General features: G+C 49.0%; 2 protein-coding genes and 1 pseudogene across 2 annotated transcripts; all 3 read left to right on the top strand.

Annotated features, from left to right (window-relative positions):
* Window positions 1–15698: 15698 nt before the first annotated feature.
* On the top strand, window positions 15699–30200 carry LOC116824285 (serum amyloid P-component-like). The gene is made up of 5 exons (XM_075071136.1): window positions 15699–16010; window positions 20304–20376; window positions 21213–21303; window positions 23048–23217; window positions 27034–30200. The coding sequence occupies exons 4-5, from the start codon at window positions 23211–23213 to the stop codon at window positions 27633–27635; spliced, it is 609 nt and encodes a 202-aa protein (XP_074927237.1). The 5' UTR covers window positions 15699–16010; window positions 20304–20376; window positions 21213–21303; window positions 23048–23210; the 3' UTR covers window positions 27636–30200.
* Window positions 30201–34532: 4332 nt separating this feature from the next.
* Window positions 34533–37080, top strand: LOC142047462 (uncharacterized; annotated as a pseudogene).
* A 27708-nt stretch (window positions 37081–64788) lies between these two features.
* Window positions 64789–70864, top strand: LOC116824284 (serum amyloid P-component-like). The gene is made up of 2 exons (XM_032779485.1): window positions 64789–64846; window positions 70218–70864. The coding sequence occupies exons 1-2, from the start codon at window positions 64789–64791 to the stop codon at window positions 70862–70864; spliced, it is 705 nt and encodes a 234-aa protein (XP_032635376.1).
* The last annotated feature ends 585 nt before the right edge of the window (window positions 70865–71449 follow it).

The raw sequence follows: 71449 nt of genomic DNA, 5'->3' as shown, positions 1-71449 counted from the left end.
TGCTGCTATGAATGGAGAAGAGCGTTTTCTTCTATCTCCAAGCTTCTTTACCCTCATACCAAGTTGTGAGTACACAAAGGAAAAGCAATAGGTTTATATTGATACTTACATGTGTGTCTTGCTGGAATGTTCAAATTGGATACTCTCTTTGAAATCAGACGTTTATTCATATGTTCTTATAAGAAAATAGCCCGTGTTATGTCATCTTGATAGCAGAGTTTATTAAGTTCTAATGTCTTTTTCTGTCTTTTTTATATAAAGTTTTCTTTAAAGAACTTGTTTGAGTTCTCTCTTGGGAAGGGGATTTCCTGTGTGTTGAGCTATGAGGGAAGTGGCAGTCACACAGGGAGTTGTGGAGGGGAAAGAGAAGATTAGGATCATTTGTTTCTTTGCTTGAGTTGTCTCTTTGGGAGAGGGACAGGCTTTCTGTATTGTGATGTAAAGAGATTGCGTAAGCTCTCCCAAATTAGCCCAGACAGGAACGTCTGGGGGGAAGGAAGGGGGAAGGCGAAGTGGAGTATTTCTTACCCGGTAAGCTCAGAGCTTCTGGTCTTAGGTCCCCAGGGAAAGGTTTGGGGAGCCCGGAGAGTTTATCAGGAGCCAAATCCTGATTGTGGCAGCGAGAGTAGTCAGATCCAAGCTGTAATAGCTTGGGGATTTTCAATGTTAAGTCTCACCCAGATTTTGGACTGCTAACCACCACCCGCCTCAGCATTTGGGATGGACAGACTGGCTTATTCCACCTTCTATCAACGTTCAATATCTTTTAAAGCACCACAGTCCCTGGCCTGCCAGCACGGCCGCAGTCACACACCAGAAGACTCTGGAGAATTCTCGGCATTCGTTTTTGGAACACCCTAAGAGTAAGAGCTGCAGTAAGCATAAGAATATAAAAAGACAGTGCCTGTGAATGGGCTGGATCAAGAACCCCACCTTGGGGACTGTCAACTAATGGCCAGGACTACCTCTGCCCCTGCTATTCCTGCAGCCTGGAGCGAGCACCCTGTCTTATTGAGCCAGGAAATGCCTAGACTGCTCCAACACAGAGCCCAGGTCTGAACCACATGCACCCCACTGACGCTGCAGACGTAACTGAAAGAAACTAAGAAGTGTTTCCTGTCTTTCACACTCAGATGCCCAATCTCCCAATGGGTCTATACCAAAGATAAATCATTTAACGCCGCTATAAAGCATATACCAATACGGGTAAATTCATAAATTGGTTGCCCCTTAAACACTGATAGAGAGTACGCACAGCGTCCCCCTCCCCACAGGTATTAAACACACTTGGGTTAATTAAAAGTCAAAAGTGATTTCAATTAAATACAGAAAGCTAGGATTTAGTGGGTTCCAAGTAATAGCAGACAGAAAAACGTGGCTTTACCCAAGTAAAATAAAGTAAAACATGCAAGTCTATATGTAATGCAGCAATAAAACTGAATCCAGATAAAATCGTACCCTCAGAAGATGGTTCAATAAGTTTCTTTTCACAGACTGGACAGCTTTCCTAGTCTGCGACACAATCCTTTCCCCTGGCACAGCCTTTGTTCAGCTCAGGTGGTAGCTAGGATTTCTCACTGATAGCTCTCCCTGTGTTTCTGTTTCCACTCACTGTGTTAATCTTTTGCATTAAGGGGGAATCCTTTGTCCCACTCTGGGTTCCCACCGCGTCCTTCTCATGGAAAAGCACCCAAGGTTTAAAGGAGGATTCCAGTTTAGGTGAAGTGATCACATGTCACTCTTAGCAAAGTCTCAACTCGCACTTAACAGCAACACGTATACAGGAAGCACTTAAATAAAACAGAGCCATCTACGTCAGTTGTCCGAATGGGAGCCTTCAGTTCCAAACCAAATTAGGCCAACAACCTTGCATGAATTACAATAGGCCTCAGAGTGAATTTCACTATTTTCTATTTCAGATACAAGAGTGATACCTTTATACAAATAGGATGACCACACCAGTAGACTTATAAAGCCTTTGTAAGATACTTACAAGAGACTTTTGCCTGAAGCCATATTTCAGTTACATTAATTCAAACTCATTGGAATTTCATAAAATTCATATAGAGTGCAACGTCACAGTGCCCGGAGCAACAGTAGGTGAGGTGCACAAAACAAAAAAAGCAACCTAGAACACTGAGAATTGAGGTGGCTGCTGTATAACAAGACCTGTCACTTGATAAAGTACATGAAAACCAGGAGCCCCAAAGAACAGTTACATCTTATATAAGAATTGATATGGCTAATATATATGTTATAGAGCTTAAACTATGAAAGAAATTTCCCCAGGACATGTCACGTGTCTATGGTTAGGGTAAGGTAAAAGATCAATGCAAACAACATGCTACTTAATTAAAGCTGATTAGCAGGTCCTAAAGGAGCCACTATAAGTTGTTTCGTTTTTCAGATTCAGTGTGTTTTGTAAGCAGGAGTTATCATAAGGCAATCTTTCCATAGATCTGGACCTTAGCGCAGAAACGATGCTACAACGAACCCTTCTCATAGCTAATTACCAGCTCAATTGTCTCATCACTGCCGAGCTCAGCCAAAACTTCCAGGGTTTGGCTCCCTCTGGGTCTCCCCAAACCCTTCCCGGGGAACCGCCCAAGACTCAGGAGCCTAAGTTTCACCAAAAGGGAAATAACCCACTTCCCTCCCTTCTCCACCCAGACTTTCCTCTGGGCCTAAAGTGAGAGTACTGACGAATCGTTTCATTCACAATACAAGAAGCATGTCTCCTCTCATTCCAAAGAGACAAACGCACCAATACAAGGAAACAGAAATGATTCGTCTTCTCTCCTCCTCCGGCCACACAATGTCCGGTGGGCTGCAGAGTACCCTCCGTAGATAACACAAAGAGAATTCCCCACCCGTTCGTCAAGCTACCCAGAGAGAAAACTGCAAAGCAGAGTCTTAAAGAGAAAGCTTTATATAAAAAAGAAAGAAAGAAAAAAACCACATGAACATAAGGATCTCTGCATTAAGTTGACAATAAGCAGGGCTAGTTATTAACAGTAGAAAAGGACGGTATGATATAACAGAACTTATTCAAAAAGAGATACAGTTCACCATTCCAGGCAACGCAAACGCATGGTAAATACAAAACAAAAACATATAAAGCTTTCTGCTTGTTGCTACCTTTGTACTCACAACTTTGAAACTGAAGATTAGAAGCGAAGATAGAAAGACAGAGCCATCTCTAGCCGAAGACTAGACAAAAGACACAGACCCAACATTCCCTCCCTGAGTTTTGAAAAAATCCAGTTTCCTGATTGGTCCTCTGGTCAGGTGTTTGGTTCCCTTTGTTAACCCTTTACAGGTGGAAGAAACATTAACCCTTAGCTATCTATTTGTGACAGGAGTTGACAGTGGAAAGAAATCAAAACTCTGGTGGAAGTTGATTGTGTCCTTTTAAAACAGAGTGTCTGAGCTCTGCTCACGGCTTTGGATCCGAAAGCAAGCCAGAAAGCATCTGTGTTGATGCAAACTACCTGGCTGATAGAGGAAGGAGAGAACTGCCCATAAATGCCCGCACAAAGGAGCTGAAGATAATGAACACACCTGGTCAGCAAACAAACTACCTGAAACCCAAAGGCTCAAATTATGACCCTCCAGAGGAAGGTGGAAAAAGAAGTCAACCCTAAGTAGAAAAAAAAATACTTTTTTGTGTGTATGCCCAGTGCTAAAATCTGAAGACAAATACAAAAGGGGTCTGCTTATATGCATGACACCCCTACCTTTTAATTAATCAAAGCCCAAAGATATAATTCATGGTATAACAAGATACCTTCAATAGACTTGATGCTAATGTTATTGTTTATATTAAACATTGTAATAAATGTAATGTTAATAAGTACCTGGTAACAATGTATAGTGTGTATGATTGTTGGAAAAATGCTTTCCGGTCATATGGTGATGCTTCTCAGATGTTATCTGTGAATAAACTTAAAGCTTAGCACAGCAGGAAAAACATTACAAACCTGGGCTGCTGTATAAAAAAGGGAAACTGAGGTACACCACCTCATGAATTTCATGATTGAACGGTGGGATAATTTCCCCTAACCCCTTAAAGGCTAAAAACCATTAAACCTGCCTATAAAACAAAGACACAGGAAAGTGTAGGGGTAATTCCTCTGTTTTGCCTGCAATCAGCAAGGGTATTTGTAAAAGGAAGGGAAACATCCACAGGTGGCAAAGGCACATTTAAAGGCAGAATATGCATGGGACACAAGGTTTATCTGTTGGTGGGAATGGAAGAATAAACATAAAAATATTTGAAGCACAAAGTGAAATGACCAAGGGAAAAAAGTGTGTGTGAAAACTTTAGTTGTTTGGGGGGAAAACAATCAGTAATAATTGGCAAGTCTTAATCAACATCCAGTATGCAAGCCCAGCTGAATGCACTTGGGTGTTGTATAAAATTGGATATAAGGAAAGGAAGGCCATGCACACCTTCCCTGATTATTATAAGGGGCAATGCAATAAAGACCCAGTGATGGTATAGCTGCCCTAATACTATCTCAGTGTGAACTACTGAAGGTTATTGGATTTGCCTGGCAGCCAGGAGGGGTAGGTAGCCTAAAGAAAAGGCTTCCAAGAAGTGTATTAAACTGCTTTGGGTAAAACTGGATTAGGATTTGGAGTACTGGATGCTACTAACATAGAGGTAATGGCAAACAAACAAAGGCCTTGGCTACACTGGTGCTTTACAGCGCTGCAACTTTCTCGCTCAGGGGTGTGAAAAAAACACCCCCCTGAGCACTGCAAGATACAGCGCTGTAAAGCCTCAGTGTAAACAGTGCCGCAGCACTGGAAGCGCGGCTCCCAGCGCTGCAAGCTAATCCCCATGAGGATGTGGAGTACGTGCAGCACTGGGAGAGCTCTCTCCCAGCGCTGGCGCTGCAACCACACTCGCACTTCAAAGTGCTGCCACGACAGTGCTGCCGCGGCAGCGCTTTGAAGTTTCAAGTGTAGCCATACCCAAAGTTATGCTACAGCTGAAATCCAAGAAGTGGGAAGGCCCATCAGTGCATCCTCGTCAAAATTGGGAATGGATCAACAATTATTTTCTAAAATACTGCCAGTATGGCAACAGCAAGGTGAAAAGAATTTGTTATTGTTAGCAGGGACTATGGAATCAATACAAGAAAATGTGTCCTTTGCATTAGCCTGTACACAGGCCCAGGAAATAAGTGAGCAATTGATCATTCAAATAATCTGGGAAGACATGCAAGGAAATTTACCTTTGGAATTAAAAAGTTGTGGGAAAATGTTAACAGAAGGGGAGAGACAATTAATGGCATGGTGGAAATTGGGTAAATTTTACCCTAAATAAAGATCAAATGGTTCTACAAGCATATGTAGTAACTGTACACCCCAGTCTAACTATTGATATATATCCAGTGGTAGCAATGGGAAGGCAGCTAACAAAAAATGTGATTATGTATTCCTCTGATCATCATTCCTGGGCATATAGAGAAAACCAACAATGGAAAACCACTGACATATTTCAGTATGTGGCCCATGAAAATTTGAGATGTGTGTGAGGATCAAAACATTTACGAGAAAGAGATAAATGTTTCTATGTTCAAGTCAAAGGAATCCAAAGATGTATGTCTAATAGATTCACTGAACAAAAGTCAGCTGTTGTATATGCAGGAAGGGGATGTGTTTGTGTTAGAAGTCATTGTCCAATGGTAGCAGTAGACAATAAGGAATTGTATTTGATGACTTATTTAGTTAATAGATGTTTTTGCAACATTACAAAGATTAAAAGTTTGTGATTTTGCATACTATGTACCTGTATGGACTGTAATCTACTTGAAGTTTAAACCGCAATTGTATCACAATGTAACACCTGTAACCTTAGGCCTGAATATGGCCATGATAAGAAAATAGTTAATCCATCCAATGTTACATTCACATTTACAAGATACTGCAAATACAGGGGAACAAATATGTACTGACGTACAACGTGATAATACAGAAATCACTCATGTACTGAAAACTATTGCAGACGCAGAACATCACTCCTGGTGGGAAACACTATTAGGGTAGTCGCCTTCTGCAGCTGGTATGCTAAATATAACGGTTCACCCGATTGCGATGATCATTGGAATGCAATTGGCTTTATTAGTGAGCATAACAGCTTTGGTTTGCTAGATGAAGAGAACTGTTAGAAGACTACAGGAAGCTGGCATGCAAAGTCAAATAAGGCCTGTGCTAATTATACCCAGGAGGCAAGCCCAAGCTCAGCAGGTCTGAGTATTGGATTCCTGGAATAGAAATGATGGCTTTGGTAAAAGCCTCATTAAGAAGGGGATGGTAAGGATAAGGCCTTTGTCTGCAGCCATATTGCAAGGCCTTAAGCCTAAAGCCTTCGTCTGCAGCCAGATTAGAAGAGCAGCCAAGCAACCAGGGCCAGCTCCAGGCACCAGCTAAAGAAGCAGATGCTTGGGGTGGCCAATACCAGAGGGCGGCCCTCCGGCTGCTATTGGAGTGGCAGCTCCGGATCTTCGGCGGCAAGTCGAATTGCTGCTGAAGAGTGGAACGGTGCAATCGTGCTGCTGCAGCTTTTTTTGGTTTGTTTTTTGCGCGCCGCTTGGGGCGGCAGAAAACCTGGAGCCGGCCCTGCAAGCAGCAGCCATTAGCTGAGAAGCAGGAAGCCACATCCTCACATTCCATCAAAATTACTTTAAGGCCTGGTCTATACTACGGGGTTAGGTCGAATTTAGCCGTGTTAGGTCAATTTAAAAATAACCTGCGTCCACACAACCAATCCCATTCCGCCAACCTAACAAGCTCTTAAAATCGAGTCCTGTACTCCTCCCTGGTGAGGGTAGTAGAGCTAAAATTGACCTTGCTGGGTTGAATTTGGGGTAGTGCAGACGCAAATCGACAGTATTGGCCTCCAGGAGCTATCCCAGAGTGCTCCGTTGTGACCACTCTGGACAGCACTTTGAACTCTGATGCACTAGCCAGGTACACAGAAAAAGCCCCAGGAACTTTTGAATTTCATTTCCTGTTTGGTCAACATGGTGAACTCAGCAGCACAGGTAGCCAAGCAGTCCCCCCAGAATCATAGACCGTAGAATGTTTCTACGCTCCTCCTATTATCTCCTTCCCTGAGGTTATCGCAGATTAGAAGATGAAAAAAGCTCTCGCGATGACATGTTTTCCAAGCTCATGCAGTCCTCTCTCATTGATAGGGCACAGCTTATGCATGGAGGCATTCAGTGGCAGAGGCCAGGAAAGAATTAAGTGAGTGCAAAGAGCGGAGGCAGGACACAATGCTGAGGCTAATGGGGGAGCAAACAGACACAATGAAGCATCTGTTGGAGCTGCAGGAAAGCCAACAAGAGCACAGACCCCCCACTGCATCCACTGTATAGCCGCCTCCCCTCCTCCCCATGTGCCATAGTCTCCTCACCCAGATGCCCAAGAACGCGGGGGAAGAGGCTCTGGGCAGCCAGCCATTCCACTCCAGAAGATGGCCCAAGCAACAGAAGGCTGTCATTCAAACAGTTTTATTTTTAGTGTGTCTACAATAAGCAATGTGGCCTTGTCCTTTCCTCCTCCCATACACCACCCAGGCAACCTTGTCTGTTATCTCATTTGCTTTTAATTAATAAAGAAAGAATGCATGGTTTCAAAACAATAGTTACTTTATTTATCAAGGAGAAACACACACAAACTGTCACACTGAAGCCTGGCCAGTCATGAAACTGGTTTTCAAAGCCTCTCTGTTGTGCAGCGTGCCTTGCTGTGCTCTTCTAATTGCCCTGGTGTCTGGCTGCTCAAATTTGGATGCCAGCCAATTTGCCTCAACCTCCCACCCTGCCATAAACATCTCCCCCTTACTCTCACAGATGTTATGGAGCACAAAACAAGCAGCAAAAAAGGCGTGAAACGATTGTTTGCTGTTGCTTTCATGGAGGGAGGGGTGACTGATGACATGTACCCAAAACCATCAGGCATTGGGAGCTTAACCCAGAATTTCAATGGGCAGCAGAGACTGTGGGAACCGTGGGATAGCTACCCACTGTGCACCGCTCCGTAAGTCAATGTTAGCCATGATAGTGAGGACGCACTCTGCTGACTTAATGTGGACATATGCAATCGACTGTATAAAATTGATTTCTAAAAATCGACTTCTATAAAATCGACCTAAATTCGTAGTGTAGACATAGCCTAAAATACTGTAATATCAGGCTGCTAAGAAGGAGACCCCGTCCTAATAGCACCCACTATCACCAGATCAGGGTGGTCAAACTTACTGGCCCTCCAAGCCTCATACGATAATCTTCAGAAGTTTGAGAGCTGGAGCGCACCAGCCAGAGCAGGGCTTCTGCCCTGTGGGGAGGGGGGTGTCAGGCCTTCAGACCCACTCCTGCTGAATCCCTGAGCCCCAGCAGGAGTGCCCCATGGGGCTGAAACCCGGAGACCCCCCTTCCCGCTGGGCAGAAGCCCTTAGCCCCACCATCCCGCTGCAGGGCAGAAGCCCCAAGTTCTCCCCCGCCCCCACCAGTCTGGTAGGCGGGGAATGTGGGGGACTCCGCATGCTGCACTTTAATTGTAAAAGAGCCACATGCAGCTCGCGAGCCACAGTTTTGCCACTGCTGCCCCAGATGTTGAACCCAGCCCTGGTTGCTGCCAAAAGCAGCTGGCAGACTGATTACACCATTGTACATCAGGCCATTAAGTTTCTACAGAAAAACATTGAATGGACACAAAACACTGAAACCAGCATAAAGCCTTGGAAACAGGTTTGGAAACACGAATACATTTGCAATATAATCTATTAGGCAGAACATCTGCCATTGTTCCTTACACAGATGTCCCCCCTTTGCCACTGTTACACACACTGAGCAAGTTTTCAATGCAGAATTTGTACTTCTGTACTTTGGCCAAATCTGTGAGCACAGTGGCCCAGATCGTATTCCAGAGATGTTTTCTCAGGCCCTTTCCTGCCTGCTCAGACTGAAATGCCTTGTTCTCCCTGGATTGTTACCGCAGAGTAGCTCCTGCACCTTAGTTACCCTGAGGTCAGATAAGACAACAAAAGGCTAAAGTCACAAAGGGATGTTGGCGCGGCACTGCTCAGGGTCACAAGGCCTGGCTTTTAGGCACCTAGAAAGTCACAGGGATGCCCTGCAAGTCACAAAGCTTGACTCAGACACCCGGGCTCCTTAGATAATGAACAGGTGGTGAGAGGCACCGGACACTGCCACTCACACAGCTGAGCTAGGCGGGGAACCACCAAGGCAGCCAATGGGAGATGCTGAGCAGAGGCATGTGTGCTAAGCCCCGCCCCCTCACAGAGTTCTTACCTAGCTCTCAAAGAGGGACCCCTCTGCAGGAGTCAGGCGGCTTCGGCGCCTAAGCTGGCTCTTGAGAGAAGATGCCTAACTCCACCCAAAACAGCTGCAGGAGGAGGAGCTGGTGTCCCCCTTCTAACCTTTAGCCCACAGGTTAGAGCATCACCTGGGATGCAGCAGACCCCTGTTCAAATCTTTTATCCCCCTCTGCCTGAGGGGAGAATTGATCCTTGGTCTTCTACATCCCAGCTGTGTGTGCCAACCACTGGGCTAGAAGCTAGGTAGTGACACCATGTCTTCCTCATCCTGCCAGATTTGAATGGGACCCAACCCAGTAGGCAGCCCTGAGCACACCTAGTGATCGGTCCCCACACACAAGCCTCCCCTCTCTGCCCCCCTCAAGTCTTCGCTGGTTTAGGATTCACTCTGGGGTTTAGGTGGGGGAATCGAAGTCTAGATGCCTAGAGGGAGGCAGCCATGCACAGGCCCAAAGGCAGAAGCTTAGGCACCTAGGGAGATTTTTCCCTGAAAATGTAGGTGCTGAGTGAGTTTAGGTGCCCAAGAGTGTGGCAGGAGTTTGGGAATCACAGTGGAGCCTAAAATTGGGATGTAGGCACCTAAACCTTTGTGAATCTGGCTCTAAGTCTCTGTGATGGGGCCATAATATATAGTGTTCAGGCCTGGCTTCTTCAGAGCTTCATACGAACATCAGCATCCTCCTTTACCAAACGTTTCTCAGAGCTGTCAGCTAAACCATCCCTCAGAGCAGACACTCACCAGCTCTTCCATTGACCAGCCACTGATGTCACAGGGCTGTCTGCAGCAGCTATATTTATAACATCTCACCCCCGACCCCACCTCTGCCAGCTCTGTTTGGCTCAGCAACACAAGAAGGTGAGTAAATGGGGAGTGACCTGCCAGGTGATTTACCTATAGTGAAAACATCCTACACAGCTTCAGAAACAAATACAAAGCCTGTCTGGTAACTACCACACCCTCAGACATTTGCCTGGGAGCACGTAGTTAGTAATAGATAAGGATTATATCACCTGTGGTTAGCAAGCAGGTGTGCCACTAGGCCAACCCCCTCTGCCTGCCCATCCAGACCTACCATGGCACCATCAGGTCTTCATTCTCCAGCTCATGAATGGTGTCCTGATCAGCGCAGGGCAGAGAGAAGGAGTGAGATCCCCTTTTATTTTCATCTTAAATCTTTATTGAAATTGTCTCAGACCAAAACTGGTACCTGTGAAATATTGTAAAAAGCTTTTCAGCCCAGGGCAATGCCCAGGATTGTTCAGACAAGGTCTCCCCTATTTCATTCCTTCCACTTGGATGTAAAAAATCCAGCAGGGATATAGCTGGACTATACAAAACTTAACAATGTTCAAGACGGGCCAAAGCCCTGATGATTAGCAATGTTTGGAGGAAGGACACCTGCGCTCTTCTATTGCTCTGACAGTTGTTGTCAAGACTAAGGACGCTTACTTCTGAAGAGAACATCCACACAGGGGCTTACAGAGCTCTAACTTACATGTATTAATTTCACACCTTTGCTGTCACACCGTGATGAAAAGCCCTTAATAAGGGAGGGGAATAAGGGATATTGAGGAGGGAGCCTCTGTTAATTCCTTATGTTTAAAATGTTTTAACTGGTTTTCCATGACACCCACACAAAGACGGGGGGGAGGGGCTGTTGGTGAAGGAGTGGTGTTAGCCATGCAAACAATCAGTATCACAATTTTCAAGCCATGAAAATAATGGTTCATTTAGCATCATAGTCAACAGTATAGTCTGCGTCCTCAGTGCTAAGAAAACATGGGTTTTACCAGAGGAGTAATTAACATGCATTAGCCATCCCACTGTAAAAACATAGTTGTCTCAATGCACTTTAGTTTCACCAAAAGGCAAAACTAGATGCTCCCACTCCCCCTCTCAACAAATGTAAAGGAGTAATAAGATCACTGATTTTTAAAAAGCCTTGGATTTTGACAGGACTGAACAATCGTAAAATCATAGGACTGGAAGGGACCTCAAGAGATCATCTAGTCCAACCCCCTGCTCAAAGCAAGACCAACACCAACTCAATCATCTCCGCCAGAGCTTTGTCAAACCAGACCTTAAAAACCTCTAAGGAAGGAGATTCCACCACCTCCCTAGGTAACCTATTCCAGTGCTTCACCACCCTCCTAGTGAAATAGTTTTTCCTAATATCCAATCTAGACCTCGCCCACTGCAACTTGATACCATTGCTTCTTGTTCTGTCATCTGCTACCACTGAGAACAGCCGAGCACCATCCTCTTTGGAACTTCCTTTCAGGTAGTTGAAGGCTGCTATCAAATCTCCCCTCACTCTTCTCTTCTGCAGACTAAATAAGCCCAGTTCTCTCAGCATCTCCTCATAAGTCAGGTGCCCCAGTCCCCTGGTCATTTTCGTTGCCCTCCACTGGACTCTCTCCAATTGGTCCACATCCTTTCTATAATGGGGGCCCCAAAACTGGACACAGAAATCCAGATGTGGCCTCCCAAGTGCCGAATAGAGGGGAATAATCACTTCCCTTGATCTGCTGGCAACGCTCCTACTAATGCAGCCCAATATGCCTTTGGCCTTCTTGGCCACTAGGGCACACTGCTGACTCATATCCAGCTTCTCATCCACTGTAATCCCCAGGTCCTTTTCTGCAGAACTGCCGCTTAGCCAGTTGGTCCCCAGCCTGTAGTAGTGCCTGGGATTCTTACATCCTAAGTGCAGGACTCTGCACTTGTCCTTGCTGGAACTCAGATTTTTTTTGGCCCAGTCCTCCAATTTGTCTAGGTCCCTCTGTATCCTATCCCTACCCTCCAGCATATCTACTTCTCTCCCCAGCTTAGTGTCATCTGTTAACTTACTATCCATCCCATCATCCAGATCCTTAATGAAGATGTTGAACAAAACCAGCCCCAGGATCGACTCCTGGGGCACTCCACTTGATACTGGCTGCCAGTTAGACATCAAGCCGTTGATCACTATCCGTTGAACCCGAGGATCTAGCCAGCTTTCTATCCACCTTGTAGACCATTCATCCAGTCCATAGTTCTTTAACTTGCTGGCAAGAATACTGTGGGAGACTGTATGAAAAGCTTTGCTAAAGTCAAGGTATATCATGTCCACCGCTTTCCCCATATCCACAGAGTCAGTTATTTCATCACAGAAGGCAATCAAGTTGGTCAGGCATGACTTGCCCTTAGTGAATCCATGTTGACTATTCCTGATCACCTTCCCCTTCTCCAAGTGCTTCAAAATGGATTCCTTGAGGACCTGCTTCATGATTTTTCCAGGGACTGAGGTGAGGATGTCTGTAGTTCCCTGGATTCTCCTTCTTCCCTTTTTTAAAGATGGGCACTACAGTAGCCTTTTTTCCTATCATCCAAGACCTTCCCTGATCTCAGGGCCGGTTCCAGGTACCTGTCGAGCAAGCTCGTGCTTGGGGCGGCAGATTCTAAGGGGCAGCATTCCATCCAATCCTAGGGTGGCATGGCCACCTTTTGGGGGGGGGGGGTTCGCTGCTCTGGCCGCCGTGCACCCTGGTGTTTTTGTTTGTTTATTTGTTTTTCTTTTGTTTCACCGATGACTTTCAGTGCACCACTGTAGGGGGCAGCAGCGTGGAGGAGGGGAGCTCCTTTCTGGGAGCGGGCTGCGTGCTCCGTCTGCCCCAGCCGGTGCCAGGTCTGTAGCAAGCCCGGCAGCTCGCATATTTCTTCCCGCAGACCGACAACTTTCAATTCACGTGCAGGCGGGAGTGGCTCGGAGCCTTCCTGGCAGGCGGCGCGTGGGAGGGCCGAGTGGCGAGCGCCATGGCTGAAGGAAGCCCTGGCTACCCCTCTTCTCTCTCTCTCCCCACCTCACTCCCTTCCCCCTGCTAGCCAGGGCATGCACTCTACTGCCCAGGGCATGTCTACAGAGCAGGGAATCCCGCTAGCCAGAGTGCAGCTGCCGCCCACCCAGAGGCTCACCAGCATGGCCGGGGGAGGCAGCCACTAGCTGCCAAGTAAGTGGCACCAAAAGTTTGCACCCTGTTGTTTTTTTTCTGGTTCACCACTCTGGCCTCCCTGTACCCTGGTTGTGGTTTTGTTTGATTGTTTGTTGTTTTTTTTTGCTTGGGGGAGCAAAAAAGCCAGAGCAAGCCCTGCCTGATTGTCATGAGTTTTCAAAGATAATTGCCAGTGGCATCAGCCAACTCCTTCAGCACCCTCAGATGCAGCGCATCCGGCTCCATGGACTTGTGCATGTCCAACTTTTCTAAATAGTCCTTAACCTGTTCTTTCACTGCTGAGGGCTGCTCACCTCCTCCCCATACTGTGTTGCCTAGTGCAGTAGTCTGAGAGCTGACTTTCTCTGTGAAGACTGAGGCAAAAAAAGCATTGAGTACTTCATCCTTTTCCACATCATCTGTCACTAGGTCGCCTCCCCCATTCAGTAAGGGGCCCACACTTTCCCTGACCTTCTTCTTGTTGCTAACATACTTGTAGGAACCCTTCTTGTTACCTTTCACATCCTTTGCTAGCTGCAACTCCAGTTGTGCTTTGGCCTTCCTGATTTCTCTCCTCCCTAGTCATCTGTCCAAATTTCCACTTCTTGTAAGCTTCCTTTTTGCGTTAAAGCTCATCAGAGATTTCACTGTTAAGTCAAGCTGGTTGCCTGCCATATTTGGTATTCTTTCTGCACATCAGGATGGTTTGTTCCTGCGCCCTCAATAAGGCTTCTTTAAAATACAGCCAGCTCTCCTGGACTCTTTTCCCCTTCATATTAGCTTCCCAGGAGATCCTGTCTATCAGTTCCCTGAGGGAGTCAAAATCTGCTTTTCTGAGGTTCAGGGTCTGTATTCTGCTGCTCTCCTTTCTTCCTTGTGTCAGGATCCTGATTTTGACCATCTCATGGTCACTGCTGCCCAGGTTACCACCCACTTCTATTCCTCCTATCAATTCTTCCCTGTTTGTGAGCAGCAGGTCAAGAGGAGCATGGCCCCTAGTTGGTTCCTCCGGCACTTGCACCAGGAAGTTGTCACCAACGCTCTCCAAAAACTTCCTGGATTGTCTGCACTGCTGTGTTGCTTTCCTGGCAGATGTCAGACAATAAACTTATTCAAATGAAGAACATCGCTGAAAGGTATCATAACAAAATATATAGCCAGCATAAAAGGCTATGAAATTAAAATATGCAATTAGAAGTATAAACAATTTGGCCGAAAAATCAACATCTATATATCTAGCAAGTGCAGTAACAGAAGAGTAAAATTTGTGTGACTGTGATTGTATGATTAATGGGGGGTTACTTACAGAAATAAGGATTTTTAATACATTTTCAGTTCCAAAGAGGATGGGGGCAGGAATCACATTACTGGAAGTCCAAAACAGAATGGAATGTTACAGGTCTGTACAACCATTTTAGGTGTGTGGATTCATTGGGCAAGGTCACAGCAGAAGTGGGAAGCTAGTGCACCCTAAAGGCTCGGAAAGAAAAAGGCAGATTAAAAGAACACAAAAGGTCTGTATTTATTTATTTTAATTTCATGACTTTTGGGGGCTTAATTCATGATTTTTTAATTGTTGCAGTTATCAATCTACCTTGGGGTTGTATAACTATATTTAGTAAAAATTACAGTAGAAATTTGCCTTTGAGGAGGATTTTACGCGGTGCCCTTAGGGCCAGATTTTTAAGTTATTTAGGTGACTAGTGGGATTTAACCTTAAAAATCTGGCTTGTGGTGAATATTTGGGAACCAAGTTCTACACAGAGGTGGGGATGTGAAAAAAACACAGGTGCTGGATACAGAGGCAAAATTCCAGTTGACAAAGGCAGTCTCCACTGGCAGATCAAAGGAAACTGAAGACGTTTTGACACCAATGCAGGACATCAGTCAGCCTTCAAGTCAGATGCTTCCAAAAATAAACTTGTGTGCAGAAAAAGAAGAAAAACCCAACAATTTAGAATTAAAACCTTATATTGCAGTACCACTAGGAAGTGCTACACTAGAAACATTGAGAGGTGGCTGTTGAAGCTACTAGCAACTTAGTATCTTCAATGATTATCTGTTATTAAGTGTATGCAGCAGGACCTCCATCTGCTCAGCCTTAAGGGAAAGGAATGATGAGCTGCTAAGAGTAATAACAGTAACTTTTCCCACAATAAATACTATAAAGAAGTGACAGCCCCTCTAAAGTGAGTCAGAGGACAAGGCGTCTCCTGTGCCGCAATGGGAACAGCCCCTAAAACAAAGCTGGGAACTACGGGGACACTTGGTGCAGACAAGTGCAAATACTGCCCATTATACTGCTTTGGGTGGTGTCTGTGAAAGTGGTTCACTGGATCCAGTTGCCTTTGTCAGCACAGTCAGAATCGGTCAGGGAGGAGCTGCCTCTGCCTGGCCTAGCACAGCCCTGGGAACTGGGGTCTGAGCTGCACCATCTTGGCAGCGGGGGATCTGCCCCCCCTTTCCCATGTTCCCCTGCCACCACCTGGGGCAGTGAATCACCGACGTTGAACCCCACCCCTACTCCCACCACAGCTGCTGGACCCCAGCCCCTCCACAGACTCCGCTCCCACCCGCCCGCAGTAGGAGCACCTCCCCTGGGCAGAGAGCAGCAGAGCGCGGCACTTCAGCGGATGTTCCTGAGCACCTTGGGAGTGGGACACTGCGTCGGGTGCCTGGTTTGGTGAGTGGGGCGATGGCAGGGCGCTGCCGGGTGTGGAGATCTTGTGGTGAGCTCGAGGTGGGACAGCCTGGCCAGGTCCCTGCAGCAGGAGCGAGACCTCTGGGAGCCGGAGCACCGTGCTGCCCGTCAGGCTGCAGCCCTGAAGCTAACAGGCAGGGGACAGGCGATCTCAGGGGGAGAGGACAATAGGAGATGCTGGGGGAAACAGGCAATGCCAGGCTGTGCTGGGCGAGTGGGCTATATGGCCAGCACAGGGCACAGCAGAGGTAGCTTGCGGAGACACTCACGGCTTCCCAGGGGCCCCAGGGGCTGCAGACCCACAAACCAAGCTCGCTGGGGAGCGAGGGAGGAGCGTGCTTCAGGCACTATCTGCCAGAGTTTGGCTCGATCCCTGCTTTACTCACCCCCGTTTAAGGTCTGGCTGCTTTGGGCTCACTTCCCCTTCCTGAAGCGTGGAGGGGAAACAGGTGTTTCCGCCCAGGCACTGTGGTCTCAGCTTGACTGGGTTCCTGGGGCATAGCTGGAGGAAGGCTGGTTTGCAATCATATCTTCGGGCATGGGCCTAGCTACACTTTCAGATGTAGAGCGCTTTGAGTTAAACCAGACTTCGCAGAGTGCAGTAGGGAAAGCGCTGCAGTCTGTCCACACTGACAGCTGCCAGCACACTGGCGTGGCCACATTAGCAGCTCTTTCAAGGGCCACAGAGAGCAGTGCATTGTGGTAGCTATACCAGCATGCAAGTGGCTGCAATGTGCTTTTCAAATGGGGGGGTGGGGTGGAGTGTGACAGGGAGTGTGCTGTGTGCATGTGGGGGGAGAGAGAGTGGGTTTTGAGGGGGGCTGAGCGTGTGTCAGCATGCTGTCTTGTAAGTTCAAACAGCAGCAGACCTCCCCTTCTCCCCGTTCCCCGCACCTCTCTCTCTCACACATAGCATCCCAGTAATGGTTGCTTTGTCTTGGAGCAGATAAGCAGCCGGCTGTCAAATGGAGCTTTCAAAGGGCATGTCCAAAACAATGACAAGAGTGGCCACTTGACTTAAGGGGATTATGGGACATTTCCGGAGGTTGATCAGAGCGCAGTAATGCAAAACCTCATTCACACTGACACTGGGGCATTCCAGTGGGGGCGCATCAAACGTTATTCCACTTGCCGAGGTGGCATACCAGGAGCGCTCTCGCTGTGGAGTCAGAGCACTCTACGTGCCTTGCCAGTATGGATGGGTAGTGAGCTAGTGCACTCGGGGCTCCTTTAATGTGCGGTAACTCACAAGGGTAGCCAAGCCCTTCATCTCTGGGGCAATCAGACTCGATAAGCAGAAGCAAAAGTGCAAACCCCTCACTTGGTCTAGAGCCAGGGCCCAGCCTGTCCCCAGCCAAGGGCTGCTGCTGAGGCTGGTCCTACGCTCAGATGAGGGAGTGCTCTGAGACACATCTGGGAACCATCCTGTCTGCATTGCAGATTGGATCCATGCAGCCCCCGACACACTGTGGCCTGGCTTGTCCAGTGGGCATTAGTGCAGCTCTGGATTACAGCCGAGGTCCACAGGCCGGAGCAACACTGGGGGAGTCGGGGCTCAGCAGTGATGTACTGAGGACGGGCTGCGTTCTGCAAGGCTCTGGTTCTCCATGGGCTGCTGCACGGCTTGTGTGGATGCCAAAGCCCAGGTGCCTTCTTTCAGTCGTGGGAGTGCAGGGAGCACAGATGGCTGCTTTCCATCCTTCCTCAGCTGAGCTAGTGACCTCAGCACCCTCACAGCAAGACATTCTGGGACACAGTTCAGCATCTTGCCTGCTCCTGCACCTCCCCCACCCTCCCCTGAGCCCTGCCAGCTCTGGGTGCCCCCCTACCACCGCTAACTTTAGGGAGGAGGCAGCTGCTCTCTCTATCACTGAACAACACTGTTTTATTAGCCCATGGAAGCAGAACTCGCCCTGAGGTGCCACTGCCCAGCTGCTGCTCTGGCAAGTGTCTGCCTGGAGCCACCAAACGCAGCCACCCACCCTACATGCTTGGCTTTCTGCTGCCCGTGCAGTCTCCCAGTGAGGTGGGACTTGGCTCTGCTCCCACTGCTGTTTGCCATGCCCTGAGCTACACAGTTTCTGGGATTGTTCCCGAAGCCTGTCTCCAGGCCCTGAGGGCCTCAGGCACTGAGTGAAAGGCTACAAACGAGGATGTTGCCAGCAGAGTCTTCTCATGCTGCATAGCTAAGGTTAAGATTTTGGCACAGCCCTGGCCTTAGTCGAGTGTGTGAGTGGGGGAGCAGGGGGCAGGGCACAGCCCTGGCTGCAGTTGTGGGGGCTGGAGGTGGTGCATAGCCCAGGCCACAGCTGCAAGGGGTGGGGGTGGGGGGCGCAGCCCCAGCTCCAGCTGTTGGGTTATATCTACACTATATATAATGCAATATGTTATGGGCTGTTGAGGCCTAGTGTGAATGAAGTGTGTTTGACATGAGTATGTGAGTTACATGCTAGCAACTGAAGCGAGGCTTCAAGGTTTTAAGCAGTCAAGGACTGTTCTTGCAAAACAGCCTTGTTGTGTCCAGGGGAAACATACAAAATCAGCAGAAAAGGGAATAACATTGGTGGTATTGTATCCGTTACAGCTGCAGATAAAAACTAGGAGAAATGGAACGCAGCCTCCTGGGGCTGTTTGGATTATGGCAGCCTCCTGGGGCTGCTTTCTCTGTGTTGTGGGTGAAAGGCCTAGCGAATGGAGACAAAGAGCAGATGACGCGACGGACTGGTCTATAAATGCTTGCCTGACATATCCGAAATTTGGAGTCAGACATTAATCCAGAGCCCTGATTTTGAAGAGGTGTGCAGTGTCGGCTTGCCACGCCTTGAGATTGGACCGAACCTCAACTGACCATTGGGACTTTGTTCTGATCTTCAGACTCTGGTGCGGTATGTTTGGGGTATGAATGTGGAGTGAGTGATGTTTATATTGTAATCAGTAAAAGGTATTTAGAGTATTATAGACCAGCACTGTGTCCGGTATCTGCTCCCCAATCCTGTACAGAGGCCTCTAGTAAAAGCCTAACATAGCCACAGCTGCTGACAGTGGAAGCTGAAGTCACAGAGGTCTGATACGATCACGGAATCCATGACTAAATTGTGTCCTTACGCACAGCTCAGAGCAGGTGCAGGTGAGATGCTGGCCTGAGTGGGGTTGGGGAGCTGCCATCCTCCCCTAGTGCTGAGAGGAGTGCCCTGGTGACACCGTCCTTTCTGACAGAGCACCTGCTCCCCGGTGCACCTCAGGCTGGGGGGAGCGGGTGAGGGGGCCATGTCCCTAAGAACATAATATAAAAACAGCCATACTGGGTCAGACGAAAGGTCCATCTAGCCGAGTATCCTGTCCTATGACAGTGGCCAGTGCCAGGTGCCCCAGAGGGAATGAACAGAACAGGTAATCATCAAGTGATCCATCCAGTAGCTCATTCTCAGCTTGCCTGCCTCCCTCCCCATACTGGGGCAGCAACTTCTGCATCTGGAGTTTGGCATTGCCTGGGGGCAGGTTATAGACAGGGCAGGCAGAGCAATACAAAGTAGGGCGCTGTACTCAGGCTATATGTGATTGAAATATCATGTGTATGAAGGTCACACTCCTGCCTTGATCAGCCAAACATATGAGCTCATCAAAAACCTGTCTCAGGTGTGTCTGACAAGACCTATTCCCCCAAAAGCATGTGGACTGGCAGTAATTATACACCCATCTTCTAGTTCTTTACCGTTTGCGCCTGCCTCAGCCTCTTCAGAGTTTTGCCCTGGAACGATGACAGTCTAACCGACCTATAGTTTCTTGACTCACATCATTTATCATATTTAAATCTTGGCACGTTTCTTCTGCCAGTCGTCTGCAACTTCCCCCAGTGTTCCAAGAGTCCTTCAATATCAGCATTAATGCTCAGATACCTCCTCGGCCAATTATTTTAATACTCCTGGGTGTGAGTGATCTGCTCCTGTCGACTTAAAAATGTTTAACTTTAGTAGCTGCTGGGTAACACCCTCCTTAGTCACGGATGGGATAGAAGGCATGACTTGATCACTGTCAGAGATGGAAATGTCCCCCAGTCTCCTTTCAGTACAGAACAGAAATATTTCCTGAACACTTCCCTCTTTCCTCTGCCATGGCTGACAGGGTTGCCGCTGCTCTCTCGTAATGGAGCTGTCTGAACACTGGGATTTTATTTGTTCCCGATAGATTTAACAAATGCCTTGACTGTCCATAACATACTGGCTGCAGACTCTTGACATCTTCCCCTCTGATTTGTCCCTCTGGTTTATTCTGCAGGTGAAGAAAATGCAGAAGCTGCAGCTTTGGCTCCTCCTCCTTGCTAGCCTCTCAGGATCCGTGGCCCAGACAGGTAGGGGCAGAGCTGGCTGTGCCGGGGGAGGGGGACAAGCCCTGGCCATGATGCCCTCTGTACAGGGAGGACAGGGTTTGTGCTTCTGCAGGCAGAGAGCAGCCGAGTCCCTGGCACTGTGGAGAATGTGTGAGTCATGTTTTCCGACCACCCTCCCCACAGCTCCCAGACGAAGATGGGACTCCCAATAATGCCCTCGTCCAGGGCATAGCTTCTGCTGGACTCGGGGGACTGTGCAGTGCTAAGTCCCCTGGTGCTCAGCATTTAGCCCCATTGGATCTTGCCATCCACCTCGAGACAATGGGGCCTGATGTCAATTGAAGCGTTGGGGCTCAGCGCCTCTGAGGGCAAGGCCCCAGGACTCCCAGAAATAGCGACATGGAACCAGCGTGGGGCAGAGGAGGCATTGGGAAGACCTGCATTGCTGCACACGTCTGCTTGATGGCACTGCTCTGGTGCACACAGGGTGTGGCTGAGAGACATTTACGGAAGGGCCATAAGAATGTCATGACCAATCAGCTGTGCCCTGCCCCACCTGCCTGTAGGGGGTGTGCTGTGACAGCATGGGGAGATCAGGGGTGGAGGGCGCTGTGACAGTGCAGGAGGATTGGCGGCTCCATTCTGGCCGGCAAAAGGGGATTGTGGTGGGCACACTGCGGCCAGCACGTGGGCGTCAGCAGATGACACAGGGGCTCAGTGGGCAGCACAAGGGGTTGGCAGAAGTACTGTGGGCAGCCAGGGGCTTGCAGGGTCGTTCCTCAGTGCAGTCGCTGTTTACCCCAGCCCCTGCAAGGGAACAGGCTTGGTTCCATGTTCTTCCTTCTCCACGTTACCAGACAAGCCAGCAGCGAGGATCCAGCCGTGCCCTCCCTGCCCCAGCCCAGGCAGAGAGCTACAGTTGCAGTGTGACGTCCCAGGGGATCTTGGGTAAGGAGCTCCCTTCCCCCTCACCTCTCCCCTTGGCTGCTCATGCGCTAGTGGACCCCTTCCCAAGCACCCCCACCCTGCGCCCAAGAGCTCGCCCCTCCCCCCATCGCGTCCACCCCACCCTGCACACAAAATGCTCGCCCTGCCCAAGGTACCCACCCCCACCCTGAACCCTTAGCGCTCACCCCTCCTCCTCCCATCGCCCCCATCCCCAACCTGTGCCCATAGCACTTGCCCCCTCTGCCTTCCATCACACCCATCCCCACCCTGCTCCCATAGTGCTCACCCCTCCTCCCATCGCGTCCACCCCACCCTGCACACAAAGTGCTCGCCCTGCCCATGGTGCCCACCCCCACCCTGCACCCATAGGGCTCACCCCTCCCACTCCCATTGCACCCATCTCCACCCTGACTCCTAGTGTCCAGTCTTCCTACTCTCATCACACCCACCCACCCATCATGCCCACCCCACTCTGTGCCCATAGCACTTGCCCCTCCCCCTCCCATAATGACTATCTCCACCCTGCACCCATAGCACTCACCCCTCCATCTATCATCACACTCACTCCCACCCTGTGCCTATAGCGCTCACCCCCCATCATACCTATCCCCACAGCACTCACCCCTCCACCTCTCATCACGATCACCCCCACCCCGTGCCCCTAGTGCCCAATCTTCCCCCTCCCATAATGCCTGCTCCACCCTGTGCCCATAGCACTCACCCCTCCCCCTCCCATCTCACCCACACCCACCCTGTGCCCATAGCGCTTGCCCCTCCCACTCCCATCGCACCCACTCCCACCCTGCACCCATAGGGCTTACCCTTCCCCCTCCCATTGCACCCACCCCCACCCTGCACACATAGCACTTGCCCCTCCCCCTCCCATCAAACCCACACCCACCTTGCGCCCATAGCACTCGCCCCTCCCCTTCCCATCACACCTACCCCCATCCTGCACCCATAGCGCTCGCCCCTCCCTTTCCCATCACACCCACCCTGCACCTGTAGCACTCACCTTCCCCCTCCTGCTGCATCCACCTCAACCCTGGGCCCATAGTGTTTGCCCCTCCCCCTCCCATCATGCCCACTCTGCACTCATCAGTAGGGCCCAGGACACAACATGGGTCATACCAGGATCATCCCCACAGAGAGGGAAATGCCAAACATTGCTGAGCCCTGTGCTATGCATGGAGCAGTGGGATCAGACCTGCTGGAGCACAAACCTTCCACCTCACACCCACAGAGAATCTTGCCCCAATGGGACGCTAGGTCCAGATCATAGACCAGCCAGTGCGGGACTAGCTGGGAGCCCCCCTGTGGCCACTTGCCTGCTCTCTGAGTTCTTGTCCTGAGCACGATTGCGCTGCCTTTCGGGACAAGCCCCACGTACCCCGCTCCCTAGCAGATCCAGGACCGGCTCTGCCCTGCCCTGCCTCGTGCCCACGTCATTGCAGAAGGGGTGGCACACGCTGCTAGATCTCACTGGTAGTGTTATACACAGCCTCTGCACTCGCCCCCTCCTGACATGAACGGCGAAAGAAAGTGCCTGGTGACAGAGGACCAGGCCTCTTGGCCCCGGCGCCCTTCACTGGCTGTCATGGAATGGCTGCAGCATTGCTGTGTGCTGATATCACCTGCCGGGGCCTGCCCCAGAGGCGCTGCAGTGGGGGTGCAGTCAGACCTGTCCCAGTGTGTGCCCCTCGGGAAAGCATTCCTTATCTGTCACTAACCCCCCTCTTCTTAGCCCCCTGGAGTTCCTGTGGACAAAGGACGGCAGCAATGTCCCCCTGCAGATAAACCCTGATCGCATCCTCACCCTCCCCCCCGTCGGCAAGAATGAAACGGGCACCTACATCTACACGGCCAACAGTGCCTGGGGCAGCTCCGTGGCCAAGTAAAGCCTGGAGATGATCGGTAGGTCTCTGCAGCCCTTGGCCCCAGTAAGGGCACATGGCAGCAGCCAGGGCACTGAGCTCCCTCCTGCCCCCACCCGAGGGGGCTTTCTCCAGCACCAGCATCCACTTTTGTGCCCTGTTTCCTGGTGGGCAAAGTGCCAATGTGGCCATATGCTGACGGGCCCTTTCAGTTAAAAGAGCCTGATTCGAATGCTGCTTCCCCAGGATCGTGCTGCCTGGGACTTGGGGAAGGTGGCCGTGGGGTCCATCTGTCCCCAGCCCCAGAGACAGAAGGGGGCTGTTCACTTCTCCACTTCCCCGCGATCAGCGGGGGCACAGTGTGTACCCACCACTCCCCTCTCCTGGAGGGGGCAGATCCTGCGCCCGAGCCCACCATGCCCTTTTGGTGAGTGGGGTCTGCAGCCGGTGTCAGGAGAGGGGACAGGGTCAGGCTCTTGGTGCAGATGGAGGGGCCTCAGGATGGTGTAGAGGAGAATCTCGCATGGACAGAGCTGATCTCACTGTTTAAATCAATAGGGCTTCCCCAAGGGTTAACGCTTCTCCCCCCCCCACATCCCCATCTCTCTGGGGGAGCTGAATGCCTGCCCCTGTGTTGTACTTTGCCTGCTTTCCCAATGAGTTGCCCCACCCCTCAAAACTCACAGTTCAGGGGTCCGGGGTACAGCGTAGAGCTGGGAAGGCCTTTGGAGACTATAAATGTGACCAGGAGCCTCTCCGGACCCTGCTGTGTGCGCCTCACTCCTCAGCTGCCATAAGAGAGGGTCCCTAGGCAGGGCAAGGGAGACGCAGGCACCCGATGATGCCTGGGGAGGAGGTGGGCATCAGGGCCAATGCAGAGCACCCAGGATGAGAAAGGTCCCCAGCCCACTCCCGCTCTCGTTGCTTGGACACAGTGGCTGGGCGGGGAATAGATGTGCAATAAAATATAAAAATCTACAGAGAATCTAGACAACTGAGTTTCTCCAACTGTATTGCAATAAATAGGACAATATACAATCAATGACAAAAAATATTGAGTCACATGAACATAGTCTGAAAAGTGTTTAAAACATCCTCTCTAGGCACAATTATCCCCTGGCCTGAGCACCTGAAATGGGACATGGAGAGGAGTAAGATGCCCACAGTGTGTCCCAGTACAGGCTTACCTGGATCTTGGGCCCTGACTTCCCCCCAGACCAGACAGGCTACCATAGAGAGAAAGGTCTGATTATTGAGAGTAGCCATGGCTCTGCCCCTCCAACACTTTGGCCACAATAGATGAGCTTGTGATGAAGTATTGTCATTTAATGCTGGTATAGGCCAGCAGCAAATTATCATCCCCACTGTAGCAAGGGCGAAACATGGAGGGAATTTTCCGTGTTCCTGGGGCAGAGCTCAGCTGCACATCACCCCACACAAGCCCTAAATATGCAAATGAGCTGCAGCAAATCTTTAAGAATGCTCAGAAATAATAACGAATAAATTTGGAATTTTTGTCAATAGGGGCTAGTCCATGCTCCCCTCGCTTCTATATCAATCTAAGCAGTTATTCATCTGCCTCAAACTGGATCCAGTTAAAAGGGAAAAAAATAAATAGGGAAAATATACATGTGCTCCTTGGAGGTTCACAAAACTCTCCAGTGTAGAATATTCAAACATACTATGCCCTGTTTGTGCTTCTACCACTCTCTGCCTGCTCCCCATCCACCTGCATGGGAATGCACCAGGCATGCAGCCCCTGCTTGCACCACCTACCTTAGGGTTAAGGGCAGGCTGAGAGGGCCACTGGGGGAAAAGTCTTACCCCTCCTTCCATCCCTATGAGGCCATGATCTGTTCCATGAGATGTTACACTTGTCACTGAATTACAGAAGGGATCAATTGTGTGGCTCTTCATGTTGTGAACATTTACACAAGTAGTCTCACTGAAACTAATGGGATTACTCACCTGAGTAAATGCACACACCAAAAGAGGTTCATAACTGGACCCAACCCAGTGGGATAGCTCATGGAGTAAGACACTGACATGAGCATGAGTAAGCGTGACAGACTAGGTCCTAAGTTTGCAGGGCTCTGATATTCATCCGTGCAGAAACCTGGTTTGGTTTCTGGTTGACAATAACTTCATGTGCACATCTGCGCATTTCAGAAACAAGTATTCCTCAAGCACACATCTTGCCTAGTGTAGCATGGCGTGAGGATACTTACAAGTGAGAAATAAATCAGTGGTTGTAGAGGAGGCTGGTTTATGGGGAAGAATAGCTCAGTGGTTTGAGCAGGGACGGCTCTACTGTTTTTGCCACCCCAAGCAGCGTGCGAATTGCCGCCGCGGACAATGGGGGAAGTCCGTGTGCCGTGTGCTTGGGATGCTGGTGCCTGGAGCCGGCCCTGGGTTTGAGTATTGGCCTACTAAACCCAGAGTTATGAGTTCAATCCTTGAGGGGGCCATTTGGGGCAAAAATGTGTCAGGGACAGTACTTAGTCCTACTGTGAAGGCAGGGGACTGGACTTGATGACCTTTCAAGGTCCCTTCCAGTTCTATATTTAAAAAAATAGGGGATGGTTTCAGTGAAGGCAACAGCCCCTGACCCAAAGTGCCCCATCTGGGTTCACATTCTGAATATCCCTGCAGCTGTTACCTCCTCCCCCTGCCCACCCTGGGCCTGTCCACAGGCTGCCTGGGGCCCACATGCAGCCCTGGCCCTCTCCCTGCCCACCCTGGGAGTGTCCGCATGCTGCCTGGGGGTGAGATATGGGGCTAGCTGTAGGGCCCAGGTTGACCTGTCCCATCTGGCACCCATGGCCACTCGCTCGAAGGTGCAGAGGAAAGTGTCAGGGTCATCATCAGGGCCCATTTTACAAAGGCCCAACCCCATAGTGCAGGTACCATCTCTGCCCAGGGCAACTCACTAGTTTCTGCAGAAGTAGTTGCGGCAACCCCACCTGCTCCTTAATAAATCCTGTAAAGTTCTCCCCTGCTTGGCCTGCCAGGCGAATTGAGCCTGTCTCTCCATCTGGTGGGATTGCTGGAAGGCCTGCAGCACCTTCTGCATCTCTTCCTACTGCTAAGCCAGCCACTGCAGGGTTCCCTCCATCTCCAGGTTGCCAAACTGCAGCTCTGGCACAAAAGGATCTCGGACTAGTTCCCACATGTCATGAGGTGCACGCCCGGCCCCTCTTCTTCTGGGGCTGGTTGCCCTCCCAAATAAGTCCAGGGAGACTTCAACTCTGTGCAACATCCGTATCCTTTATTCTTTAAGCATTTTCTCACCACCTGTGTCCAACTATATACAATCCTTACAGGTGTCTCGCCCAGCGCAGGCTGGGTCAGTAACCAGCTAGAGGATTCCACCTCCCTCTCTGACTGACCTGCTCCTTCTGGCTCCTTCCCAGCCTCTGTAGCTCCTGCCGATCAGGCTGGCAGGTGTTGTCAATCATCAGGCAGACATAAGGCTTTTCAACCAGCCCCAATCTTTCCCCCTTAATTGGGCTGGCGTGGCAGGGACTGATGAGGTGTGCTTGCAGCAGCACCCTGCCACAGCTGGGAGAGCAGGGTGTGGGAGGCGGGTGAGGGCAGTAGCAGAACTGGGTATGGCCCAGGGCTGGGATAGCAGGGCAGGGCAAATTGGGGCATTGGCAGAGCTGGGTACAGCCCAGGGCTGGGATAGCAGGAAGAGGGGGAATCAGGGGCATTGGTAGAGCTGGGTCAGCCCCAGGGCTGGGATAGTGAGGTGGGGGGGAGATTTAGGGGTCTCAGGGGTTAACTAGGAAGAGTAGTACCAATCGGGTCCCTTACCCTGACAAAGAAACACATACCCCCATCTCCCTTCTCACAGACCTCTTCCGTAATGTGTTTGTTTTCCCAAGAGCATCCAACGACTCCTATGTTATCCTGAAGCTGAAGCCAGAGCAGCCACTGCAGAGTTTTACCATTTGTCTGAGATCCTACACTGACCTGCCCCGGCCGTACGCCCTCTTCTCTTATGCCACCAAGGCCTATGACAATGAGATCCTGCTCTTCAAACCCAGGCCTGGGGAGTACAGACTATACGTGGGAGGGGAATTTGTGACCTTCAGAGTCCCAGAGACCCGTATGGAGTGGGAGCATGTCTGTGCCAGCTGGGAATCGGCCACAGGCATAGCTGAGTTCTGGATGAATAGGAAGCCCTTACCCAGGAAGGGTCTGCGGAAAGGCTATTCCATCAGTGCTGAGGCTGTGATCATCCTGGGGCAGGAGCAGGACTCCTTCGGGGGCGGGTTTGAACTCCCAGAGTCTTTTGTAGGGGAAATCACAGATGTGTATATGTGGGACCATGTCCTCTATAACATGGAGTCTATAATGTGGGGTGGGTACTTTTCCCACTACATCTTTGGCTGGAATAATTTGCACTATGAATTAGTAGGTGATGTGTTGCTGAAACACAAACTGTTATTCTGATCCTGTGAGCACAGGCTGCATTCAGTAGCAGTGCAGCCCCAGCGCAAAGCCATGGAGCTCCAGCTCCTGCTGTCACTTTCAGAGAGTGACGCGCCCCCAGGGTGTGCTCTCTGCAGCCATAAACCAGACATGCCAAACCCATGGAAAAAACGCAGAAATTAGGTTTGGTTTTGGCTTAATTGGCTTGTGAGTTGCTTATTGGCTAGTTTTGGCTTGTAGCTTGTTATAGCTTGTGGCTTCTTTTTTTTTGATCGGCTCCTGGCAAGCAGGGGCAAGGGAGGAAGAGTCAGGGGTGCACAGCGAGCCCACCACAGTCCCAGACTGCACGCCGGGGGGATCTAGTCACATAGAGTGTTGGGGTTCTTAGGGACTGGCCTTGTTTTGAAATGGGATTAGCTTGATTTTTGGCTTATTGTGAAAGTTGGGTGCTTATTTACTGTGTGAAAGTTGGCAACTGTGCCATAAACCCTGGCGAGTCTAGCACAAAGGAGAATGTGATCTCCAGCCCCTGGAGTATGTGCCGTACTGGGTCGCACACACTGGGCCAAAGCACAGAGCTGAGAGAGGCTGGGAGGTGCTGTCTAGGCCTCCCACTTTGGGTTCCAGCACTAGATGCATCTCAGTCAGCTTTCCAGTGCTTGGTCCAGTCTGCTCATAAATGTGCCTGGCATTAGGGCTGGTGCGGCTCTCTGTGAGCTTCCCTGTTCGCCACAGATCTCACGGGCAGGATGGGATCCTGACATGCACTCAGCACCATGTGCCTGGGTTCCTCCCACTAATCTGGTGAATTCTGGCCTGCAGAGCTGTGCCTTTCACCGCTGGGTTAAGCCCTTGGCACAGGCAGACTCAAATCCCATTGGCTTTTCATGCAGGCAGATGGCATTGCAAACTCCTGCCCATTCCCTCAGTGTATCAGCATTGCCCCTTGCCAGACAGTGCCCTCCCCTTGAAAAGCTTGGCTCCTGATTAGCTCATGCTCCCCACCCCCACGGTTGACTGTACATCTCCATTTTCCTACAGCCAGCTTAGCTATAACCCTACCTGTTGCATTTTTTCTCTAGGCTCCCACCCCTCCCACTCACCTCTTTTTGTCTGTGATTTTCTCACACAGGCATTCTCCTCACTCTCTGCCAGGTCACTTAGATCTTAAGAGGCTCTGAAATGAGACCAGAAGGTGCCATCCCCTCCTGCTCTCTTTCCGTTACCCTCTAGCGTTTCCCACTGTTTATGGTCCTGATTTGTATCGGCTAAGGAGCTGTTTAATTGCAGTGTAGACATTCCAGCTTTGGCTGCAGCCTGAATGCTGGGACCCTCCCACCTCCCAGGACCTTCCTACACCCCAATTAAACAGCTCTTTGCTTGACCCCACCAGCCGGAGTCAGCTGACATGGGCCAGCCAGGCTGTCTAATTGCAGTGTAGACCGACTCTGAATGAGAGCAGCACAGAACCCACCAACAGGTCACAGCCATTCCCATTCAGCCAGCCCATGCTGGTGCAGCAGAGCATGGTGGCTGGGGAACCATTTGCCCATGGGCATGGTAGCTCCGCTGGATGCCCAGTGGTCCTGCCCCCATTCCATGAGGGAGCTGGCGGGGGTGACACATCTACACCCTCAACCACCAAATCATTATAACATTTTCATGGTTAAGGTCTCCAAGCTGATCCAAGCCTGGGCCCACTCAAGGTTCTTAGCTCTTTGCTCAGCTTGGGTCCAGGCCATGGGTGGAGCTCAAGGCTGTCAGCAGCAGGGGTCCTAGTTTTCTGTGATAAAAAAACAAACTTCTCTGATAAAAACTATAAAAATGTGCATTTTTCCTCAATTAAAATGAAAGGCTGAACTTTAGTTTCCATAGGCACCATACCTACAGGTATCAGTTGAACACAATGGTGTACTGATATGCAGTAGAAGCCTGTTTATCCAAGCCTGCCCTATCCAGCTCTCCATACTAACCAATCCACCAGTCTCCTAAGGCTGACAGCCCAAGTGCCAGCTGCATGAGACACCGACAGCCTGAGCCCCCCATCTTAAAATAAAGGATTGAAAGCTCTTTGCCAGTTCTCCTGATTATCCCAATTTTTGATTATCCGATCTGGCCCCGGTCCCATTTAGATCAGATAAATAGGTTTTAGCTGTTAATTTAAAATGAATTCAAAAATCAACGACAAGAAGTGAGTGGTTGTGCTCATTGAATAAATGGCACCGGCACTTTCTGTAAAATTTAATTAATTGTTAATAATAGGTTTTAATTTTTTCACAGAATGTAAAAACTAAAGATTCTGTGTAAGAATGCAAATTCCACATTTTTCCACAGCAAACATATTTCTAGGCTTCCTGGTCATCAGGAGTTCAGTCCTGGTTTCTCAGCCTCCTGTTTTTGCACTCTGGATGTGAGATAGAGGAGATGCTTAGGGAACTGGGCTTATTTAGTCTGAAGAAGAGAAGAGGGAGGGGGGATTTGATAGCAGCCTTCAACTACCTGAAGGGGGGTTCCAAAGAGGATGGAGCTCAGCTGTTCTCAGTGGTGGCAAATGACAGAACAAGGAGGAATGGTCTCAAGTTGCAGTGGGGGGTCTAGGTTAGATATTAGAAAACACTATTTCACTAGGAGGGTGATGAAGCACTGGAATGGGGTAACTAGGGAGGTGATAGGATCTCCATCCTTAGAGGTTTTTAAGACCAGGCTTGACAAGGTCCTGGCTGGAATGATTTAATTGGGGTTGGTCCTTCTTTGGGGCTAGATGACCTCCTGAGGTCTCTGTCATAGCTTCCTACTCAGATTTGAACCTTAGCGTTCATAACCTGAGAAGCTAGCATGAACCCTCTAAGCTTTTACCAGCTTAGATCTGATATCGCTGCCACCAGCCAATTTCCAGTGTTTGGCTCACTCTGGTCTCCCCAAAACCTTCCCTGGGGACCTCAGATCAGATGCCTGAGTCTACAACAAAGGGAAATAAACCATTCCCCCACTCTCTCCCCTCCAATATTTCCTCTCTGGCTAACCTGAGAGGTTACTGATGCAAACCTTTACAAACAATACCAGAAACTGTTCCTCTTTCCACAAAGAGACGAACCCAAAGACAAGGAAACAGAAAAAGATCTCCCTTCTCTTCCCCTTAGTTCTTCCCGCCCTGGACACTAGGAGAGTTAACCAGAAAAGCAGTCTTTCCCCCCACTGGTTTCCTTCTCCCACCAATTTCCGGTGGGTCAAATAGAAAAAAAATCAACAGTCTTTAAAAAGCAAATTTTAATAAAAAAAAGAAAGAAAGAAAGAATAGAATATACAGTTCTGCTTATCTAGAGTTAAATACAGGGTTTTCAACTTATAGAAAAATGAATAAACAATAGAAAAGGGATAAACAGCCTTACCAAACAATACAATTTAAAGTACTATATGCCAAATAACTAACAGACTCCCAGCAGATACACAGATGCAATAACTTTGCTAGCTTTGTACTTACAAAACTGGGAAACAGAAGATAGAAGACTAGAAAATAGATCCTCTCATAGCTGAGAGAGCACAGAACAGATGAGACCCAAGACAAGAAACACCCCAAATTCCTCCTTAAAAAACCTTTTGAAAAAATCCGGTTTCCTGATTGGTCCTCTTGTCAGGTGTTTGGTTCCCTTTGTTAACCCTTTACAGGTAAAAGAAACATTAACCCTTAGCTATCTGTTTATGACAGTCTCTTCCAACTCTAATCTATGATTCTATGAAATGCAGCATATTCCACTCCATGGTATAAACACACTTATGTATGTTTTGATATGAGAATTCTCCATCCTATTGCAGCATATAACACTGTTATATTATGTTTTGCTTGCAACATGTAACCCCAGATTACCCACGTGACATCAAGTAAATAAAAATGGTTTGGGAAACAATGTCATTTGCTGGCAAGATCTGCTCTGCACTGCTCATGGACTGGGGGACAAGTAGGAAAGGCTCTATAGTGTTCTTCAACGTATAGTTCTGACAGGTGTCCATACTCCCTTTTTAAATGTATGTCCCACCCCCAGCCTCATTTTCAGATATGTACGCTTTCGGTGCAGGGGCCATTTTGACATTTTAAAAAATTATTTATGGGGAGCATTGGCACTATTTGCACATGGATTTTTTTCACATTTAGGGTCATTTTAAGGTTAGAAGTTTAGAAGTTAGAAGAATTTAGAGAAACTTTAGAGAAACTGTTATGCCTTTTGAACTAAAGGCATTAAATATTAGTAATAACTATTTTGGGGAAAGAACAAATTTTATGCATTTAGGTTATTTTGAAATAAAGTCTCAATGACCATTTTTTTTTAGAGAAAAATAATTGCATTTTTTAAATAAAGGTATAAAATATTAGTAATAGAACATGCATTTTAGAGGAAAATAAGGTAGGGGGGTTAACGTCACAAAGTGAGAGAAGCTGTCTTAAATAAAAAAAATCCAAGTCTGTGTTTTCTTACAGATACTTAAGTCTTAGAATAAGACAGGTCAGAAAGGGAGGTTGGGAGTTTTGGAGGTGTAACCTCCTTACTTCAGGCTGCTAAAAACGTGATAAAACCCTGACCAGAAAGCAGATTGCAGCTTGGCTTATGGAGCAAGATGGCAAGACTCAAGTTTAAAAGAAATAGAACAGTTGTGTTTGATATGGATGCGCAGTGGCAGGCTGGCCCCGACTCTTTACCGCAAAGACAGCTGTAAATATATTTTAACAGTCATCGACATTTTGTCTGGGTGATATCCCTAAAAAATAAAACCAGGGGAAATGTGGCAACAGCATTTAAAGCTATTTTCAGCCAAGATCAGGTGCCTCAAAAATTACAAGTATCAGAAGGGTAGCCGTGTTAGTGTGGATTTGTAAAAAGCAACAGAGAGTCCTGTGACACCTTTGAGACTAACAGGTAATCTCAAAAATTACAGACAAATAGAAATGAGATGTTGCTTTACCGGAGATTCACTATTGTCACTTGTGGAACATGATTTCTTATGATTTACCATTTGTGGTGGCATCAAAGAAATATCAGGGTTAGAAAGGACCTCAGGAGGTCATCTAGTCCAACCCCCTGCTCAAAGGGGGACCAATCCCCAGATAGATTTTTGACCCAGATCTCTAAATGGCCCCCTCAAGGATTGAATTTACAACTCTGGGTTTAGTAGGCCAGTGCTCAAACCACTGAGCTATCCCTCCCTCCTATGTAGACATGGGCTATTATTCAAGCATTTGACATTTAGTAGAAAATATCAGCGACACTATTAACAGCAATGCCAACCCCAGGAAACTGGCGGTCGGTGTCATTTATGATGCAATGACAAGACAGGTTCGGTTAGAAGCATCAGTGCAAACGGTGAAAAGCTGTTTGTTTGTTTTTTCCATACGGGGGCATTGGAGACAATATGAGGAGCAATCCTGAAACAGAAATGCAAGATAGTCCGACACCCCACAGATGTTACCTAGGGTGGGGGAGGTTCATTCTTTATATGTGTAGACACAGATATAGTGGAACATCGATTAGCAGGGGACTACCATGTGCCTCCATTGCACTATGTTCCCATCTGCAGCAGCAACAACGAGTTGATCACTCTCACGTATGACAAACGCCATTATGTCCCCATGAGCAAACAGCACATCGGAACCATCGTTATTGAAATAAAGATGGACCACAATAAACACATTTCATTTCCTTTTGGGAGGGGATCATTAAACTTCATCTGCGCCTCAGGAATGTTGAAGGATTGTGATTATAACAATATTATGGGGACCCCTCTCTGTATAGGAACTACAAGACCCAAGCGGGTTATGTCCTACAAGGATGTCAAGGATTACCCTTTATGTACAGGGCTGGTTTATGGGGGATTTGCGCAGTCATTTTAGAAAAGCGGTTCCAATTTTTAGAAAGCATCTAGAAATGATTAAGCCCCACATGAAAACAGCCACTAAAAATATAACCAAAGCTGTAGTGAGCCGTATGTGTAACACCACTATGAGAAAAGTAGACACACACATGAAAGAGGAAGGTGCTGGTGTAGTGGTGATTAGGAGAAAAGACGCAGCAGCCTGCCATCCATTTACAGGCCCTCTTGGATCCATTAAAAGAAAAGCTGTCGGAACATACCACAGCCATAAACGTACAAGACTCCCTCGGCAGAGGAAGCGAAGCATCGCCCATGGTAAAAGGGATACAGTATAAAACACAAAATGGCTTTTATTGATTGAGGGTCTGAAGAATGTGTCAAATCAGAGCTGAAGCTGTTTCAAGAAGCTCCCACCCAAGCAAGCCTTGAGAATAGCTTTGATGTGGAAGTGCCGCCTTTGGGTGTTTTAATAGTGACTGCCCTTTTAGAATTTTTTTATTTCGAAACACAGGGATCATTACTTAGATTCAACAACACCTTGCTGTTGTGTGCTGCAAGGTTGTGAAAGAAGATGGTGCAGACTTCTCCGACGATGCCAGGGTCATCTTAACAAATTACCCCATTGGCACCCTTTTTAACCAGCTGGATGTCACTTTAGATGAGCAAATTATTAGCCAGAACAACAGTTAGTACCCTTAGGCCTGGTCTACACTATGAGTTTAGGTTGAATTTAGCAGCATTAAATTGAATTAACCCTGCACCCATCCACATAACGAAGCCATTTTTGTCGACATAAAGAGCTCTTAAAATTGATGTCTGTACTCCTCCCCAACGAGGGGAGTAGCACTGAAATCGACATTGCCAGTTCAAATTAGAGTTAGTGTGGACACAATTCAATGACATTGGCCTCTGGAAGCTATCCTACAGTGCACCATTGTGACCGCTTTGGACAGCAATCTGAAGTCAGATGCACTGGCCAGATAGACAGGAAAAGCCCCTCAAACTTTTGAATTTTCCTGTTTGCCCAGCGTGGAGCACTGATCAGCACAGGTGACCATGCAGAGCTCGTCAGCACAGGTGACCACGCAGTTGCAGAATTTCAAAAGAGCTCCAGCATGGACCATGCAAGAGGTACTGGATCTGATTGCTGTATGGGGAGACGAATCCGTACTATCAGAACTCCATTCCAAAAGACGGAATGCCAAAACATTTGAAAAAATCTCCAAGGTCATGATGGACAGAGGCTACAACAGGGACTCAGCATAGTGCCATGTGAAACTTAAGTAACTGAGACAAGGGTACCAGAAAGCCAAAGAATCAAATGGACAAATGTCTGCGGCTCTGGGACAGAGCCGCAGACATGCCACTTCTACGCTGAGCTGCAGGCAATTCGGGGGGGTGGGCACCACCACTACCCCACCCCTGTCTGTGAACTCCAATGATGGGGTACTCTCAGATATGCCTGAGGATTTTGCGGATGGGGAAGATGAGGAGGACGAGGTTGAGGAGAGCACACAGTACACCATTCTCCCCGACAGCCAGGATCTTTTTCTCACCCTGACTGTACTCTCCCAACCCTCCCAAGCCGGTATTCTGGACCATGAAGCCATAGAAGAGACCTCTGGTGAGTGTACCTTTGTATATATAAAACATGGTATAAAAGCAAGCATTTTTTAATGATTAATTTGCCCTGAGGACTTGAGATGTATTCATGGCCAATACAGCTACTGGAAAAGTCTGTTTACATGTCTGGGGATGAAGCGGGAATCCTCTAGGGACATCTCCATGAAGCTCTTCTGGAGGTACTCTAAAAGCCTTTGCAGAAGGTTTCTGGGGAGAGCAGCCTTATTCTGTGCTCCATGGTAGGACACTTTACCTCGTCACGCTAGTAGCAAGTAATCTGGTATCATTGCATGACAAAGCCTGGCAGCGCATAGTCCCAGTGTTTGCTGGCATTCAAGCAACATCCATTCTTTATCTCCTCAGGAGAGTGACATTGTTCATGGTAACCTGGTTGAAATACGGGAATTTAATTAAGGGAACATTCATAAGTGGCCGTTCCTATTGGGCTGTTTGCCTGTGGCTGAAAAGAAATCCTCCCCGCACTTAGCCAAGTGGTGGTGGGCGGGGGGCCATTGGCATTGAGATGTTCGCTTTTGGCTAGCAGGGATCTTCCCTGATACCAGCCACACAGTTGGGGAGGGGTTAAAGTGATCATCACAGAGAAAAGGATGGGGGCGGGCTTCACGCTGAGCTGTTCGTATTTGACTAGCAGGGATCTTCCCTGATACCAGCCAGGCACTGTGGTTGGGGGAGGGTTAAAGCGGTCATCCCAGAGAAAAGTATGGGGGGCGGGGTAGTTTGGTTTCTGCTGCTGCACTTTAACAAGAAAACTGCAGCCCTAAATGGACAACTCAACAGGCTTTGCTTGGTATGGGAAAGGAGGGCGCTGCTGTTATGAAGGTTGCAGAAGCTGAAAGACTATGACTTACCATGGCCGCCTGCAAGCCGAATTCTGTTGCCCGGCTTGTTTGATCTCTAACACCAAAGCTGCAGTCACTCAAAATAAGATGCAAAAATTGACCTTGTACTGAAATCACATGTGCTATGTACAGGACTGGTGCTAGGATTTCTCACGCCCTAGGCGCACGGCCATTTCGCTGCCCCCCGCGCTGATCCTGCGGCTCCGGTGGAGCTGCCGCAGTCATTCCTGCGGAGGGTCCTTTGGTCCGTGGCTCTGATGGAGCTGCCGCAGGCATGCCTGCGGGAGGTCCATCGGAGCCGCACGAGCAGCCAACCGCCCGCAGACATGACTGTGGCAGCTCCACCGGAGCCACAGACCAGCGGACCCTCCGCAGGCATGCCTGCGGCAGGTCAACTGGAGCTACCTGCCGCCCCCCCGGCAAAATGCCGCCCCCCGAATAATCCTGGAGCTCTAGGCGATTGCCTAGACTGCCTAAATGGTAGCGCCCGCCCTGGCTATGTAATGTGAATAGTGTTGGTCACCGTGAAAGAGTATACCCACTGTTCTGTAAAATGTATCTTTTTAAATACTTCCCTCCCTTTTTTTCCTCCCACAGCTGCAAATGTTTCAAGCCTCCCTCTTCCGTCCCAAAGGCTATCTCAGATAAGGCAGCGAAAAAAACGCACATACAATGAAATGTTCTCTGAGCTCATGCAGGCATCCCGCACTGAAAGAGCTCAGCAGAAAGTGTGGAGGAACACAATAGCACAGGACAGGAAAGCGGCCAGTGAACGTGAGGAGAGGTGGCTGCAGGAAGATCAGAGGAGACAGGATGCAAAGCTGGGGCTACTGCGGGAACAAACGGACACGATCCAGCGTCTGGTGGAGGTTCAGGAATGTCAGCTGGAGAGAATGCCGCTGCAGCCCCTGTTTAACTGCCCTTTCTCCTCCCCAAGTTCCGTAGCCTCCTCCTCACCCAGACCCCCAAGAACAGAGTGGGGGAGGCTCCAGGCACCCAACACTGCACCCCAGTGGACAGAAGGCTGTATTCAACAAGTACTGAAATGGCCTTTTCCTCCCCTCCTTCCACACCCCACCCGGGCTATCTTGTGAGTTATCTCCCTATTTTTATAATCAATTAATAAAGAATACATGGATTTTAAACAATAGTGACTTTATTTGCAAGCTGTGATTGAAGTGGGGAGGGCAGTTGGCTTACAGGGAATTAGAGTCAACCAAGGGGGTGGGTTTTCATCAAGGAGAAACAAATAGAACTGTCACACGGTACCCTGGACAGTCATGAAACTGGTTTTCAAAAGCTTCTCTGACGTGCAGCGCTTCCTAATGTGCTCTTCTAATTGCCCAGGTGTCTGGCTGCGTGTAATCAGCAGCCAGGTGATTTGCCTTAACCTCCCAGCCTGCACACAGCAAGCAGCAATAACAATGAGGGTATTGGTTTCGCTGAGGTCTAAGCAAGTCAGTAAACTGCGCCAGTGACCCTTCAAACGTCCAAATGCACACTCTGCCACCGTTCTGAACTTGCTCCGCCTATAGTTGAACAGTTCCTTACTACTGTCCAGGGTGCCTGTGTACGGCTTCATGAAACAGGGCATTAAGGGATAGGCTGGGTCCTCAGGGACAACTATAGGCATTTCAACATCCTCAACAGTTATTTTCTGGTCTGGGAAGTAAATCCCTTCCTGCAGCCGTTTAAACAGACCAGAGTTCCTGAAGACGTGAGCATCATGAACCTTTCTCAGCCATCACATGTTGATGTTGGTGAAACATCCCTTGTGATCCACCGGTGCTTGCAGCAACGCTGAAAAGAACCCCTTACGGTTTATGTACTGGCTGCCTTGGTGGTCCAGTCCCAAGATAGGGACATGGGTTCTGTCTATCGCTCAACCACAGTTAGGAAATCTCATTGCAGCAAAGCCATCCACTATGACCTGCACATTTCCCAGAGTCACTACCTTTGATAGCAACTGCTCAGTGATTGTGTTGTCTACTTGCATGACAGCAACCCCCACAGTAGATTTGTCCACTCCAAATTGATTCCCAACTGTTGTCTGGTGTTGCAAGCTTCCAGAGGGCTATCACCACTCACTTGTGAACTGTGAGGGCTGCTCTCATCTTGGTATTTTTGCGGTTCAGGGGAGGGGAAAGCAAGTCACAAAGTTCCATGAAAGTGCCTTTACGCATGCGAAAGTTTCGCAGCCACTGGGAATCATCCCAGACCTGCAATATTATGCAATCCCACCAGTCTGTGCTTGTTTCCCAGGCCCAGAATTGGCGTTCCAAGGCATGAACCTGCCCCATTACCACCATGATATCCATATTGCTGGGGCCCATGCTTTGAGAAAAGTCTGTGTCCATGGCCTCATCACTCTCGTCACCGCGCTGCCGTCACCTCCTCGACTGGTTTTTCAGCTTCTGGTTCTGCGTAAACTGCACAATAATGCGCGAGGTGTTTACAATGCTCATAACTGCTGTGGTGAGCTGAACGGGCTCCATGCTTGTCGTGCTATGGCGTCTGCACAGAAAAAAGGCATGAAATGATTGTCTGCAGTTGCTATCACAGAGGGAGGGGCGACTGATGACTGTAGCTATCCCACAGTCTCCACCAACCATTTGAATTCTGGGTTGAGCTCCCAATGCCTGATGGGTCAAAAACATTGTTGCGGATGTGTAGTGAGGCAGCCTGTCTCCCAGCTGCCCCAGAGAGGGATGAGCCCCTACGGAGACCAAAGTGGGTGGGGTCACTGGAGCCTGTGCCCACCCCCCAAAGGTCAAAGCGCAGGGCAGGAAGTATCCCAACCCCAGGGCTCAGAAGGTGCCTGGTCGCCGAAGAGGCCAGATGCTGATGCCCTAGCTCCCGCTGGTGAGACTCCTGCCACCTGTGACCGACCCGACGACTGGCCATACCCGTGGAGGCTGGACGCCAACCAGACGCCGGAAGAGCCAGGAAGCCGACCGGTACGAAGGGACTCAGAGGAGCTGCCCAGCTTACCGCTCGCCAAGTATCCCGAGGATCCCATGGTGCTAGACGCCATGGAAGACACCGCTGAGACGCAGGTACTGGTAGAGAGGGAGGTTGGAAGTAGCCCGGGGGCAGCCGACCCTAGTCTGGTTGCAGCACACCCAGAGCCAATGTCAATGTGTTGTGGCAGGGTTCCCCACTGACACAGCAACATGCCGCCTGCCGCTGTTAGGGCCCCGGGCTGGGATGCAGTGGAATGGGCGGGCCTGTGTCCCCCCTGCCACCCTACTCCTGGGTGGCAGTCTCCCCCTCACCCCGACTCTCAGGACCGGGAGCCTGGGCTTAATACTGAACTATTTGCTCAGCCCCTGCCCGAGGGTCTGAGCTCTGAATTGTTGTTTGCTGCTCTGCCCTGACCTAGGGCCTGGGCTTAAAATACTGAACTATTTGCTCAGTCCCGGCCTGAGGGTCTGAGCCCTGAACGGTTGTTTGTTGCCCCGCCCTGACCTAGGGCCTGGGCTTACAATACGCAACTATTTGCTCAGCCCCTGCCTAAGGGCCTGAGTCCCTGACTGTTTCCTGCCCCACCAGGCTAATTCACCAACTCACCAGACTCGTGTAGTGTGGTGGCCTGGCTCCCAGTCGCCCCAGAGAGGGGCAACCCCAACAGCGGACGTCTACAGGGTTGTTCTGGGTACATGTCGTCAGCCCCCATCCCCTGTGAAAGCAACTGGAAAAAATCATTTCTTGCCTTTTTTCACTGTCACCGTATGTCTACTGGATGCTGCTAGCAGATGCGGTACTGCAGCACTACACAGCAGCATCCCCTTGCCTTGCCTTGCTGATGGCAGCTGGTGCAGTATGACTGGTATCTGTTACTGTCGTCCCGTAGATGCGTCTGGCTGGTTATAGTGAGGTTAGTCGGGGGCACCTGAGCAGACATGGGTGCTCCTAGCTGGGCTCAGTGAGGTTGGTCGGGGGCACCTGAAAAAAAAAGGGAATTATTTCAGGTCGTTCTCTCTTTAAGTTTTGTGTAATGGAGATTCAATCTTGCCTGGAATATCATGCGAGCTGGAGGCTTCTGCCTCAGCTGCTCTCCCAGCCGGCAGCACCATGTGGTCGCACCTACCCCAGCCTACCCCTTGCTCCCATGGCTCATGAAGCCTGGACAGTAGTAAGGAGCAGTCCAACTATAGGCTGAGCAAGTGCAGAATGGTGGTTCACCCTACTTCCCTGTAAGCCAACCGCCCTCCCATCCCCTCCCCTTTCTCAACTTTGATCTCTGCTTGCAGAGGCACTAAAGTCAGTGTTGTTTCAAATTCACACATTCTTTATTACTTCATCACACAAATGGGGGGGTAACTGCCAAGGTATCCCAAGACGGGTGGGGGAGAAGGGAAGCAACGGGTGGGGTTGTTGTACGGGCACCCCATAGAATGGCATGCAGCTCATCATTTCTGCAACACGTCTGGGGCTCTGACCTGGATCGGCCATTTGCCTCTCTGGTTCTGTAGTTGGCTTGCCTGATATTCTAGGCAGAACTGAATCTCTGTTAGACAAAACTTAAAGAAGAGAATGACTTGGGGAGTCATTCCCATTTCTGTCCAGGTGCCCCTGACCGACCTCACCGAGGCCGGCCAGGAGCACCCATGTCTGACCAAGCACCCCCGACAGACCTCACCGAGGCCGGCCAGGAGCACCCATGTCTGACCAAGCACCCCCGACAGACCTCACCGAGGCCGGCCAGGAGCACCCATGTCTGACCAAGCACCCCCGACAGACCTCACCGAGGCCGGCCAGGAGCACCCATGTCTGACCAAGCACCCCCGACAGACCTCACCCAGGCCGGCCAGGAGCACCCATGTCTGACCAAGCACCCCCGACAGACCTCACCCAGGCCGGCCAGGAGCACCCATGTCTGACCAAGCACCCCCGACAGACCTCACCAAGGCCGGCCAGGAACACCCATGTCTGACCAAGCACCCCCGACAGACCTCACCCAGGCCGGCCAGGAACACCCATGTCTGACCAAGCACCCCCGACCGACCTCACCGAGGCCAGCCAGGAGCACCCATGTCTCACCAAGCACCCCCGACAGACCTCACCGAGGCTGGCCAGGAGCACCCATGACAGCAGCAGATGGTACAGTATGACTGGTAACCATCTTTGCCAACTTGCAAAGCAACAGATGGTACAGTATGACAGGTAACTGTCTTTGCCAACTTGCAAAGGCAAGGAGCTGCTGCTGTGTAGCACTGCAGTACCGCATCTGTCAGCAGCACCCAGGAGACATACGGTGACAGTGAGCTGAGCAGGCTCCATGCTTGCCGTAATATTTCGTCTGCATGGGTAGCCCAAGAAAAAAGGTGAGAAATGATTTTTCCTGTTGCTTTCACGGAGGGCGGGGGGCCTTACGACATGTACCCAGAACCACCCATGACAATGATTTCTCCCCATCAGGCATTCGGAGCGCAACCCAGAATTCCAATGGGGGGCGGAGACTGCGGGAACTGTGGGATAGCTACCACAACTCAACGCTCTGAAAGTCGACGCTAGCCTCCGTACTGTGGACGCACACAGCTGACTTAAAGTGCTTAGTGGGGACACACAAATGACAGTATCAAATCGATTTCCAAAAAATCAACTTCTATTAAATAGAACTAATTTCATAGTGTAGACATACCCTTACAGATGTAACCCTTCTGCCAGGTGGAGCTGGCGGTAACCAGGGCTGGTTCAATATTTAAGGGTTCCTTTTCAACAATACAACACAGAACTGGCTCGAGCCCCCACCCAGTAACCTGGGAAAATTACACACTAGCCCTGGGCTCTTCTGAGAGGCAATACTTCTGACTTGCAAGCACAGAGTCTGTGTGTAGAAAAGAAACTTTTAATGAAAGGAGGGAAGTCACCTGAATTTCATTTGGGAAAAGGCCATAAGCAGGATTCATAACCATAAAACTGTGAGCAGGACAACCACCCCAGAGTGTGTGGGGCACAGCCTTTTACCTCATGTCCTTGAGTTCTACAACCAACAGTTCCTTTTCTGTGCCCCCCTCTGCTCCCTCACCAGACCACACTTACAGGGGTTGTCCTTGGTCAGGGTTCAGATGCGCATTTGTGTGATCTCACTTCCCACCAGGGAAGAAAGCATCTGGTTTGCTCTGCCATATGAGCACTTGCTCTGACTGGTTACCCTGCCAGCTGCTGTTCTTTGCCATGCCTGTTGCAGGCACAGAATTTGCCCGAGGCAAGCAACAGCGGTCCGTGCCCGGAGTGCTTAGCGCCAATAAACACACCAGGGTGGAGAAGCAAGCAAAGTTTATTTGAGATCTCAAAGCGGGGCTGGGAGACTTGGCACGCCTCAGATCCAGCACACCTAATACAAGCGGCTTTTCCCTTTTTATAAGTTTTTTTTTCTCTTTCTTCTTTCTTCCCCCTCCCTCCTTCTTCCTCCCCCTGTAGCAGTTACGTAAGCGCAGGTGCATTAAGTAATCTTGGCCGCGGCAGCTCGTTAGTAAGTTTTCCTTCTGCAAGTTATCTTGTCCTACTGCTAAAGGTGCACAGGCCTCATTATTTCTGCTTTAGACCAATTAGAACTGTTGCAACTGATAACGGCTGTTACTCCTCGCCTTTCCCATCTGCCAGCCTCTTAGGCCGATTAGAGTTCAAACATGGAAGGACTTTTGCTCGCCAGAGGCCTAAACAGGAAGACTCCATATTCTTATTGCCTTCCACTTTTTTAAGTTACTTAGGGTTATGCTTAGTGACACCAACATGCCTGCTGTCCACCTGCCTCTCTACAGTGACTGCTGCCGGTCAGTCTCTTAGGCTAGATCTACATTGGGGGTGGTGACCAAAGATATGCAACTTCAGCTATGCAAATAAAGTAGCTGAAGTCAGCGTATCTTAGGTCGATTTACCTGGCAGCAGCATCGACTCCGCTTTTGCCTCTTGCCACAGTCGAGTTCTGGAGTTGAGGGCAGAGTGATCATGGATCAATTTTATTGTGTTGATACTAGTGTGATAAATTGATCACTACCTGCTGATCTAGCAGGTAGCACAGATGTACCCTTAGGGATTTTTAGCTGGATAGAAACTCTGTTCTACTGCAAGTGATTTTAGCTCTTATTGAACGTGCAATATAATGAAAGGCTTCTAAAGGAGCCTATTTAGCTCTCTTTTTCAATGGTGGGGAGAGGCAAGTTAAACCAGCCCAGAGACACTTAAAGAGAGTCTATTTCCTGACTGAGACACCTATCCCCCACCTCTTACTCTCACAGGGGGCTGGCATTTGAGCCCCTGCTTTAACAAGTTTCTTTCAACTGAGAGCGACCCCCTCAATCAAGACTGACTCAGCACAGTTCTGCTCCCTTTTACTTACGCAATAAAGATAACAACATGGTTAACAACATTTCACTACCCCTGCAGTCAGTACAACAGCATTTTGTAACCCAGCACCAGCCAAACCTGATCACTTCGAGCAACATCACTCCTGCTGCTGGACACCTACGCAGAGTGAGTGTGTTCATATAAATACAGTTTACTCCTGAAGTCTCTCCCACTCCCAGCTAGCTGCCAGGGGAGAACTCATTCAAACCCTGCTTGCATAGAGCCTTTATTGAATTGATTCTGACCTACAGCCATGATACTCTCGCTAGGAAGCTTTCCAGAGGGCATTTCAGAAAGACACAGCAGATGCCCATGAGAGCACCATTTGGGCTGGCATGGGTTACAAGGGCTTTTTGCACAGGGCTCACCTAACTGCCCACACCAGGAAGCTGGAGTTGCTGGGGCCTTCACATGGTGCTTGTTTTTTTCAAGAATAACTTCCGCTGAATGGTGATGCTGTTGCAAAAAATGCAAATGCTATTTTAGGTTGCATTAACAGAAGCATGGCATGTAAGTCATGGGAGGTGATAGCATCACTTTACTCAGTACTGGTTAGGCCTCAGCTGCAGTACTCTGTCCACTTTTGATCACCAGTATAAATAAAGGATATAGAGAAACTGGAAAGGATCCAGAGGCGAGCAACAAAGATGATCCAAGGGATAGAATGTAAACCATCTGAGCAAAGGCTGTTTAGTTTGGAAAAGAGGAGATTAAAGGGGGGACTTGATAGCAGTCTTCAAATACCTGAAAGTTTGCTATTAAAAAGGTGGTGAAAATTGTTCTCTTTTGCCACAGAGAGCAGGACAGGAGGCAATGGGTTCAAACTACAGCATTTCAGGAAAAATTTCCTAATGGTAAGAACTGTAGGACAAAGAAACAGATTGCCTAGGTAAGTCGGCGAATCATCTCCACTGGAGGTTTTCAAAAGGAGGCTGGAGCCATCTGTCTTGGATGGTTTGGACACAACAAATCCTGCATCGTGGCAGGGGGTTAGACTAGATGACCCTTGCGGTCCCTTCTAACCTTATGGTTCTATGATTCTATGATTTGAAAATTAAACTCACATGTAGCAAAGATACTTTTTGCCTCCTGAGTGGGAATTTCAATCAGAATTCTAAATTGCCCTCTTGTAATGAATGAAATGGGTGAAAATTACTCTGGGGGTCCATTTGTGCCACTCAGAGACTCTAATGACCACTAATGCTAAGTGCCATGTGGACCGGGTAGGCATGAAGGTGTTTATAGTATTGTGCCTGATAATCATATCAGTAACAAGGAAAGCCTCTCTGTGAGGCCGTTACCAAAACAGCTCATTATCAGCTTTATACATAATGATGCCTTTGGTGGTAAGTACATTAAAACCTGTTTCAGTGTTAAACATCACAACATTAATTTTGTGGCCTAGTATGGGAATAGTGAGCAGGTGCCAGCTAAATTTCTACACCCTGATTTTGAGAATGGGAACTGTGTGAGGGAGTGCGTGCAGCTCTGCAGGCGTCTGGGAAATCTGTAAAAGATCGAGTGCTCTTCATCGATTGTGGGGAGTTTGTTCCAGGTTATGCATGGTACACCCCAACCCTAACCCCGGGCCCGGAACAAGCCATCGTTATTTCTCTGATTAAAACTGGCAACCTGAGAGCAGAGATGCATTTTGCCCTGGCGCTGCCCTCTACAGTCAATCTGATAGTAGGGGTTTTTTGACAATGTGCTCAAAGTTAACCACTGAAGGAATGTCCTGTTTGACTATACGTGAGTATGAAAACTGTGCAGTTCACATGTATTTTATAAATGGATGCTTCGATTTAAAATGGGTTTCCAAGCGACCTGCTCACAAAGGGTTCTATATCCAGAAGATTGCGCGCACGCGCACACACACACACACACACGCACATGCAGAGGCTCTCTCTACCTACCAGACTTGGGCCAGGTAAGTTTTTTTATTAGTATGGATTTCTCCCAGACAGTAACTTCTTTCCTGAAGCTATCGTGACTTTTTAAAATTGCAATTCTGATAACATTGTGTTTCACCAGAGACAGCTACAAGACCTCCTTACAGTAACCTGTGATTATCATTGCACATATTTTTTAAGAAATTTAGTAAGGGGTTATCCTTTTTTCAGATTTTAAAATTGTACACCAGTGATTTACCTGAAAATGACCACATGGGGGTGCAGTTTGTAAAAAGGGAAGGGGATGGGGAGTCAGACCTGCCCAGTGTTTAAATTTGTAATGAAAGAGGTGCCAGGGCTCAAGCAATTTTTTACATTCATAAATGATGCGGCAAGCCTAGAAGTGCAGGGGCTGAGCCCTAGCAAGCCCTGGCACAAATTAAGCACTGGACATGCCCCAAACATGTTTTAACATGTCCAGACTTGACTTTCTTGTTGTGAGTTTAAAGATATACCCCAACCCCTTTAAAAGCAAATAACACACCCATTGGTTTCTGTTCAAGTATTTGTTTTACACAGTTAACCACCCAGACCGTCTCACAGCCTCTGGTTTTTGGGAGGCACAGGTCTAAAAGGGATGATGTTGCTTTCAGCCTCCTTTCTTATTCCCCCTCTGGCTGGCTGTAGGCCTGTTTTTAGACATTCTAAATACTCTGTTGGCACCATGCCCCATGACAGAGGTAGGCACATTCAGCTCTACCATGGTTTTAACAAAAACATCCCATCCTTCAGGCTGCCTCTTGTTGGCGAGAGAATGTGCATTAGTATCACCCCACTAAACCGAGTATGTTAAACCCCCACAATCACCACACTCCACTATACAGAGGTTCCTTTATCATCCCAAGAGGAAATGTCTTTATGCCAACTTAGTTTATTTAACAGCATTTCAGTGTTTTTCTTCTAGTGGGTAATTACCCCCTGTCATAAGCATAATTCCCAATCTGAACCTTAGAGTTCAAATATGAGGTACTAGCATAAACTCCTCTAAGCTTAATTACCAGCTTAGATCTGATATCGCTGCCACCAGCCAATTTCCAGTGTTTGGCTCACTCTGGTCTCCCCAAAACCTTCCCTGGGGAACCCCCCAAGACTCAGATGCCCTGAGTCTACAACAAAGGGAAATAAACCATTCCCCCCACCTCTCTCCCACCCAGAATTTCCTCTCTGGGCTAACCTGAGAGTTACTGATGCAACCTCTTTACATCACAATACCAAGAAGCATGTCTCCTCTCTTCCACAAAGAGACAAACCCAAAGACAAGGAAACAGAAAAGATTCTATCTCTCTTCCCCCTTAGCTTCTTCCCGCTCTGGGACACTAGGAGAGTTAAACACAGAGAGCAGTTTCCCCCTCCCCCCTGTCTTTCCTTTCTCCCACCATTTTCCTGGTGGGTCAACTAGAAGCAAAATCAACAGGTCTTAAAAAGCAAAACTTTTAATAAAAAAAAAAGAAAGAATAGAATAACAGTTCTCTGTAATCTAGATGGTAAGATACAGGGTTTTCAACTTATAGAAAATGAATAAACAATAGAAAAGGGATAAACAGCCTTATCCAAAACAATACAATTTAAAGTACTTATAGCCAAATACACATAAAGACTCCACCAGCCAGATACACAGATGCAAATACAGCAAAACAATTTAAAAGACTATACTTTTGCTAACTTTGTACTTACAACTGGGAAACAGAAGATTAGAAGGACTGGAAATAGACCCTCTCATAGCTGAGAGAGCACAGAACAGACAAAGACCCAAGACCAAGAAACACCCACAAATTCCCTCCCTTAAGCTTTGAAAAATCCGGTTTCCTGATTGGTCCTCTTGTCAGGTGTTTGGTTCCCTTTGTTAACCCTTTACAGGTAAAAGAAACATTAACCCTTAGCTATCTGTTTATGACACCCCCTTCAATACCTCCTGAGAGACACAGTCTGATTAACTCCCATCAGCTTCAGGAGGTTGATTGTGCTCTTGTTCAGAGAAAGAGACTTATTTTAGCCTTTTGCACTTTTCCTGGCTTGGCACTTATCAGGTATCTGTGCAGGACCCTGTGGTAACGGTTAGCCTTTTTCTAGTTGGATAAACCAGATCTTTGTAGGATGTCTTTCATCTCAGAATCAGTCAGTAAGTGGTTGTGGTCTGATATTTTCTGTGCTGCTAGAGACCCTTCTCAATTGTTCTAGCTGATGACTCAGAACCAGATACATTTTTTAAGCATGTTCCATTATCAGGTGTTTAAAAGTCCTGACAGTAGGGGGAGAGCAAAGCTTGACAAAGGACCAATAAAGCTTTTCCCTTTTGACGGACAACTTCTTATCACTCCATTGTCTTTTTGGACACTTACTTCTCAGGGCTTCAGGGGGATATTTCCTTTTCAAGCACTGAAAACAGGGCCGGCTCCAGGCACCAGCGCGGAAGGAGGTGCTTGGGGCGGCCAATGGAAAGGGGCAGCACATCCAGCTCTTTGGCAGCAATAAAGGACCTGCCGCTGAATTGCCACCGAAGGATGAAGCAGCAGCGATAGAGCTCCCACCGAAGTACCGCCGATCGCAGCAGGGGTTTTTTTTGTTTGGTTTTGGTTTTTTGTTGGGTATTTTTTGCCACTTGGGGCGGCAAAAACACTGTAGCTGGCCCTGGCTGAGAGCTATTTTTGAGATGGCTACTACCAGGTCGTGGGACACACAACACAAAATAGCCTTTCTCTGCTTCAGTCTGGCTTTGAGGAGCAGTTTTTAAAGGGCCAGGTTTCTCTGCGCATGGCTAGACATACTTCTTGGAGTGTGGTAAAAATAACTATTTTTTAGGAGCTTTTTTCACAACGTATACACAGGGCCACTCTGAGGGAAGAGACCTAACCTGTAGGATTCAGGCACTGAAGCGTTGAAATCCACCAGTGTGTACCCACAGGGTTTTGTGGTAATGTGTGTTCTCAGATGTTGGCTCTGTGTGTGTGTGTGTGTGTGTGCGCGCTCTCGCTGCGTGCTGCACTGGCTCTGGCCAAATAGCCTGTACAGTGGGCTGCGATCATACTGCCTAATAACCACACACCCATTTAGCAGTGAAGGCTCCCGGCCAGGTTTATTGTCGACAAAGCACAGTACTAGTATCCTGCAGACTCTACCAGGCCACTAATACATGGATGCCCATAGCAATGGAACAGCTCAGTCAGTAGTGGGATTTTCCACTGCCCCCAGGCCAGCCAAAGACACTCCCTCTGAGATATCTCTTTATACCCCAATACAAACAAGCTACATATTACCCCTCTGACATAGTTAGTTACTGTCCCTCTGACATGGTTAGTTGCCACCCTTTACCTTGTACATGTTGGTTCGATCAAAACCTCTCTATCCATCACCCTGTCATCTGACTTATCTTTAAGAGGGGGTCAACATGTCCTTGTATCAGCTTCAAGGAGTATTTGTATCATCCTTCATATTGGGGTGTTCTGGTGCCACTCTTCTGGAATGTGTTTGCATGAGTGTCCTGTGCCTAGCACTTCTCAGGAACGTGTGTTTTTGTAAAATCAGTGAGCTTGCACACAGGCAGAGCCTGACTTCCACTCACAGCCTGTCTCTTGCTAACTGTGCTTTACATTAACAAGGCCTGACCGCTACTTCAGTTCAGGCCTCAGACCTCACACCAGGCCTCTGATACAAGGCCTTGTGCCTTGGGGTCCCTTTCTACCACAGTTTCCTCTACCGTCTCCAAAAAGAATTCCGTCTTACCAGAGTAATTTGATGTGCCAGAGGGACAATTTGCCATTTATCTCAGGAGTTTTTACTTTGTATTTAAATTAATTGTGCAGCCCTTTTTTCCTGACAAAACACATTTTGCACATTGTACTTAGGTTCCTGTGGCGTACATACTTTGTAAAGGCTTTCTTGATTTCACCACTTTCGGCAGCAGACTCCATCAGATCAGCTACAATCACCATATGCACTTTATTACTAGGAAATAAATATTCATCATTTAAAGTGTCAAGTAAACCTTCCAAAAACATAATATATGGAAATTTATATAACAACTCTTTGTACAACAGTTGCCAGCAGCTGTAACACCACACAATATTTTCAGGCATGCATGATAACAGTCTATTACTGTTTTCTAACAACTGTTTTCGGGGGGGAAAAAAGATTTTCCTGACTTTTAAGGGCCACAAATCAAACAGGAAAAGGGATGAGCAAACTCTGCATAATATTCAGTACCCGTATGATAAGGTTTTAAAATCTGCCTGGACAGTTTTTTGGTCATAAATGACTTTCTGGAGTTTTTTAAAAGTTCTTGTCTTTGTCAGCCAGTGCTTTTTCACTCTCTTGATCCCAGGATGCTGTACCATGATCTCTTTTGAGTTCTCCCCTTTGGGGTTCAAACAGTAGTCTTGGACGAGAGCTTTTAAACTCTCAAAATTAATGTTCTTACTATCCCTCTGTTGTAGAAAGAGAGCCTGAAGCATAGGCCTGGTGCAAGGCCTGAGGTCTGAACCAAAGTCAGCAAATGTTATGCTATAAACAACAGTCAGGCCCTGTCAAAAGCAGATGCTTGCCTGCAAGTCAGTGTTCAGTACACAAACTTGGCACCAGTATTGCTAGCATTGCTAAAACACACTGAATATGTAAACACTTTCCAGCAGGCCAACACAAGAACATCCCAGCCTAGCACACAATAAAATGGTTTGATAAAAGTGATGAATAGTGATATTTTGTCTGAAACATTAGGAGTAAAAGTACAGAGCCAGGAGGTGAATAGAAGTGTTTTGTCTGAACCAACAGGAGGAAAGCACAAGGAGAGGTAACAAACATGTCATGAAATGCTTAAGATGATACCTAAGTTGTTTATATCAAATTGTTTGTCTCAGTCTACCAATGCTGGGACACCTTGCTTTAACTCTTTGGGAATGGAAAATCCTATGTAAGCGTGTGGACTCACCCCTGTGGCACCTCCTGCTGGTCTCTCAGGGAATTAGCTCGATTTCCAGCCCGGAGCGCCCTCTGCAGGCCGGTGATCCACTACCGCTTGGCCCCCGTGTCCCTCCCTGGACTCCAGTGCCCTGTTAGCTGGAGTGCTACCCCCTGGCAGTAACCCCTTTCTCTCAGGGTCTCCCCTCCCCAGGAATCCCCCACCCGCTACCCATACCTCACCTCAGTATAAGGCTAGTGCCAGTCATTGTCTAGCCCCACGCCCTGGGGCAGACAGCAGTATCAGCCACTCATCACTGGCAAGGTTGGGTTTGGACCTGCTGCCTTGGCCTACCCCTGGGCTGCCCTCTACAACCCCCAGTACCTGTTAGCCTTATGCTAGGCCACAGCCTGGGGCTTTCCAGGCTGGAGATCCCCAGCTCCTCTGCCTTTCCCCAGCCCTGCTTCACTCAGGTACCCTGTCTCAAGCTCCCTACAGCCAGGCCCTTCTCCCTCTACAGGCAGAGGGAGACTGACTGGGCTCCTGGCTCACTGCCTCTTATAGGGGCCAGCTGGGCCTGACTGGGGCTTGGCCACAGCTTAGCCTACCTTCCCTAATCAGCCCAGGCTTCTTGCCCCAGCCACAGCCCTCTCCTGGGCTGTTTTCCACCTTGAAGGGCAGGAGTGGGTAACCATCCCGCTACACCTACCATTCACACCCAGAAACCCAATAGGTACACCTACCATTCACTGAGCTGCGTCCATTGTCATGGCATACACCTTAGTATCCTCATAGAGTCTGCCAGGTGCTATTACCATGCTTTGTCGCCTTCGAACTTTAACGGATCTTGTGATCATTGGGCAGGTAGATTGAGGTCTGCTGTGCCAACTATCAGCGCAGAGCTGGGACAGCACACAAAGAACACACACACACACACACAGCCGAACATATGACAACACCCTTGAGTTGGGCATGATCCCTTTTACTTTCATACAGGCCTTACCTCCAGCTAGTTTGTACCCATAGGTTTTAGGCCCTGTGGGCACAAACTCCACAATGTGTTCATCTGGCTGTATCTTGCTAGTCAGAGCCCCTAAATAACCCCCAGGGATGGGTGCCACTCCCAAATAACCCCCTGGGGTGGAAGCCACTCCCCTTTACTCTCTATAATCACAGCATCAGAATCATAGGCCAGACACAACTCATGTAAATGCGCTAACAGGCAGTAGAGTGCTAGCCTGGCCTGAGCAGTGGTAAAGCACACTATGAACACGTTAGTGTTGCGAGAATGGGGGCAGTGTTCTTTTGTGTAATTCCAGCACACTATGGCCGTGTCATCATCGATCAACTCATACAACAGCACCTTATCATGAGGGGCAAAGACATCATTGAAGAGTTCACCGGGGTTGTCCTCTGGCTGAATTTTCCCCACAAGGAATTCAAACACAGCTTGAGATTTATCATTTTGTGGGGGTTCTCCTTGCTTAGACACAGATGTATGCCTTCTCTTTCATGCCACTCTTTTTTCTGTCTCAGCTTAATTTTAATGCAGTGGGAAAATAACATGTCAGAAAAGCAGTTTGTAAACCTCAGCGACCCTGCACCCTTTGTTTAAAGCCTCCACCAGCTCTGCCATGCACCTGTTAAAGCCCTCTCCTCCTGACTCTGCATGCAGGGGTCCATGTGCCTTTTGCACAACAGGAGCACAGACCAGAAGATGGTGCTGAAATGCCCTTAATGATCCAGGAAACCCAGTGTACCCCTTTCTCCCATGGCTCACAAAGCCTTAGATGGGAAGCTTGGACAGCAGCAAGGAGTGCTTCAACAATAGGCTGAGCAGGTATGGAGTGACTGTGGAATGTGCCTTGGAATATTAGGGTTGGAAGGGACCTCAGGAGGTCATCTAGTCCAACCCCCTGCTCAAAGCAGGACCAATCCCCAAACAGAATTTTACCCCAGTTCCCTAAATGGCCTCTGCAAGGATTGAACTCACAACTTTGGGTTTAACAGGCCAATGCTCAAACCACTGAGATATCCCGCCCCCCTTTGGCATATTAAAAGTGCACTGGTGCTGCCTTTACGGCAGGTTAGACCTAAATGGAGGAAACATTCCAATGGTCATAGCAACCTTCTGCGTGCTCCATAATATTTGTGAGGCTAAGGGTGTAAAGTTTTCCCCGGGGTGGAGCACTGAGGCAGGTTGCCTGGCAGCTGATTTTGAACATCCAGATACCAGGGCTATTAGAGGGGCATAACAAGGGGCTATTGGAATCAGGGAGACTTTGAAGCAATGCTTTGATAATGAGCACCAGTAATGTATATTTCTATACAGCAATCTGTCATGCTTCAGTAACTTCAGTTACTTTGTTTTGCCTAAAAACTGTGATGATTCCAGAGTAGGATTTGTACAAAGCAAATGATTAAACTGCATCTATGTATCACTACCTGCAGCAATCACTACGTGTAGGACACAAATAAAGATTGGTTCTCTTTCAGAGAGTTTGTTTTTATTAAACTTCATTTAACGCACACAAAAGGCTTGGTCGGAAGGGAGATAACACTGATGGGTAGTGTAGGCTCTCAGAGCTGTGTATAAGTCCAACTATCATTTTGGAAACTGTCCAAGGGATGGAGGGAATGGGGTACCGAGACATGTCAGGAAGTTGCAAGGAATGTGTGGGAGGGAAAACAGTTTGGTATGGGCTGCAGGGGGGGGGGAGGACCATGAATCTGTTCTGACTGTAGCGTGATTAGAGACTTCAACATCTCTGTTTGCTCCTCCATCACTTTTATCATCTGCTCCTGGTCCTTTAGAATGCACTTACTCTACTTTCTGTCCTGCCTTTCCTTTTCTCTCCACTCCCTACGTTCTCTTTCTTTGGCCTCTGAGGACTGATGCACCTCTCAGAACATGTCCTCCTTGCTATGCCTTGGTCACATCCCTATCTGGCAAAGGCAAAGGTTCCCCTGAAGGCCACTGTGATGGGTTGGATCACAGAAACCCTCTTGGGAGCTGCCACCCGATGTGCCAAGACTACTTCTACCCCTGCCTTTCCCGCCAGCTCGTGGCCCCAGCACCCTGTCCTGCTGAGCCAGACACTCCTGTCTGCTCCAACAAAGACCCAGGGTCTGAATTACTTGCCCCAAAACTGCAGGTTTACCTGAAAGCAGCTCACAGAAGTGTTCCTGTCTTTAACATTCAGATGCCCAACTCCCCGTGAGGTCTAAACCCAATGAAATCTGTTTTACTCTTTATAAAGCTTATACAGGGTAAACTCATAAATTGTTCGCCCTCTGTAACCCTGATAGAGAGATATGCACAGCTATTTGCTCCCCCAGGTATTAATACATACTCTGAGTTAATTAATAAGTAAAAAGTGATTATATTAAATACAGAAAGTAGGATTTAAGTGGTTCCAAGTTGTAACAGACAGAACAAAGTAAGTCACCAAGCAAAATAAAATAAAATGAGCAAATCTATGTCTAATCAAACTGAATACAGATAATCTCACCTTCAGAGATGCTTCAGTAAGTTTTTTCCTCAGATTGGACACCTTCCAGGTCTGGGCACAATTCTTTCCCCGGTACAGCTCTTGTTCCAGCTCAGGTGGTAGCTAGGGGATTCTTCATGATAGCTCCTTCCATCTTTGTTCTGTTCCACCCCTTTATATATCTTTTGCATAAGGCTGCAATCCTTTGTCCCTCTGAGTTTCCACCCCCCACCCCCCTCACTGGAAAAGCACTAGGTTAAAGATTGATTCCAGTTCAGGTGACATGATCACGTGTCACTGTAAGACCCCAAACCTTCATTGCTCCCAGCCTGACTCACCGGAAGGCTGGCCTGCAAACAGAGCCATCCAGTCAATTGTCCTGGTTGATGAGAGCCATTAAGATTCCAAACCACCTTTAATTGCCCACACTTTGCATAATTATAATAGGCCATCAAAGTGATATTTCATATTTCTAGTTTCAGATACAAGAGTGATACCTTTATACAAATAGGATGACCACACTCAGTGGACAATAAGCTTTGTAATGATACCTTACAAGAGACCTTTTGCATAAAGCATATTCCAGTTACATTATATTCGCTCATTATCAAATTTTCATAAAATCATATAGACTGCAATGTCACAGCCACATCTGCAGAAGCCCAAGAAACAATACACAGAAGCATGATTGTTAGTTCACGCACAGCATTCAATCATTACAATAAAAAATACACCTCTTGTAACATACCAATCACATTCTCACTGATCTTTGTCAAGCACAAGTCTCGGCGAACATCCTAAATGTGGTGAGTTAGGCCCGGGTGGGGAGTGGGCATTCAAGATGGGGCAAGGGTGTCGGTGTTGTTTTCAGGGGATTAGTGAAGGTGACTATGGATAATATTGTAAATTCTGCCACCATTTTCCATGAGGGGGGGGTCATTGAAGCCAATATCTCACTTCTGGGGGCAAGCAAGGGTGCATCTACTGCACGCATTCAGGTTCTGACCCGGTCCCTATGCTGGTCATTTGTGTGCCACTTTGGTTCCTGCACAAGTGATTGCCGAGTGGTGCAGGAAAGGTTCCTACAATGGGGGAAGGAACAAAACAGTTCTGCCAAGGAACCTTTGGAAGAGGATTTGCGAGTACCTCCAGGAAAGTTTCCTGGAGATATCTCTGGAGGATTCCTGTGAAATCTCAGGGTGCATCCACACCCTGTTCCACCGCACTGCTTAGCCTCACAGGGGAATATGCAGCACACTCAAACATAGCTAGTCTAGCACATTTCTATCCCTTCACCCACTTCTAAAATACACAGAGCAAAAAACAGCTCTACCTCATGTAAGCAAGCAGTATCAACTCAAAAAGATCACTTACCAGGGCTCTCCTCTCCTGTGTCGTGCGCACCAGAGGGAGACTGCTGGGACTGGCTAGACCTCTCTGGAGTGGAAAAGAGGAGTAGAAAAGAGGTCCTGACTCGCCATCCCACCAGACAATCCTTCCGTATCATCCTCCAACTCGACCTCCTCATCCACGACTTCATCCTCAGAGCTAGGTCCACTCTCCGCCGCCTCCAGCCCCACCGAAGTATCCACCTCTTGGCTCCTTATAGAAGACAGCAGGTCTATGGTGCCTCCTTTGCCTTCTGGTGTGCCTACTTCACCTTCTTTATCTTCAGGGCTGGCCTTACTATGACGCAAACTGAGGCAGCTGCTTCAGGTGCCAGACTGTGTGGGGTGCCACTAGGACCCAGAGTGTAGAAAATTGTGTCTACTGCTGGTGCATATGTGTCTGTGCTCTAGATGCACAGAGATGGTGGAGTGCTGTGCTGGAGGAAGGAGAGCACGAGAGACATAACAGGCAGGCAGGAGAAAAGGTGAGAGGGAATATCAGAAAGCAGCAGGAGCTGCAGGGAGACAGAGGAGGAGGAGCCTCTTATGTACCTCTCTAGCTCCCCCAGGAGCCTGGAATGTTTAACATCAGCTTCTCAGGGAGCTTCTTGTTTCCTGCTGCTTCCCTGAACCCACTTGAGGAGAACAGGCAGTCAACTGAAGTAGTAAGAGTCAGTTAGGATCTTAAGATTCTGATATCTTCCTTCACTCAGGCCCTGCTACCAGCCTGCTTATTTGTCCCCTTCAACTGAGTGTTGAGAGCCACTATAGCTGGCACAGAACAGCAGTCATGAGTGAAAGGAGAAAATGCCCCTCTGGAGCAACATTCAGAAAAAGAAAGAAAGCAAAGTAAGATTTTCTATCTAAGCAGGAAGGAGCTCTACTGAGATACATAGACACAAATGTTCACGGTTGAACCTTCCGGCCCCAGTGAGGATGTGAGTGATGAGGAGATGCCTGATCTTTCAGTTAGTCAAAGTGCAGATGACCTGACAGCTACTGCAGCATCCATATCTCCATCTCAAATGGATGTAATCATGCAGATTCCTGAAGAAAAGTGTAGATCAGAGAAGAGTGTTGTGGAGGCGCAAGAAACAGCTGCTGCTGAGTTTAGTTCCTTAAGTCTAGATGATCCAGGACTCTGGAACCACTTGAGCAGTAACCTGAGGGACTTCCTTGTACTGCATGGGCCACAGGGAGTGAAAAACTTCATGTTCCCCAAAGACAATGAAAATAGAAGTTTCCATCCAACACATTACTGGTGTGAAATCCCCAATGGTGATAAAGTGAAGAGGCTATGGCTTATGTACAGGGGCGGCTCTAGCTTTTTTGCCGCCCCAAGCATGGCAGGCAGGCTGCCTTCAGTGACTTGCCTGCGGGAGGTCCCCGGTCCCGTGGATTCAGCGACTTGCCTGTGGGAGGTCCGCCAGTCCTGCGGCTTCGGCGTACCCACCATCAAATTGCCGCTGAATCTGCGGGACCGGAGGAGCTCCCACAGGCATGCTGCTGAAGGCGGCCTGACTGCTGCCCTCTCAGGGACCAGCAGAGCTCCTGCCGCAGCTTGCCACCCCAGGCACATGCTTGGAGGGCTGGTGCCTGGAGTCGCTGCTGCTTATGTACTCAAAAACCCAGAATGTTGCATACTGTTTTTGTTGCAAACTCTTCCAGTCTAATATTCCAGCCACATTGGGTTCCACAGGAACAAAGGACTGGAAAAATCTGGCTAGAAATCTGGCATGCCATGAGAAGGAAGCAAATCACCAGAGAGCATTCCATAGGTGGAAAGAGCTTGAGATGAGACTAAGGTTAAAGGCCACCAAAGATGATCAACATCAAGGGAAGATTGCATCAGCCTCTCTTTATTGGCAAAATGTTCTGAAAAGGCTCATTGCCATTATGAGAATGCTTGCTACCCAAAACCTAGCACATAGATCAAAACCTAGATCAGCTGTATGTGCCAAACAATGGAAACTTCCTTAATATTGTGGAGCTGATGGCTGAGTTTGATGCTGTACTCCAGGAACATCTAAGAAGAGTCACCACCCGAGAAATGTACACACACCACTACCTTGGAAAAACAATTCAAAATGAGATCATACAGTTACTGTCAACAAAAGTCAAACAGAAGATTGTGGCAGATCTGAAGTCAGCAAGATATTACTCTGTTATTCTGGACTGCACACTTGACATCAGCCGTACGAAACAAATCACTTTAATGGTGTATTTTGTAACAACAGAACCTAGTGAAAATGTCCTTGCAATGGTGACTGTCAGAGAGCATTTTGTAGAATTTTTTGACGTTGATGACACTACAGGAGCTGGTATGACAAATGTGCTTCTTAAAAAGCTGGATGATATGGGAATTGTGATAGCTGACATGAGAGGTCAGGGCTACGATAATGGTGCCAACATGAGAGGAAAGAACTGAGGAATGCAGACACAGATCCAAGAGTTAAATCCTCGAGCTTTTTTTGTCCCATGCAGTTCTCATTCATTGAACTTGGTGGTCAGTGATGCAGCATCAGCTTCTAGTGATGTTGCTGAATTTTTTAATGTAATTCAAAGCATCTATGTATTTTTCTCTGCATCAACTCATCGATGGCAAATTTTGAAGCAACATTTGGGAACATCCTCTCTGACACTGAAACCATTGAATGCCACACGATGGGAAAGTTGAGTGGAGGCAATAAAGCCTATCAAACACCAAATTGGGAAGCTAGATGATGCCATAGTTGCCATTATGGAGGATAATGCTATGACAGGAACTGTTCGTGGGAGAACAGTGGCGGGGGGAAACAGAATCACCAGAAACATACATGTAACCCTTCTGCCCCTCTAAGTTGGCAGCAACAAGGGCCGGATTCAGTATCTAAGGGTTCCGTTTCAATAACGCGATGCAAAACCAGCTCAAGCCCAGACCCAGTGACCTGGGACAATTACATATCACCCCTCCCAGGCAACTCTAGGAGGCAATACTTCCACTCTCGCAAGCATGGAGTCCGAGTGTAGCAAAATCCTTTTAATAAAGGAGGCAAACAATGCGGCATTACGTTGGGGAAACACTGCAAACAGGATTCATAACACAAACCATGAGCAAAGACCCACCTCCAGGTAAATTTGGCAGTGTCCTTTTCCCCTCAGGGTCTTAAGGCCAATCACTCCAAAGTCCAACAACCCAAAAGTCTCTCCCTGGTCAGTAACACCCAATAGTTCAAAAGTTCATCTGCAGAGTTTTACCCCTACAGCCTGGGTGGAATGAGGGGGGGCGCATGGGGTGTTAAGGGGCACCTTACATGGGTCCAGGCCAACTGCCTCGCCTCTCCATGGAGATCTGCTGCAGCCTTCACCACAAATAGCTCTGCTTCACCAGCCGCTCGACTCCTCCAGCTGTCCCCAAAAACTGCTCCGCTCCACTCACTGTTCCATGGGCCACTCCAACTGTCCCCTGCTCCACTCCACCAGCCATCACATGAACCACTCCAGTTGTCCCTGCAAACTGCTCAGCTCCACTCTCCTGTGCTCACCACTCCAATCATCCTGGAAACTGCTCTGCCAGCCACTTAGCAATATATCTTCAGGCTCCCCCACTAGGTAACACAGCACTCAGTGATCTCAGCTCTTAGCAGAGGAGCCCCAGTGCTGGTGCACCATTGGCCCAAAGTTAATTCAGTTCAGCAGTCTTTAGCTAGACTCCTAATGGAATCAAAATTGGCTCTGCTATTCAACAGTGGAGAGGGGAAAGGAGAGGCAATTGATATGTCATGGCAGCTGGGCTGGGCTGGGCCATGAGATACACACTATTTTATTTTATTTATTTATTTATTTTTTTTTTTTTTATTTATTTATTTATTTATTTATTTATTTTTCTTCTTCTTCTTCCTCCTCCTCTCATTTCACTGGGTTTTGGAACCCACATCCTTTGTCTAGCAACTGCTACTTAGTTGATGGTGAGACCCTCTGTCATAAAACAGTCTCATAGTCCTTCACTCACATAATCAGGGTAACAACACTTTATTCCTCCTACCTCAATAATCAAGAAATTGGGGATCCCACAGCTGTCAAAGTGACCATTTTGGGCTGCTGTGGACTCATGCTAGGCGGAGTGCGTGTGCCTATGCAAACAAGATCAGCCCCCTAAGTTCTTTTCCACACTTGCCATAATTCACCACCAGATGTCAGGGTAGAGCTCATCCTGATTCTGCTTACATACATAACTTCAAATTTTTGTGTGGCTTAGTGTTGTGGTATGACATACTGTTTGAAGTAAATGTTGTAACCAAGAGACTTCAAGGTGTTGACCTTGATATATCTGGAGTAGTGGAAAAACTGGACAAAGCAAAGTCATACCTACAGTCTTACCAGTCAGATGAGGGATTTCAAAATGTCATGAAGAGTGCACAGAAGTTAGCAGAGGAACTTCACTCTGAAGCTATTTTCCCACCCATTCAAGAATACAAGAGTCACTGAAGAAGAAAGCATTTTGATTATGAGGCACGAGATAATCCCATAAGAGACCCCAAACAACAATTCAAAGTTGAATTCTTTAACCATGTGCTATACTGTGCAATACAGTCAGTTGAAGAACTTTTCATGCAGCTCAAGGAACACAGCAGTATATTTGGGATGTTGTATGATATTCCTAAACTCCTCACTATACCTGAAGAAGACCTACACCAGCAATGCAGGGCACAAGAGACAGTGTTGACACATGATGACATGCGCGATATTGATGCGAGTGATTTAGGTGATGAACTGAAAGCCCTTTAAAGATACATTTCAGCAGGATCAACTCCAAAGGCAGTTCTGGAATATATGTGCACAAATAAGATGATTACACTCTTTCCAAATGCTTTTGTTGCTCTGCGCATACCTGTAACAGTTGCATGTGGAAAATGCAGCTTCTCCAAGCTGAAGTTAATAAAAACACATCTATTCTCCACAATGACAAAGGAGAGGCTGGTTGGCCTTGCAACCATCTCAATAGAGCATGAGCTCACCAAGACTGTGGACCTTCAGGAAGCAGTTCAAATCTTTGCAATCAAGAAGGCACGGAAAGCACCACTTTGATTATTCAAACAGATAAAAATGCCAATGTTTACTATGCAGACAAGAAAAGTTACATTTATCGTTTTCAAATTTTTGAACAAGGCATTTTAAGTTGTTAGTTCTCCTTTATTAGGGTACGTAGCAGAGCAGTACCATGAGAGGTGTAGAACAGGAAGAAGGCAGAACTGAGATCTTTCAAAGTTTTGGCCCAAGCGAGGGGGCACAGGGGCGTCATTTGAGCTCCCCGTCTCAGGTGCCAAAATGTTGTGGGCCATCCTTGTTTATCTTCACTTGGCACGGTGCTGTATCCTATTCGTAGCCCTAATCACACAAGCCATGAGAAAATCTGCCTGTAGATATTGCAGTCCCTACGGCTGGAGCACAGCTGGGACTGGACAGCCTTCTCTCCCCATACAGTGAGCAGATGCAGCAGGAGAGTGTTTGCTGTGTGGAGCGACCATGGTCAGCTGGGAAGATGCAATGTTAGCTCTCCATGCTGAGCCAGCAGGAAGTCGAATTTCTAAAATTCCCAAGCCTTTAAAGGGGAAGGGCTGGATGTCTGTGTACCCAGGTGCAGGGCAGCAGAGTTCAAACTGCTGCCCCAGAGCAGTCAGGATGGGCCTTGTGGGATACCTCCTGGAGGCCATTTAGAGCGACAAAACCAAGTACGATGTCTACACTGACACTTTGTTGATCTAATTTTGCTGCAAAAAGCTTTACGCCGCTCATCATGGTGGTTTTAATTTCTCAGCAAAAGAGGAGAGTTTTGTCAGTGGAGGAGCACTGCAGTGAGTACACCTCCACTGCTTTGGCAACAAAAGCTGACTTTTGCCGACAAAGCTGTGTAGCATAGACAAGGCCGTAGTGTTCACTTGTGCAGCACCTCTTTATACGTGGCACATGCAGGCCGCTGTGCATTGCCAACCCAGAGCTCCCCACCCAGATCCCTTCTGTCCCAGCATCATCTGAAATGCCATCCAACCTGTTCAACCACTGGCCAGCAGCCAAAATCCTGTGATTATCTGCACAGGGAGTAAAGTCTCCTGACACTCGGTTAGGTTACAGGAAAACAGAGGAAGGACTGCTGAGGGCCTGAACAGGGGATGTTCCCTCACCGAGTTGCCAAACGTGTTGGCAGGTATGGAACAATAGCTGCACAGTTCCATGGAACAAGAAGATTGTTTGCACAAGGGTCATTTGAAGTGGTGTGTTGACTGGCACGAATCCTAGTCTTGCTAAGAACTACAGACAAGGTGAGAGTGGTAATACCTTTGATTGAACCAACTTCCGTTAATGAAAAAGATGAGCTTACCCAGGGCTCTGTGTCAGGGCTGGGCAAGGTTCTCAGAGATTGTTTACCATGAGGAGTTAGCATGTTGTAAGAGACCATTCAAGGCAATGAAGGGGAGTTAACCCCTCTGCAGTCGTAGGATACTCCCACACCAACATCAACTTCCTGGACACTATGAGCAGCTTCAACAAAGGAACCCACAAATCACCACACCTAGCCTCATAGATGCAATAACCAACCCAGACACACTAAGGAATCTGTTATCTACAGCCAGGCTCTCAGACACCACAGAACATGTTCCGAGGAGAAAGTCCAGAATACACACCTTAGCACACTCAAAACCGCCTTCACCAAACAAAGCCACTCCACCAGACAAGTAGCTTGCATCATAGAATGGGCTGTCCCAATACCCCAAGAGAACATGCTTCAGTATGGAAAAAAAAATCCTCCAACTGCACCCATAGTTGTCACCTACCACCCCATCCTAGAACCGATATGAGGTATCATTAAACAGTTACAACTCATACTCTATAGCAGTGGTCTCCAACCTTTTTACCCACACGATCACTTTTTGATTTTAAGATCAACCCAGGATCTATCCTTCTCCTTCCCTGAGGCCCTGCCCCTTCCCCAAGGCTATGCCCCACTCATTCCATTCCTCCTTCCTCCATTGCTCGCTCTTCCCCACCCTCACTCACTTTCACCGGGCTGAGCCAGGGGGTTGGGTTGTGGGAGTGGGTGAGGGCTCTGGGTTGGGGCCAAGTGGTTTGGAGTGTGGGAGGGGGTTCCTGGCTGAGCCTGGGGCAGCGAATTGGGTTGCAGGAGTGAGGGATGCAGGCTCTCAGAGGGAGCTTGGGTGCAGGAGGTGGCTGAAGACTGGGACAGTGTTGGGGTGCAGGAGGGGATGAGGGGTGTTGTCTCTGGGAGGAGGTCTGGTGCAGGATGGGGCTCTAGGCTGGGGCAGTATTGGCATGCAGAAGAGGGTGAAGGGTGTGGGCTCTGTCAGGGGGGTTGGCTGCAGGAGGGGGCTCTGGGCTGGGGCAGTGTTGGGGTGCAGGAGGGGTGAGGGGTGTGGGCTCTGGGAGGAGGTTTAGTCCAGGAGGGGGCTCTGGGCTGGTGTAGTGTTGGCATGCAGGAGGGTGTGAGGGGTGTGGGCTCTGGGAGGGGGGTTGGATGCAGGAGGGGGATCCAGGCTGGGGCAGTGTTGGGGTGCAGGAGAGGGTGAGGAGTGTGGGTTCTGGCAGGGCGGCTGGTGCAGGAGGGGGCTCTGGTCTGCAACAGTGTTGGCATGCAGGAGGGGGTGAGGAGTGTGGGCTCTGGCAGGTGGGTTGGGTGCAGGAGGGGACTCCAGGCTGGGGCAGAGTGTTGGGGTGCAGGAGGGAGTGAGGAGTGTTGGCTCTGGCAGGGAGGTTGGATGAAGGGGGGGTTCCAGGCTGGTGTAGTGTTGGGGTGCAGGAGAGGGTGAGGGGTGTTGGCTTTGGCAGGGGGGTTGGGTGCAGGAGGGGGGTCCAGGCTGGAGCAGTGTTGGGGTGTAGGAGAGGTGAGGGGTGTGGGCTTTGGGAGGGGGGTTGGTGCAGGAGGGGGCTCTGGGATGGGGCACAGTGTTGGGGTGCAGAAGGGTGCTCAAGGTGCAGGCTCCGGCCAGGAAGTGCTTACCACAGGCATCTCCCAGCCAGTGGCACAGCGGAGCTCAGACAGGCTGTGTGCTTGCCCTGGCCCCACACCACTCCCAGAGGCAGCTGGCTGCTGGTACGTCTCTGAGGTCCCTGGGACTGGGGGGAGAGGGGAGCAATGGGTCTCCATGCACTGCCCATGCCCTCAAGCACCGCCCCCACAGCTCCCATTGGCTGGTTGCCGGCCAATAGCAGCTGCAGGGATGGTGCTGAAGGCAGGGGCAGCGTATGGAGCTGCCTAATTCTCCCCCCCAAGGGGCCTCAGAGATGTGCCAACAGCCAGCTGCATCTGGGAGCAGTGCGGAGACAGAGCAGGCATGCAGCCTGCCTGAGCCCCGCTGTGCTGTGGGACTTTTAGCGGCCAGAGTTCGCAAACAACTGGAAGAGGCTCCAGGATTGACCAGGCTATAGCGATCGACCAGTTGGTGACCACTGCTCTATGGAGACCACATCCTGAAAGAACCCCGCCCCCCCCCCCACTTCTGACCTAGAAACAACCCCACAACCTTGCCAAGCTCATCATCAGGAGCTAGCTCCCCACAGTCCAGGACACACCAACTCAAAGTGACACCAGCCCCTGCCAGAACAACAGATGCAAAACCTGAAGATATATCTCACTGCTATAGTCATCAACACCTCCCACAACACACAGTTCAAGATCCCAGGGTCCTATACATGCCCATCACAACATGTTGTGCACCTCATCAAGTGCACTAAATGCCCCAATATCAACTATGTGAGAGAAACCAGACAATCAATACAAAAACTCGAAAACTTACACAGGAAAACTGATAAATGACAAACACCACAGCACCCCGGGGTGAACACTTTTCACAGAATGATCACTCTATATCTAACCTCTCAGACTAGATCCACAAAGGGAACCTGCCCAGGGCCCTCAACAGACCAGTCTGGGAGCTTAAATTCATAACTTTGCTAGACACCAAAAATCACAGACTTACTAAAGACACTGGACTTATGGCTCATTCCAACAATCTGTAACCCACTAACCCGCCTTTGCGCTAGAACTGCAGAGGAATTAACTGCCTTCTTCATCTTGAATGGTCTTTTACAACATATCAACTCCTTATGCTAAACAATCTGCTCCACCTCGTATTTAACTGTGACACTTGGAGTACCTTCCCCAGAGCTCAAGAAGAGCTCTCTGTAAGCTCCGAAGCTTGTCTCTCTCACTAACAGAAGTTGGTCCAGTAAAAGATATTGCCTCATTCCCTCCCCCTCATCTCTTATATCCCGCTACACAGCTACAACATTCCTAAGAACTTGGCATTCTGCATTATGGGCCCTGTCCAGAGCCCTTGAGATCCAGCTCAGGGTCTCCCATGGGCCTCAATGGGCTTTGGATCAGGCCATATATTAACAATCAGATTGTTTAGCAGAGGAAGCAAAAATCCCAATGAAATGTGTCAGTTGCCAGCAGGTGACTCGCTAGATGGGAAGGTGCTGATTGCAGAGCAGGATGCAGTCAGGAGACACTGTGTGCTTGGGGAGCGTCTCCATAAAGGGGCAGGATTAATAACAACTGCAGGGTGGTGACAGGTTGACATCCGGATCCAATGGTGAATTCCAGACTCTGCCCCTGAGTCGGGATTGATTGAACAAGTTTCCACTCCCACCTCCACTCAGGGTTAAATTAGGGGGCAGGTTTCAGGGCAGAGCAGTCCAGGGCCTCCCACCTCCCTTCTCCACGTTCCTGCCCCTCTGGGTCACTCTGCAGGTGAAGAACATGGAGAAGCTGCAGCTTTGGTTCCTCATCCTCGCTGGCCTCTCGGGAGCAGTCACCAGTCAGGTAGGGGCAGGCGGTAGTGCCGGGGGCTGAGCCGTGGCTGGGCACAGAATGACACAGCTGAGCATGGGCTCCAGTGGGAAACTGAACAGCCTCCCTCACAGTACCGAGGGCACTGGGTCCTGTCAGAAATGCCCTGGCAGTAGCCACAGCCCTGTCGCGAGCCCTGGTGTGTCATGCTGCTGCAGGGGTGCAGTGCACAGGCTGTCCTGGTGGGGAAGCAGTGCCCCACCCTGGGCATGGCAGAGAGCATCATCAAGGCAGAGTGCAGCAGAGACGTGGGGGAGCACTGTCCAAACGCGTCTGACTGGGGAGCCCCAAAGCCCGAGAGCGTCTGGGTCACTGAGTCTGGCTCCCATGTGCAATGCCGCTGGCTCCCACTGTGTTCTCACTGTGACAGGATTGGTCGAGCTGGAGCCTTTGGCCCATTATGCGAGATGCTACAGCCCTCTAGCAAATCTGAGCCCTCTGATTGGCTGCCTGCCCCACTTGCCCACCTCCTGGGGCCAAAGAACCAACCACCGCTGCCAAGGGCGCCAAGTAGATGGCAGGAGGCTGTTTCTAGCTGTTTCTGGCTCTTGTGGCTGTGGAGAAAATTTCAAAATGTGACCCCAGTGCACCTTAAAAGCTCAAAAAGCAGAATTTAAATTAAAAAAAACACCAGATCTATTATTGTTACATAATCTCATTATTTTAAAGCCAGTTTCATGGTTTTGGGTGAGCCCGATTCTTGATTTTTGAACAGTTGGGGTTGGCAATACTATGAAAGTGACTTGAAAGTGTCAGTTTCACTCCTGTTTAAAGTTATTATCTAGTCTCTTATTTGTAGTGGGGTAACACCCTTAGAGCCCCAGGCAGGTGCAGTATAAACTCTCGGGGCTTTGCCCTCATAAGATGTTTCCATAAATTAAATGATCTATTCCAAGTTTGATGAACTGCAAAAAAGTGGCAGAAAGTCATCTAGATTTTTCTACAGTTGTTTCAATTGTTGTATTCAAGAGTTAGTAATAAAGTATGAATATACATTAACATTTTAAACCTAATCAGTGTCCTTTAAGTGACATGACACAAAATGTCAGAAGGTGTTAGTATAGAGCTGAGTGGGTCTAATATTTATTTATTTTTCTTTCTTTATATAGGAATTAGAAATTCTTATCTGACAGGAGCACTGTATCTAAGTCAGTGGTCCCCAAACTTTTTCATCTGGCAGGTGCCAGACGAAGGACCATGGCGGCGGTCGAGCACCTGCCGAAATGCTGCCGAAATTCGGCGGCATTTCGGCGGCAATGCCTCTGGATGACGCTGCTTGTTGGCAGCAAGCGGCGTCATTCAGAGGCGTCGCCGCCGAAACGCTGCCAAATTTCAGCGGCATTTCGGTGGATGCTCGACCACCGGCCAGGATGTGGGAGCATTTAGACACCCCCATGGGTGCCATGGTACCCGTGGGCACCACGTTGGGGACCCTTGATCTAAGTTATCTGCAAAAAAAAGGCCAAGAGTTTTCAGGTGCCCAAGTAGCCTCTGGAATCATGGTTAAAGTTGTCCCCCACTACCAAAATCTGAAATGGCGCACCTGACAGCTGCTTCAGGTAGACCTCTCCCCCCCACACACATAACAACCCAAGGTCGGGGGAGGGGGTAGCAGGCTCCAGCAGCTCAGGGCAGCTCTGCCCCATCCCCTTCTGGGAGCTATGGGGGTGGGACGGCACCACTGCCCCTGCCCTCTGTGGCACTCTCCTGGGAAGGGCCAGAGGAGTGTGAAGAGCCCCTCTAGGCACCCCCCCTTCACAGTCTGCAAGGGGAGGGGATCTCTCTGCAGCCCCCTACCTCCCACAGGTTTGGGAGATGGGGGTGAAGAGACCCAGAAGGAGCACAGGTGGGGCTGGGGCAGGGCTGCACCAAAAGGTGGGACTGGGGAACAGCATTAATTGCTGGGCAGGGGATGGGCAGACGTAGGGGTGAGAACTCTTGCAGCCAGGGCCAAAATCAACATATTCAATACATTTGGGGGGGGGGCAGCACTGATTGTCACCCGCGCATGGGGGAGGCAGGGCTGACAGACCGAAAACACAATGTCACCCTTCAGATAAAAGCGCATGATTTCGAGGGTGCAACTCAGGATTTCTGATGTGTGGAGGCTGACTGGCCAGCCTATGTCTGGGGTGCTTTTGACCATGTTCCCCAGACTATCTTTGTGTACCCTGGGGTATCTGGCCTCTCTGAGCCCTTTCCACACTCCTCCCTCTGTCACTGAGGTGCAGGAAGCTCCTTTGGGTAGCTCTGAGCCAGGCTGTTTTCATAGATTCATGGATCACCAGATGCTTAGTCTGACCCCTGTATAGCACAGGCCAGAGACCTGCCCCAAACTAATTCCTGGAGCAGAGCTTCTAGAAAAACATCCAATCTTGAGCTAAAAATTGCCAGCGATGGAGACTCCACCATGATCCCAGGTGTCTCCCCTACCCACTCCATGGGTGTGTTCCTTATCAACACGCCCCTGGGCATCTGTTCACACTGCCCCTGCAAGGCAATGGTTGCGGGAATGGGGGAGGGACAGGGCTTTGGGACATTCCCATGTGAGAAGCAATACTTGCGAAGTGACAGGCCCCGTGCTGGGAAGCACTAGGAGCTTCGGGGAGTTCTCACTTGGGTTGCCTAATTCTTGTTCTCCACAGCCCCCCTGCCCACCACATCAGCTTTCTGTTAGATTCTGGTGCTATTCAAACCTTGGCTTTGACTCAGGAGCATGTAAGGGTGAGGTAGAGGAGACCTGGCCACAGCCCCCAGACTCTCTAGCTGGTGCTGTAGGCCAGGACAGAGCTGCACTGGCAGAGTTAAGTGCGGGCCCAGAACTGACATAGCAGGAGCCGCACCCAAAGATTTACCCTGACAGTAGGGTTGCCAGGTGTCCATTTATCAGCCAGAATATCTGGTCAAAACGGGATCCTGGCAATTCTGGTCAGCGCTACTGACTAGGCTGTTAAAAGTTTGTTTGGCTGCAGTGGAGCAGGCAGGTTCCCTGCCCAGCTCCACAAGGCTTCCAGAAAGTGGCTGGTCTGTCCGACTCCTAGGCAGAGGAGTAGCCAGGGGGCTGTGTGCTGCCCCCCCACACAGGCGCTGCCCCGCATAGTGGCCAATGGGAGTTGCAGGGCAGTGCATGGGAGCAGTGGGCAATGTGTGGAGCCACCTGGCCGCGCCTCTGTCATAAATGGATAGGTAGGTAAGGGTTAAGTTTCTTTTACTTGAAAAGGGTAACCGAACACCTGACCAGAGGACCAATCAGAGAACTGGATTGTTTAAAGTCAGGGGCGGGAATTTGTATACTCGGGGTCTTTGTTGTTTTCTTAGCTATGAGGAAACAAGTCTTCTTCTAATTCTCTCCTAATACTTCTTCTAAACATCTGTAAGTACCCAGGAACCGCAAAGTAATTCAGCTATGATGGTCTTTGGGGTGTATTTACCTGTATGTTAATTTGTTGTGCTGGTTTAATTGGGCTATCTTTTAAATCAGACTGTTTCTTTATATTTTCTTATAAGCAAGAGCCTGTATTGAGTTTCTTAATGCAAGATGATTGTTTTATATTTTCTTTCTTTTTTTCTATAAAGTTTTCTTGTTAAACCTTGTGAAAGTTCTTTTCCTAGGGAGGCAAAGGGAAAAGCCAGGCTGTGGGCTATTTTCCTATTTGGGTCCAGGGAAAGAGCAGACTACGGGGAAAGAGACGAAGAATTCTCTCTGTTCTCTGGTGGTTACAGTTTTTCCCTCATTCCTGGAGCAAGGGGGGTGGCAGAGCCCAGCTGTGGGTATTTTGCATCTCCATTGTCCTGAGGGAAGCAGAAAAGCTGGTTTCTTGGGTCACACAGGTTAGCCGCGAGGCAAGCCTGATAAGGAGGGGGAAGGGGTTATTTTCCCTGCTTTTAGCATCCAAGGGATTGGGAATCTGGGTGTCCCACCAAGGGAGGGTTGGGGACACCAGAGGGAGGAAAGGGGGGATCAGGCCCCATAGATTAATTCCTGATCTGGTGGCAGCGAGAATATCCAAGCTGGTAGTGAGCTTGGGGGAGTTTCAGGTAAGCCCCCAAACTTTGGACGCAAAAGTCCAGGTTTGGGACAGGACCAGACTGGTGGACACTAAAGTCCAGGTCTGGGACTGGACGGCTAGATTACCACAGCCTCTGCTTAGGAGCCAGAGAGACATGTCACTACTTCCCGGGATCTGCCTGCGGTAAACACTATGGGGAGACTGCACCTTGCACTCCAACCCCCTGCCCCAGCCCACAGCCTCCTCCCACACTCTGAACCTCTTGGCGCCAGCCCAGACCTCCCTTCTGGACCCCAAATCCCTCATTCCTGGCTCCCCTCCAGAGTTCTCATCCCCAAATGGATCCCTCACCCACTCCAGCACCCTGAACCCCTCATTTCTGAATCCACCATGGATCCCAAGCCCACAGCCCAGAGCCTGTACTCCCTCGCACACCCCAACCCCCTGCCTCTGCCCAAAGCCCCCTCTCATACTCTGAATCCTTAGGCTCACCCCACAGCTTCCTCCTGCACCCCAAACTCCTTATGCCCAGCCTCACCCCAGAGCCTGCATCCCCAACTGGAGTCCTCACTCCCTCCTGCACCCCAACCCCCCACCTCAGCCCAGTGAAAATGAGCGAGTGAGTGAAGGTGGGGAAGAGCAAGCTATCACGGAGTGTGGGGGAGTCAGAGCCCTGCACCCATCTTCCTGAGAGTCACTGTGACTCTCAGCCAGCCAGTAAAACAGAAGGTTTATTAGACGACAGGGACACAGTCTCAAGCAGAGCATTTAGGTTCAACCACAACCCCTCAATCAAGTCCTTCTGGGGGGTTCAGGGACCTTAGACCCCAGCTTGGGGTTCCCTGTGTTGCACCAACCAGCCAAACTGACACTCAAAATCCCACCAGCAGCTTTCTCCCCCTTCTCCTCTGCTCCTCCTCTCCTTTGTTCAGTTTCCTGGGCAAAACGTGTCACTTCTCCCCATCCCCCTCCTGGCTAAGGTTACAGCTCAGGTAGCTTCCTTCTCATCCCCCATGTAACTCCCTGGCAACGTTCCCAGGTCAAATCCACCCCGCATCCTGCTCCGTCACACGAGTGTTGGGAGGAGAGATGTGTGGAGTGAGTGGGGATGGGGCCTTGGTGAAGGTGTGGGACTTCAGGGAAGTGGCAAGGCTGGGGCAGGGCAAGGGTGTTCAGTTTTCTGCAATTAGAAAGTTGTGCAACCCTACCTGACAGAGCTGTGTACGGTGGGACTGGAATAGCAGGGGGAGACCCAGGGCTGGAAAAGCTAACCATCTTGGAAACTTTAGAATGACTTGTCTTAGTAAGAAGAGTGTCAGCCTGATAGAGAACCCAGCCTTTTCCTCTCACTTCTCCACACCGATCTCTATGGGCAGGTGTTTGTTTTTCCAAAGGAGTCTGCTGATGCCCACGTTATCCTGAACATGAATAACAATGGTCCTCTGCAGACCTTCACAGTGTGTCTGAGATACTTCACTGACCTAACCCGGCCCTACAGCCTGTTCTCCTACGCTACCAGGGCCAGCGACAACGAGATCCTCCTCTTCAAAGAGAAGCCTGGGGAGCTCAGTCTGTTCGTCAGAGGCGAAGTGGTCACCTTCAAAGTTCCAGAAGGAACAGGCACAAGCACTGGGTGGGTGCATGTCTGTGCCAGCTGGGAGTCCGCCACCGGCATAGCCGAGCTCTGGGTGAACGGGAGCCCCTTACCCAGGAAGGGGCTGAAGAAAGGCTACTCTGTCAGCAACCAGGGTGTGATCGTCCTGGGGCAGGAGCAGGACTCCTTTGGGGGTGGATTTGATGCCAAGCAGTCATTTGTAGGGGAAATTGCTGATGTGTACATGTGGGACCGTGCCACCCCAACTGCTGCAATGCAGGCTGCCAATGACGATTCGCAGCTGCCCACCTCCAGTGTGGGCTGGAGCAGTTTGCAGTATCAAATAAAGGGTTACGTGGTACTGAAACCCGTGCTGGCATAAGGTCCTATTGAAATGCAGTCTTGCCTTGGGAACAGGGGCCTGGCCATCCAGCTCTAAACCCCATTGGTGCATGACAAAGAATAGTGATGCACACACTCCAGTGGCATCTGAGCAAAACTAGTGTCAACCTCTGCTCTTGTGAACCCTGTGGGCACAGTGTGAAATCAATCAATCCCTGGTGTTTGTGTCATTTGGGCATTTACCTGTGTCTAAAGCCTGGTATGATTCTGTATACCAATAAATGAGCTGATTTGCCCCCCTGCAGCCTGTGGTGTATTGAGAATCCCAGTACAGCTCCGCTGGGCACAGTCAAAGAATGGGAATCCAGGTTGTCCAGGTTGTGACCCGTTGTGTCAGAGGGCTCTGAGAATTTTGGGTTCCTAATGTTCATGGCCACCACAAGAGTCAGTTCTTCTGTGCGAGAACCAAACAAGAGGATCCTGTTCAATATTAATACACACACAGGAACCCCACAAATAGTCCCCATTCCATAGTGTTACAGGATCCCTGGGGTACAATCTAGAACTGGGGTACCACTGTGCCCCTTTAACTCTACAGCCTGGGCTGTCTCTCACAATGCTTTGC

Source organism: Chelonoidis abingdonii, chromosome 11 (genome assembly GCF_003597395.2).
Source record: "Chelonoidis abingdonii isolate Lonesome George chromosome 11, CheloAbing_2.0, whole genome shotgun sequence".
Taxonomy (NCBI): Eukaryota; Metazoa; Chordata; order Testudines; family Testudinidae; genus Chelonoidis; species Chelonoidis abingdonii.
Note: the sequence above shows the minus strand (reverse complement) of the source record. Positions and strands in the feature narration are given on the sequence as shown.

What these genes read in the sequence shown, in the direction of transcription:
- LOC116824284 (XM_032779485.1), top strand. Translation starts at nt 64,789, where the DNA reads ATGGAGAAGCTGCAGCTTTGGTTCCTCATCCTCGCTGGCCTCTCGGGA. An exon ending in CCTCTCGGGAGCAGTCACCA is followed by an intron (nt 64,847 to 70,217) that starts GTCAGGTAGGGG and finishes AGCCTGATAGAG; the next exon opens with AACCCAGCCTTTTCCTCTCA.